This window comes from Triturus cristatus, chromosome 2_1 (assembly GCF_964204655.1).
Source record: "Triturus cristatus chromosome 2_1, aTriCri1.1, whole genome shotgun sequence".
Lineage (NCBI taxonomy): Eukaryota > Metazoa > Chordata > Amphibia > Caudata > Salamandridae > Triturus > Triturus cristatus.
This window is the reverse complement of record NC_140581.1, coordinates 1,037,644,858-1,037,716,946: the sequence shown is the minus strand read 5'-3', so window position 1 is coordinate 1,037,716,946 and position 72,089 is coordinate 1,037,644,858. Positions and strand designations below refer to the sequence as shown.

At 46.4% G+C, this 72,089-nt stretch overlaps 1 pseudogene; it reads left to right on the top strand.

Annotated features, from left to right (window-relative positions):
- Positions 1-29,459: 29,459 nt before the first annotated feature.
- On the top strand, positions 29,460-68,974 carry LOC146866302 (protein KTI12 homolog; annotated as a pseudogene).
- Positions 68,975-72,089: the final 3,115 nt, after the last annotated feature.

Sequence of the window (72,089 nt, the reverse complement as noted above, 5' to 3'; positions counted from 1 at the left end):
ATCCTAGGCTACACTGTACAGGAGGGGCCTTGGAAGAAGAGTAAGGGCAACTACGATCTTACTTCGGCTTTTGGTGCACGTGGCTTGGTACAAGAATGTGAAGCCCAGGCTGATCCCAGATTGGCCCTTTGGTCCGTCAGGCAGACTTGAGAGGAACGTTTATTCTTTTGCCTCCACTGAGGGCATCTGTAGACGCATCTCAGTCTCCCCTCCCATAAATTGTGATAGATGGTGGGAATCAAGTTTCGGGGCGTTCCTCAGGAGCAGTACCCTCAAGAAGCCCACCTTCAGGCAGCCTTGACTCGGAGCTCAATTAACACCAGAGTATCAAATGACCAGATGGGGGGAAGGGAATTAGGGAGGGTACTGCGGGAAGGGAGATCTGGAATGGAAGTAAATGACTGTTGAGCTAGTATTCTTCAGTCTCTATTTCAGGTGCATGCAACAGTAATCATTGTACATATTAAATATACTATAAACAACTAGTACATGTAAAGGAACAAGATCAAGCGTGCCGTTGCAGTGGTTCATCAGATACATGCAGGTTGAAGTTGTGCATATCTTTCTTTCAAAGAAACAATCAGAGATTCTTTAGACAAACTGACACTGTCTGTAAAAAGATATTCTGAAATGCCGATTTGAGTTTCAAGCAATAAGTTTCTTAGGAATGGTTACACAGTGTACCTTTAACATGATTTAAAACGTTTGCACTTGTTAATTCTTCATTGCCCCAATGTTCATTACTGTCTCATAATTTTAAGCCCAGTAGTAAAGGTCTTTCAACAAGAAAAGTAAAATAAACACACCCAAGCGCAAATAGTCTTAATAATTGTAACATCAAATGCTAGTTATTCTTAGAACGCTAAATCCAAGATTCTTGCTAATAATAGTTTTACAGAAATGAGCCTTTGAAAGGAAATGCGTTCCTAAAAGCTTTAGGACTAATTAAAATGAAGCACACGCACACAGGAATGTGCTCCATCAAGTTCTTTAGTTGAAAAGTGTCCAAAGTCTAAATGCGAGTTTATTTCTCTAAAGCACTCGCGCTCAAGGATTAAGAGAGGATGCCAAGAAATGCGGCCGATAATAAAAGGAAAAAGAAGTTCCCTACCTGAGCTGGCAGCTGCAGGAAATCAAATCTGAAAGGCCTTACTGGGAACCAACTTCGTCTGAAAGACGCGAGCAGTGAACCATGCAGAGAAGATGCTGATAATGATCTGCAGAGTGTGTCTGGGTGCAGTCGCTATAAATAGCGAAGGAAGCAGGTACGGTGGCCGCCGAGGGGCATAATAGCGGTGCAGTCAACAAGTTTTTGAAAGTGGAGCGCTTTTCCACAAAATAAAAGGACAATGTTCAGCACGACGCATTTCCACAAGGGCAATATTCAGCAAGGTGCTTTTGGTATTAAATAAAAGAAAACAAATGCACTACAGGAAAGAAACACATGGGTAGCAATTCAATAAGTCACAGCCCGATTTAAGTTTTGTTACCATGCCAATGCAGTGCAGTTTGACTATAGTTTTAACTTGGAACAAGCATGGCAGGAGAGATTAATGTCCAATAAACAGCAAACCACAGAGCACGCATATCTTACCAGGCATAGAGTGGAACACGCATGGCTAGGGGATCATGACATTTGCCTTCCCTGAGGGCATCTGTCGACGCATCTCAATCTCCCCTCCCATAAATTGTGATAGTTGGTGGGAATCAATTTTCAGGAGTTGTTTCCTTCTGTTGATGGTTGATGACAGTATTGGAGGGGTGGGTAGGTGCGAGGTGAGTCTGGTTTTGTGAAGTCTAGCAGAACCGGTAGTGGATACCAAAGGCAGCTCTGGCAAAAACGTTCAACCCAGTCCTACTTTTCAGGAGGCAACAACTAAAATTGAGCATGGGGGGAGAGGTTGTGTCATGACAGCCAACCAGTTCTGAAAGCAGCCCCTCCCAGCAGCCCGTCGAAAAAATGCCAGAGTGGCATCTGGCCCTGAAGTCTAGTTGCTGGTATGATGTGCTAGCAAGGAGTGTTGAAGAAGGTTAGACAATTCAATGTTAGTTGGGGATGTGTAAGTTAAGGAGCTACTCAAAGGTCGCATGTGTTTGAGGTGGAGGATGGTGTGGTTGGACGCCTCTTGTGGATAGATAGGGCTGGAAAGATTATGTGGAACATGGGGTATTCAATAGGGCTCTTAAATCGGGTGGAGATGCTAGATTGATGATGTTAGACTTGGGGGTCTCTAGTTGGCACAGGTATGCACTTGTGACAAATAGGGACCCTCGCCTCTAGTCAGGGTAAGGGGATACACTCCTAAAATAACCCCTGCACTCCCCCTTGGTAGCTTGGCACGAGCAGACAGGCTTATCTCAGAGGCAGTGTGTAAAGCATTTGTGAACACATACAGTAATCAAGTGACAACACTACAGATGGACACCACACAAGTGTATTCTTTATATAGATTTACCACAAGACCATGAATGAAAAAAATCCACAATACTGTTACTTTAAATGGTAGTTTTAGCTTAGTTCTCTTTAGTTCTTAAATGCGACACTTTAAGTCAATGTACCTTTAGATGCGACACGCAGGGCAACGAAAGTGTTGCAGCGATGTTGATGCGCTGAAAGTTTGGTGCAAAGAAATAAAGAAGTGAAGATCTTCCTGATTCGCCTCACTTCTCCGATGGTGCGAGAAGACTCAACTCGATGCGTCAGCTGCAGCGGCGGCGCCTTTGTTCAGTGATGCGACGACAGCGGCTTTGGCGGCGACACTCTTCTCCAACGTTGTGAGATGCTTCAGATCGATGCGATAACTGCAGCAGTTCCGACGGCGGCATGCTTCTCCGTTGATGCAAGGTAATTTTCTTGATGCGGTGCAATGCGACAGCTATAGCGGCGTCATCCAAGATGCGACGGCTGCGACAGCGACACGCTTCTGCCTCAATGCGAGACTCTTCTCTTGATGCGGTGCAATGCGTCAGCTATGATGGCTGCGACGGCGACACACTTCTTCGGTGTTGCAGGGCGCTTCTTGTGATGCGGTGCAATGCAACAGCTACAGTGGCTACACCCTTGTTCAGTGATGCGACGGCAGCGGCTGCGACGGCGACACGCTTCTTCTCCGTGAGTCGCGCTTCCAGCTCCTTGCGACACGCAGTCCCTCAGAAGGCCCAAAACAGCAGCAGGCACTTCCAAAGAACTCTGGGGAGCTGGTGGTTGACATCTGTTGTCCCTGAGACTTCAGCAGGAGGCAAGCTCTTTTTCAAGTCCTTGGAGATCCTTCACAAGTTGAGCAAAAGTACAAACACAGTTCCTTTCTCCTCTCTTTGGCAGTAGGCAACCCCTGCAGGCCAATCCCCCAGTTTCAGGGATAGTCTCTCCTCAGTTTCTTCTTGGTTCCTCTCCTCAGCAAAGGTTTCTTCTTGTTTCCCAAAGTGATCTAAAGTTCCTGGGTTTGGGTCCCAATATTTATACCCAGTTTCTCTTTGTTCTCTGAAACCAGAGAGGCCTTTGCCTAGTCCAAACCAGTTCTAGTCAGTCCTGGAGCACTTTGTTGACATGACTCCTTCTTTCCTTTCACAGTGCAGGGCATAGACATCAGAGGCACCACAGGAGGTGGAGCCAGCATTGTGGAGGGAAAGCACAGCCCTATTCAGGTCCCAGGTGCAACTCCTCCCACCTATCTACATGGAAATCTCTCTATTCAACCCTGTGCTGACTCACCCTATCTCCGGGAATTCCCCAGCCCCCTGGAATTCCCCAGCCCCTGTCACTCAAACTCCAGACAAGGAATACACAGCCTAGCAGAGGCAGGTTTGGATGGTTAGACAAGAAAATACCTACTTTCTAAAAGTGGTATTTTCAAACACAGAATGTTAAAACCAACTTCACTAAAAGATGTATTTTATCATTCTGAGTTCAGGCATACTAAACTCGAATTTCTACCATGTTCCCTGAGTCAGGATTATAGGATGTAATAATCAAACTGCCCATTCTGGCCTATGGAGAACAGGTACCCTTGCAATAGTGAAAAAGTGAAAATGGCTGTAATTCACTATTAGAACATGCCACACACACCAGGGCATGTCCTACCTTATCCTTACAATGCACCCTGCACTTGGGCCTACCATAGGGGTGTTTGATATGAAGAAAAGGGAAGGTTTAGGGACGGGCAAGTGGGTGCACTTGCCCAGTTAGAATGACAGTACCAGACTGCATGCAGGCTCTGCAATGGCAGGCCTTAGGCACACTTTTACAGGCTGCTTCTGTGGGTGGCACAACCAGTGCTGCAAGCCCAGCAGCAGCATTTGGATTACCAGCCCTGGGCACTCCTGGTGCACTGTACTAGGGTCTGACAAGTAAACCAAACCAGCCAATCATGGAATCACTAATTCATACATCAATTTACAATAGGGAGAGCATATGCACTTTAGCACTGATCAGCAGTGATAAAGTGCCCAGAGTCATAAAACAGCCAACTACAGGTCAGAATGAATATAGGAGGAAGGCAAAAAGTTCAGGGATGACCCTGCAAAAAGGGCCAAGTCCAACAGATGAGGACTGCTAGCAATATTTAAATGGAAAACAATGTGGTGGAAAATCACATAATTCCGGTGGCCCTGACTATACCCACCATTCAGCAATCACCTATTACCCCTTAAAGCAGCCATCACAAACGATCATCTCACCATGCCCCAGCTACCTCCATGAACCCATGGGCCATCAGAGCACCTAACAGTAAATTATAGGCATGTTGTACCACAGTAGGTAAGATTGTTAGGAATGTATGCAGAATCATTGTGACATGTTTTGCAAGAGTAGTTACAGAAGAAAAAGCCCGGGGTGTTGAAATAGTTACAACACAACAACATATTTCAGGAATTATCCAGGGCTAGAATATTTCCACTTAAGCTTCTTTAAAATAACCTACTGAGATCTGCTAACTGACTCTCAAAACAGATTCAGCCTCTTAGAAGATTCCTAGTTACTCTGGAGAGGCATGAGTTTACGAGGGGCAATGCCATCACCCCTTTCAAGCTCCACATGAAGGCAGCCTTCTCCCTCAGATTTCAAGGCAGGCGATAACCCCCAAATACCCCATTCCAGGCATCACCCACTTGAAGATCTCCTCAGGCAGGTACCATCCCACTGCCCACCCTTTCAAGGGAAATGCATCACCTCTTCACCACACAGACAGGCTGCTGCTTCACTAACCTAAAGTGCTCATGCCTCAGTGAGAGCCAGTGGATTTGTCAGGGACAGCCACCCTCAGGTTACTCTGCCGATGCGCCCTCAGCAATACAAAGGGCTTCACTGGCTGCTGGCCATGGGATCATAGCTGGATTCAGAGCCCCACCCACTGTTGAGCTGTAGATCTTTGCCAGCCCCTCCTCTGGCACAGAAAGCTAGACGAACCCCTTCTAACACACACTACTCTTTCTTCACTGGCTCCAGCATGTGGCAGCTTAGAGGGCCTGAGTGATACACACTGACAAGCTGCACTCTCGTCACTAGTCCCCTACTGTGACAGAGCAAACGCCAGACGGTGACGCTTTTGCCAGTTAAGGCCGCTCTCTCTTCATCCTAGGCTGCACTGTTGTAAGAAGAATTCGGAGCCTCTTTAAAGTTGAAGTCGAGAAGTTTATTCAGATTTCAGCAACACCCACGACCAGACGCTCCCGCTGCGCACCAGGACTCCAAGCAACTGAATTAACGTTGCTGGAACCCTGGAATGCAACAAGCCGCATCCGATCACGGAACACCCTTTAAAGAGCGCATAGACTCGTGATACATCCTCGCGCTGCACACCAGCGCGAGGATGAAGAACAACACATTACAGCTTCTCCCTCTTCACCACAAAGAAAAGCAATAACTTGTATAAATAAGGACAATAAATGTGACAAGAATTAATGAAAGAAATCAAGACAAATAAAAATGCAAAAAACATCAAATAAGATATGAACTCACGATAAAACATAATCATTACATTTTGTAGGTAGTTTCCTATTACGAATGCCTAACTCTGGTGGTAAAGAGTACGTGTCAGCATTAACCACAACAGTGTCAGAAGTGGATGGACCAGGCAAGTTAGTACGTGTACCCGAAGTACATGACGTGGCATGCGTAGTAGGAATGCAAGATGTGGAAGAATTTGCAAATTCAGATGTTGGAGTTTTTAACCAAAAAGACCAATCACAATTCTCAAACTCCTTTTGGGTCAAATTAAGTAAGGAGCGAGCCTGTGATACAAAAAGGTGTACTAATGATCTTTTGTTCCACCATCCTTTGCTACCAAGTAAGGCTGAGCCTTTGCTGACACCAGTAACCTGTACTGGCGGGGAAAACTTCGACAAACCCTTGGTTACCTTTTTAGGGTTTTTGATGAGAACCCAATCGCCAATTTTCAAATCAAGTGAATCAAATTTTCTCTTTGAATCAAACTTCGACCTCATTACGTCTTGTTTTTTTTAACCTTGGAAGCCAATTCTTGACTTGCAACATTCCTCTTGTTGTTCTTATTAAGTAACCAATTGGGACATAAGTTAGTGTGAGCAGTCCTGTTTCTTAACAATGAAAACGGAGAGACACCTGTGGTACAATGTGGAGAAATGTTATTCGACCACAACTTATTTTCAAAAAAATCTTCTACATTTTGATGAGTAGATATGGCCGCTTGAATGGCATCCTTAACCAACCTGTTCACTCTTTCTACCAAACCATTCGAGGTCGGTGAATATAGAGCAACTTTAAAATGTTTAACATCCTGTTCAGCCAAAAATGAACAAATCTTCTCCGAAATGAAATGAGTGCCATTATCTGTAACAATGACGGAAGGTGAGCCTTCTACCAAAAATATTCTTTTAAGAAACCTTACAGCATTGGTGGAATTTGCAGAATCACAGAACATATGGTAAACCCACTTGGAATGATAGTCAATCAGCAAGATGAGATATCTTAGATCATGGGAAAGAACCTCATAAGGACCAGAGAAGTCTAGTCCAACTTTCTCCCAGGGTTTATCAGGAAAAGGAACAGGATGTAAGGGCGTGTTCATGACCCTCCACTTTTTGTCAGATAATAGACACTCAGGGCACGAATCAATATGAAATCTGACCTGAGACTCAAGGGATGGCCACCAGTTGTGAAGTCTTTGAGATACCAAGATGACCATGATGTGCAAATTGAATAATGTTATTTCTGAGACTGGAGGGAGGTACAAATGAATCATGTCTCATTACTAAACCATTAACCAATGATAATTCTGACGCAACCATGGCAAATGCTCTCAACTCATTAGATAGCTTCCTATTTTCTGGCCAACCCTTTACAATGTACTCAGTTACTAATTTGAGATTCTCATCTTGATTATGAGCTTCAAACCAAGCTTGTTCAGAAATGCAGGGGCATAATTTGGTTGCATCAAGAACAGCAACAACACATTCGACGTCCTCAATAGCCTCAACTTCCAAAGGGTCCTGAAATGCCATGCGTGAAAGGCAATCCGCCCTGAAGTTTTTTCCCCCTGAAATGTGTTTAATGGACAAATGATATTCATGCAATTTTGACAGAAGTCTAACCAATCTGGCTGAGGCTTTTCCAAGCCCATTACCATTAAGCAATTGTGTGAGTGGTTTATGATCCGTGAATAAATCAAACTCACGTCCCCAAATATAATTTCTGAATTTATCGATAGCCCAAACGCATGCAAGCGACTCGCGTTCAATTGTGCTATAATGTGTTTCAGACGGTTTGAGCATTCTGGATAAAAAAGCTATGGTGTGTTCTTTCCCTGAAAACCCAATGACCCAAAACAGCCCATGAGACTGGCATCAACCATTATAAAACATCTAGAGGAGTCATGGAAAGGATGTAGCGCTGGCGCTTCAATTATGATTTTTTTAACCATCTCAAATGAAGATGCAATTTCTTCAGACCAACCAAACTTGGAGCCCTTTCGTAAAAGGGCACGTAATGGTTCAACCGTTTGGGCATAACCTTTGACAAACCGGGCATAGTACTCTGCTAGACCTAAATAGGATCGAAGTGAATCCTTATCTTTAGGAGGGGTAGCATGACTAATAGCCTTAATGAGGGATACTTTAAGTTTAATCCCTTCTGGAGACAAGGTATGACCCAGATAATCCAATGATTGTGTGCCAAACTTGCACTTGACAGCTCTGATGGTAATGCTTGCCTCATCTGATTTGGATAAGACTGAAGATAACTTCGATAAATGTGATTCCCACCCATCTGAAAAAAACAGAATATCATCCTGATAGGCCTGGACTCCGGGCATGGTCTGAAAAATGTTATCCATGATCTTTTGAAAAACACTGGCCGCGGAGGCCAGACCAAAGGGAAGTTTGAGATATTTGAAAACCCCAAAAGGTGTGACAAATGTGGTGAACTCTTGCGAATCCTTTGTTAATGGTACTTGGTGGTAGGCTGTGCGCAAGTCAATAATTGAATTTTTTTTCGCTCCTCCCAGATTGGCAAGAAGTTCGTGAATTTTAGGAAGGGGGTGGCGGTCAACCAAAATGTTTTTATTCAATGTGCACAAGTCCACACATAACCTGACCTCTCCAGATTTTTTTCGTACAATAACAATGGGAGAAACCCACTCAGAAGAGTCAGAAGGTGCAATAACACCATCATTGCACAGGGAATTAAGAACTGACTTGAGTTCGTCCCTCGCACTAATAGGAACAGGACGCACCTTGTGAACGACAGGTTGAGCTTGTGGCTTGAGCCTGATTTGGTGTTGAAAGCCCTTAACAGTTCCCAATTTATCTGAAAATAGATTAGGAAATTTAACCAAAATTCTCTTAATGTCAGAAGTGTGGGTGGTGAGACTTAAACAGTCAGTTATCAGATGTGGAACACTTCTAGGGTTAGCAGGCGAATAGCCTTGTGGGGGTTCACCAAGAGCAATCGGGTTTTCTGAACCAGGAATTAAATAAAGACCCATTTTTGCAAGGTCTTGCCAGCCAACGATGTTGCATCCTTTGACTGCAACGTATACTTTTGTGAAAATGGACCTTCCTAAACATTCTAGCCTAGAATTAAAGTAGCCCAGCATGTCAATGTCAAACTCACCAAATGCTTTTGGGTTGATATCCGTTTGAAATAAGGATACTGATCCTTGCCATTTTTCCTCAAACATAACATCTGATAAAATAGTAATCGGGGATCCAGAATCAGCCATGATGGAAATCTCTACATCGCCAAAGAATGCTGTACCTAAAGGCCCTTTTACAAAATGTGTAGTAGAAATAGAGTTACACTCAATTGAAACAACCATATCTTGGAAATTGTCTATACAATCATCGATAGAACCTGGATATTCAATGCTATTGATACCAGTAGGTTTTTTAAGAGATCTACATGAGGACTGAAAATGACCTGTTTTCTTACACAATACGCATCTCTTTCCAATGGCAGGACACGTGGGGTTATTCCCTAGGTGTGATTTAGATCCGCATCTATAACAAGCAGTATAAGTTTTCCTAAACCCTTGCTTAAAAGGTTTGTAAGCACTAACAGCATTAACTGAACTGGTAACATCTTGAAATGGTGTTTTAAAACAGCTAGAAGATTGATCACTTTGTAGAACTTTGGAAATGGTGATAGACCTCTCAATGCTCTTGGCAATGTCTATAGTTTCTTGAAGTGTAGGTTTCCTACAACTCAATAAACGTTCTTGAATTTTCCTTGAGTGGCAAGCAAAGACAAATTGATCACGAATGTAAATGTCTGAATTCGCTTCAAATTCACAAGTTGAAGCTAACACTCTCAATTGTGCAATATATTCTTCGACAGTCTCATCTTCATGTTGCTTTCTCCTAAAAAAATTGTGTCTTTCTAGCATTATGTTTGGTTCTTCGTCATAATGATTTGCAAGACAAGATAATGCTTCGTTGTAAGCATTCCAATGATCTGCATCGCCAGCCTCACCAGCCGGAGTTGGAAATTTGGGAAGATTTTCAAATACGTGTTGTGCAGTAACACCTAGGCACCCATACAAAATTGCAACTTTTCGTGCAGGAGAAAACTTAATAGCATCTATAGCGACAATATGGTTTTCAAATGCCTTTACCCACTGACGCCACGGAATGCTTGGTTTTCCAGGATTCTGTAGAAAAGGAGGAGGTTGCGCAAACTGCTGTGAAGATGCCATGGAAGACAAATTGTCGTAATGATTCGCCCAGGAGAGATTAATGCAGCCTTTAAAACTGAGAAAATAACACCTCTCCTTACTTTCTTTTTTTTAAAAAATGTAAGAGTAAATACCAATTTAAGTTAATGAGAAGTGCAGGCTTAACAATAAAAGGTGTGCCTGTCACCGTTAACTCTCAGGGTCTGAATGGGTTGTTTTGGTAAACAATTGCTTAAAATATAATGTTTAAGGTGTGCCTGTCACCGCAGAAGAGTGCAGGCTAGATCCTACCTTCATGTGAGAGAAGAACCGAAGTCGCGTATAAATCCGTGTCTTCCTACTTCAAAAGAAGTATAAACACGCGTTGCTAGGCGACTATGGACTCATGAAATGGCCGCCAGATGCTTGCGCGATGAAATCCTGTTGACGCTGCAACACCAACGAACACACGCGTTGCTAGGCGACTGAGGACACATGAAATGGCAGCCGGGCGCATGCGCGATGAACCCCTTTTGACGCTCCAATACCAGCGGAGGGCAGCTGACGTCAAGGGGCGTCCGGAAACAGCCAAATCAAGATGAATCTCTGAAGGCAGAGAGGAGGAGTCAAAACCAGCAACGAAGAGAGTGCGCACTCAGACAAGCAGGACCAGACCAGCCAGGCAGGAACGATAAGTGTGGGAGGTGGCAAGGCGAGTAGAACTTGGTTGGTGGGTGCTGGGTGGATTCTTCTTCCGCTCGTAGCCAAATGTTGTAAGAAGAATTCGGAGCCTCTTTAAAGTTGAAGTCGAGAAGTTTATTCAGATTTCAGCTAAACCAACGACCAGACGCTTCCGCTGCGCACCAGGACTCCAAGCAACTGAATTAACGTTGCTGGAACCCTGGAACGCAACAAGCCGCATCCGATCATGGAACACCCTTTAAAGAACGCATAGACTCGTGATACATCCTCGCGCTGCACACCAGCGCGAGGATAAAGAACAACACATTACAACTGTACAGGAGGGGCCTTGGAAGAAGAGTAAGGGCAACTACGATCTTACCTCGGCATTTGGTGCACGTGGTTTGGTCCAAGAATGTGAAGCCCAGTCTGATCCCAGATTGGCCCTTTGGTCCGTCAGGCAGACTTGAGAGGAACATTTCCACTTTTGCCTTCCCTGAGGGCATCTGTAGAGGCATCTCAATCTCCCCTCCCATAAATTGTGATAGTTGGTGGGAATCAATTTTCAGGAGTTGTTTCCTTCTGTTGATGACAGTATTGGAGGGCTGGGTAGGTGCGAGGTGAGTCTGGTTTTGTGAAGTCTAGCAGGACCGGTAGTGGATACCGAAGGCAGCTCTGGCAAACACATTCAACCCAGTCCTACTTTGCAGGAGACCACAACTAAAATTGAGCATGGGGGGCGTGGTTGAGTCATGACAGACAGCCAGTTCTGAGAGCAGCCCCCCCCTTCCCAGTAACCTGTCGGAAAAATGCCAGAGTGGCTTCTGGCCCTGAAGTCTAGTCGCTGGAATGAGGTGCCAGCAAAGAGTGTTGAAGAAGGTTAGGCAATTCAATGTTAGTTGGGGTTGTATAAGTTAAGGAGTTACTCAAAGATTGCATGTGTTTGAGGTGGATGGTGGTGTGGTTGGACGCCTCTTGTGGATAGATAGGGCTAGAAAGATTATGTGGAACTTGGGGTGTTCAATAGGGCTTTTAAATTGGGTGGAGATGCTAGATTGATGAGGACTGCTAGCAATATTTATACGAAAAAAATGTGGCAAAATCACATAATTCCGGTGGACCTGACTATACCCACCATTCAGCAATCAGGTATTACCCCTTAAAGAGGCCATCACAAACGATCACCTCAACATGCCCCAGTTACCTCCATGAACCCATGGGGCAGCAAAGCACCTAACAGTAAATTAGAGGCATGTTCTGGCACAGTATTTAAGACTGTTAGAGTGTTTTGCAGAACCATTGTGATATGTTTTGCAGGAGTAGTTAAAGAAGAAAAAGACTGGAGGGATGAAATAGTTACAACACAAAAACATATTTCAGGGTTTATCCAGGGCTAGAATGTTACCACATTAAGCTACTTTGAAATAACCTACTAAAATCTGCTGACACTCAGAAACAGATTCAGCCTTTTAGAAGTTCCCTAGTTACACTGGAGAGCCATGAGTTATCGAGGGGCAATGCCATCACCCCTTCCAAGCTCCACATGAAGGCAGCCTTCTCCCTCAGACTTCAAGGCAGGCGATAAGCCACAAATCCTCCATGCGAGGCACCACCCCCTTGAAGAGCATCTCAGGCAAGTACCACCCCACTTCCCACCCTTTCCAGGCATCCATCACCTCTTCACCGCCCACAAAGGCTGCTGCTTCACTTACCCAAGGCAGTCAGGCCTCAGTGAAAGACAGGGAAACTGGCAGGGCTACCCATCTCAGGCATGTACCACCCCACTTCCCACCCTTTCCAGGCATCCATCACCACTTCACCGCCCACAAAGGCTGCTGCTTCACTTACCCAAGGCAGTCAGGCCTCAGTGAAAGACAGGGAAACTGGCAGGGCTACCCACCCTCAGGTCACTCTGCTAGTGCTCCCTCAGCAATAGAAAGGGCTTCACTGGCTGCTGGCCATGGGATCATAGCTGGATTCAGAGCCCCGCCCACTGTTGAGCTGTGGATCTTTGACAGCCCCTCCTCTGCCACAGAAGCTAGACGAACCTCTTCTAAGCCACACTACTCTTTCTATACTGGCTCCAGCATCTGGCAGCTTAGGGGCCTGACTGATGCACACTGTGACAGGCTGCACTCTTGTCACTAGTCCCCCACTGTGACGGAGCAAACACCAGACTGTGACGCTTTTGCCAGTTAAGGCCGCTTTCTCTTCATCCTCGGCTGCACTGCACAGGAGGGGCCTTGGAAGTAGAGTACGAGTAACTACGATCTTACCTAGGCTTTTGGTGCACGTGGTTTTGTCCAATAATGTGAAGCCCAGGCTGATCCCAGATTGGCCCTTTCGTCCGTCAGGCAGACTTGAGAGGAACGTTTATTCTTTTGCCTCCACTGAGGGCATCTGTAGACGCATCTCAGTCTCCCCTCCCATAAATTGTGATAGATGGTGGGAATCAAGTTTCGGGGCGTTGTTTCTTTTTGTTGATGACAGTATTGGAGGGTTGGGTAGGTGCGAGGTGAGTCTGGTTTTGTGAAGTCTTGCAGAACAGGTAGTGGATACCAAAGGCAGCTCTGTCAAAAACGTTCAACCCAGTCTTACTCTGCAGGAGACGATGACTAAAATTGAGCATGGGCGGCGTGGTTGTGTCATGACAGCCAACCAGTTCTGAAAGCAGCCAGCCCCCTCCCAGCATCCCGTCAGAAAAATGCCAGAGTGGCATCTGGCCCTGAAGTCTAGTCGCTGGTATGATGTGCCAGCAAAGAGTGTTGAAGAAGGTTAGGCAATTCAATGTTAGTTCGGGTTGTACAAGTTAAGGAGTTACTCAAAGGTCGCATGTGTTTGAGGTGGAGGGTTGTGTGGTTGGACGTCTCTTGTGAATAGATTGGGCTGGATATATTTTGTGGAACATAGGTATTCAATAGGGCTCTTAAATCGAGTGGAGATGCTAGATTGATGAGGACTGCTAGCAATATTTAAATGTAAAAAAATGTGATGGCAAAATCACAGAATTTTGGTGGCCCTGACTATACCCACCATTCAGCAATCAGGTATTACCCCTTAAAGCAGCCATCACAAATGATCACCTCACCCTGCCTCAGCTATCTCCATGAACCCATGGGGCAGCATAGCATGTAACAGTAAATTAGAGGCATGTTGTGGCACAGTATTTAAGACTGTTATAGTGTTTTGCAGAACCATTGTGACATGTTTTGCAGGAGTAGTTACAGAAGAAAAAGACTGGGGGGATGAAATAGTTACAACACAAAAAAAACATATTTCAGGGATTATCCAGGGCTAGAATGTTTCCACATTATGCTTCTTTGAAATAACCTACTAAAATCTGCTGACACTCAGAAACAGATTCAGCCTTTTAGAAGTTCCCTAGTTACACTGGAGAGCCATGAGTTATCGAGGGGCAATGCCATCACCCCTTCCAAGCTCCACATGAAGGCAGCCTTCTCCCTCAGACTTCAAGGCAGGCGATAAGCCACAAATCCTCCATGCCAGGCACCACCCCCTTGAAGAGCATCTCAGGCAAGTACCACCCCACTTCCCACCCTTTCCAGGCATCCATCACCTCTTCACCGCCCACAAAGGCTGCTGCTTCACTTACCCAAGGCAGTCAGGCCTCAGTGAAAGACAGGGAAACTGGCAGGGCTACCCACCCTCAGGTCACTCTGCTAGTGCTCCCTCAGCAATAGAAAGGGCTTCACTGGCTGCTGGCCATGGGATCATAGCTGGATTCAGAGCCCCGCCCACTGTTGAGCTGTGGATCTTTGACAGCCCCTCCTCTGCCACAGAAGCTAGACGAACCTCTTCTAAGCCACACTACTCTTTCTATACTGGCTCCAGCATCTGGCAGCTTAGGGGCCTGACTGATGCACACTGTGACAGGCTGCACTCTTGTCACTAGTCCCCCACTGTGACGGAGCAAACGCCAGACTGTGACGCTTTTGCCAGTTAAGGCCGCTTTCTCTTCATCCTCGGCTGCACTGCACAGGAGGGGCCTTGGAAGTAGAGTACGAGTAACTACGATCTTACCTAGGCTTTTGGTGCACGTGGTTTTGTCCAATAATGTGAAGCCCAGGCTGATCCCAGATTGGCCCTTTCGTCCGTCAGGCAGACTTGAGAGGAACGTTTATTCTTTTGCCTCCACTGAGGGCATCTGTAGACGCATCTCAGTCTCCCCTCCCATAAATTGTGATAGATGGTGGGAATCAAGTTTCGGGGCGTTGTTTCCTTTTGTTGATGACAGTATTGGAGGGTTGGGTAGGTGCGAGGTGAGTCTGGTTTTGTGAAGTCTTGCAGAACAGGTAGTGGATACCAAAGGCAGCTCTGTCAAAAACGTTCAACCGAGTCTTACTCTGCAGGAGACGACGACTAAAATTGAGCATGGGCGGTGTGGTTGTGTCATGACAGCCAACCAGTTCTGAAAGCAGCCAGCCCCCTCCCAGCATCCCGTCAGAAAAATGCCAGAGTGGCATCTGGCCCTGAAGTCTAGTCGCTGATATGATGTGCCAGCAAAGAGTGTTGAAGAAGGTTAGGCAATTCAATGTTAGTTGGGGTTGTATAAGTTAAGGAGTTACTCAAAGGTCGCATGTGTTTGAGGTGGAGGGTTGTGTGGTTGGACGTCTCTTGTGAATAGATTGGGCTGGATATATTTTGTGGAACATAGGGTATTCAATAGGGCTCTTAAATCGAGTGGAGATGCTAGATTGAGGAGGACTGCTAACAATATTTATATGGAAAAAAATGTGATGGCAAAATCACAGAATTTTGGTGGCCCTGACTATACCCACCATTCAGCAATCAGGTATTACCCCTTAAAGCAGCCATCACAAATGATCACCTCACCCTGCCTCAGCTATCTCCATGAACCCATGGGGCAGCATAGCATGTAACAGTAAATTAGAGGCATGTTGTGGCACAGTATTTAAGACTGTTAGAGTGTTTTGCAGAACCATTGTGACATGTTTTGCAGGAGTAGTTACAGAAGAAAAAGACTGGGGGGTTGAAATAGTTACAACACAAAAACATATTTCAGGGATTATACAGGGCTAGAATGTTTCCACATTATGCTTCTTTGAAATAACCTACTAAAATATGCTAACTGACAGTCAGAAACAGATTCAGCCTTTTAGAAGTTCCCTAGTTACACTGGAGAGTCATGAGTTATCAAGGGGCAATGCCATCACCCCTTCCAAGCTCCACATGAAGGCAGCCTTCTCTCTCAGACTTCAAGGCAGGCGATAAGCCACAAATCTCCCATGCCAGGCATCACCCCCTTGAAGAGCATCTCAGGCAAGTACCATCCCACTTCCCACCCTTTCCAGGCATGCATCACCTCTTCACCGCCCACACAGGCTGCTGCTTCACTTACCCAAGGCGGTCAGGCCTCAGTGAAAGACAGGGGAGCTGGCAGGGCCAGCCACCCTCAGGTCACTCTGCTAGTGCTCCCTCAGCAACACAAAGGGCTTCACTGGCTGCTGGCCACGTGGTCATAGCTGGATTCAGAGCCCCGCTCACTGTTAAGCTGTAGATCTTTGCCAGCCCCTCCTCTGGCACAGAAAGCTAGACAAACCCCTTCTAAGCCACACTACTCTTCCTTCACTGGCTCCAGCATCTGGTAGCTTAGGGGCCTGACTGATGCACACTGTGACAGGCTGCACTCTTGTCACTAGTCCCCTACTGTGACTGAGCAAGCGCCAGTCGCTTTTCACAGTTAAGGCCGCTCTCTCTTCATCCTCGGCTGCACTGCACAGGAGAGGCCTTGGAAGAAGAGTACAGGCAACTACGATCTTACCTCGGCTTTTGGTGCACGTGGTTTTGGCCAAGAATGTGCAGCCCAGGCTGATCCCAGATTGGCCTATTGGTCCGGCAGCCAGACTTGAGAGGAACGTTTACTCTTTTGCATTCCCTGAGGGCATCTGTAGACACATCTCAATCTTCCCTCCCATAAATTGTGATAGGTGGTGGGAATCAATTTTCAGGAGTTGTTTCCTTTTTTTGATGACAGTATTGGAGGGGTGGGTAGGTGCGAGGTGGGTCTGGTTTTGTGAAATCTACCAGGACCGGTAGTGAATAGCAAAGGCAGCTCTCGCAAAAACGTTCAACCCAGTCCTACTCTGCAGGAGACGATGACTAAAATTGAGCATGGGGGGCGTGGTTGTGTCATAACAGCCAACCAGTTCTGAAAGCAGGCCCCCCCCCCCCTCCCAGAATCCCGTCGGAAAAATGCCAGAGTGGCATCTGGCCCTGAAGTCTAGTCGCTTGTATGATGTGCCAGCATAGAGTGTTGAAGAAGGTTAGGCAATTCAATGTTAGTTGGGGTTGTATAAGTTAAGGAGTTGCTCAAAGGTTGTATGTGTTTGAAGTGGAGGATGGTGTGGTTGGACGCCTCTTATGGATAGATAGGGCTGGAAATATTTTGTGGAACATAGGGTATTCATCATCATCATCAAATCTTTATTTTGTTAAAAATTACCATAAAAGACACAGAATCAAAGAATGAGTTACGTATATGTCAATATACATCAAAAGATGCCCTTCAATAATAAAAGGTGTACAATTTTAAAAGGTAGCATTAAATGTAAAAACTCGCGGGGATAAAAATAGACATAAAATTAAACTACGGGAGGTATGCACATCTCATTGTCCTCATAAATGCAAACCACCCCGATGCTAAAATATAGGCAGACTTGCAGGTACATTTCCTACTCAAGCCAAGTTCTGGTGGGGATGTTTTAAGTGCTCTATGTTACATTAGTTATTATAATCAGATAGCATTTCCAACATGGATTCATGGCAATGAATATATTGAGGAGATGGATCAGTCATCTGTCCATGCAATACAAGCATTAGAAATATTTTAATCATTTATTGCAAAACGGAAAAAAAGCTTAAAAGAATACTAAGCAATATTGCTTGCTCTTTCAAATTTGCTATCAGCTATGGCAGCAATATTTTAATAGGAATTTTAGACACGAATGCTGTTCATAGGGTTAGGCCTGGAAGGATTCAACGCCTTTCTTCTGATTGCCCATGCAATTCCCAGGTACTTTGCAATAGCACACACAAATAGAGGTCTTGCGTCAGATTTTACTATACGCAGAGCCTCTCTGTGATCTTGAGTGCCAAGTTCTCTACAAACAGGAGAGACCCATCTACTCCTGAGTTTAGTGTATGCTTTACATACAAAAAGGAAGTGAGCAATAGATTATTGTGGAGAGGGACAGCAAGGACAGCCCTTTGGTAATACTTTGTTAGACAGCCATGAATTTGTAAATAAATTAATGGGCAGGCTGCTGAATCTAAACAGAATATATAATTTTCTATCGGCCGGCACTTTAATAATATCGAGGTAACTTTCAAGGGTGCGGTTGCACTTAATATCGTTAAATTCCTCGATCAGTCGCCCTCGATTGCCGGCTAAAACGGCTGAGTGCTCAACCCCTTCCCAATAGAGGATTTTTATCTGACTTTTAGTGAGGGGTGGTGGAGAGCCGATATCGTGTCCCACTAAACTTATGTGTGACAGGAGGCTTTTAACGTGTTTTGTCCAACCAATTTCATGCATGGAATCCAGGGCGCAAATCTCTTGGAAAGCGGCAGCATACAGGGGTGGATATCAGCCGATACCAGAACAATAAAGGGCGGAGCTTCACTAAGTCACTTATGGGTTTGATGCCCATATCTAGCAATAATGGGCGAGTGGGAGTACTCTGTAGGAGAGAAACCAAACTTTTAAGGAACCTGTTCTCTAGGGATACCAAATTGTTGGCTTTTGCCATCCCCAAAGCTCAGCACCATAGAGGGCACTGCTCACGGCCTTGCAACTATACAGTTTTAATGCCGGGGCAACAGGCTTAGTGTGGGAGAGGCGGCGTTCTTTACGCAGGACCCCGGTCACCTGCGAAAATTTGAGGAAGGTCTTATTAAGATGGTGGTTTCAGGCCATATCCTCAGAAAGTTTTACTCCCAGATAGTCAAAGAACTGACTCTTTCCAGTGGGACGTCATTTAGAAACAGATTACCCTTAAAAGATATGTGAGGGTTTAGGAGCATGAGCTTGGTTTTTGCTCCATTAATTTCAAGCCCCCTCCCATCGCAGAAGAGCTTGAAGTGGTCTAGTAGATTCTGCCAGCCCTTTGAGGTCTTTGAGATGAGAAGCGTGACGTCTGCGAATAGGAGGGTAGGTATTTTTTGCTTTGTTAGGGTCGGCGCATCCGCTAGGATGGCAGATAAGGCCTCTGCTATATGATTGATATACAATTAAAAAAGAGTTGGGGCCAAAACACATCCTTGGCGGACTCCCCGCTGCACCATGATGGGATTGGTGACCTGGGTATTCAAAGAGTGTTGAAGAAGGTTAGGCAATTCAATGTTAGTTGGTGTTGTATAAGTTAAGTAGTTGCTCAATGGTTGCATGTGTTTGAGGTGGAGGGTGGTGTAGTTGGACGCCTATTGTGGATAGATTGGGTTGGAAATATTTTGTGGAACATAGGGTATTCAATAGGGCTCTTAAATCGGGTGGAGATGCTAGATTGATGAGGACTGCTAGCAATATTTATATGGAAAAAAATGTGATGGCAAAATCACATAATTTTGGTGGCCCTGAGTATACCCACCATTCAGCAATCAGGTATTACCCCTTAAAGCAGCCATCACAAATGATCACCTCACCCTGCCCCCGCTACCTCCATGAACCCATGGGGCAGCAGAGCACCTAACAGTAAATTAGAGGCATGTTGTGGCACAGTATTAACCCCTTCGCTGCTAGGCCTTTTCCCCTCCTGTGCTAAGCCTTTTTTGGGCTATTTGGGGTAGTGCGCGCTTAGGCCCCTGTAACTTTTTGACCACATTAGGTATCCACGCCAAATTTGCGTCCTTTTCTTCCAACGTCATGGGGATTCTAAAGGTACCCAGGGTTTGTGGATTCTCCTAGAGGGTTCCCAGAAATTAGTCAAAAAACAGCAAAATTTTGTTTTTTTTGTGAAAAATGGGGAAAAGTGGCTGCAAATGAAAGCGTCTGGGTTTTTCTCTGCAAAGGATATCAAAAAAGGGTTTGTGAGGCTGAAATCACAATTTCTCCAGCTTTTAGGGAATGACAGATTTTTGTCAGAAATCCAACATTTTTTACACAGTTTTGACATTTTTCTGGGACATACCCTATTTTTGCTATTTTTTGTGCTTTGAACCTCCTTCCAGATAATGGTAAAAATGGGTAGAAAAGAAATAATGGATCCTGGAAAGCTATACATTTTTGAAAAGTAGACAAATTTCTGAATTCAGCAAGGGGTCATTTGTGTAGATCCATCAAGGTTTCTTTATAGAAACTAACAGGTAAATATGGGAAAAATTAAAAGTTTGTTGAAAAAAGAAGCCTTTTGAGTCAACGTTTTCACCTGTAACTTCTTCGAATTATGACATCTCTTTGAAAGCAATGTACCGTTACATCCGGTGGACCTTCCTGGTTGTGGGGATATATAGGACTTGTAGGTTCACCAAGAGACCAACGAACCCAGAGTAAAAAACTGAGCAGCATTTTGTAATGTTTTTTTTTTTTGTTCCGGGTATATAGCAATTATTGTGGGAAAATGTATACATGGAAAAATCGGTATGAAAGACACCTATGTATTTCTGAAATGGGAACAAATTACAGAGTTTAGAAACAGTGCATATTTGGACATTTTCGAAATTGGGAATACTCATACTTGCATGACAATTATTGGTCATTTTTCAAAATTATTTTATTTTTACACTATGTCTTTCATTTGGAAGGGAGTAATGCATCAAAAATCAATAGGTAATAACAGTTGCTTTACAAATCTGAACTACCCTAAGTCTCCCGATAAAAATGGTACCTCACTTGTGTGGGTAGGCATAGTGCCCACGACAGGAAGTGGCTCAAAACCTAAGGTGAACACACCACATTTTCACACTGAAAATTTACACTTTTTTTGCGAAGAGTCTAGCTGTAGTTTTTGAACCCTAGCCCTGCCGGCACCTAGGGAAACCTAGCAAACCTATACATTTTTGAAAACTAGACACCCAGGGGAATCCAGGATGGGGTGACTTGAGTGCCTCCCACCATGGTCTGTTACCCAGAATCCCTTGCAAACGTAAAAAATTGACAAAAAAAACACATTTTCTCCACATTTCTGTGATGGAAAGTTCTGGAATCTGCGTGGATCCACAAATTTCCACCCACCCCGCGTTCCCCAAAGTCCTACGAGAAAAATGGTACCTCACTTGTGCGGGTCGGCCTAGTGCCCGCGACAGGAAACAGCGCAAAACGCAACGTGGTCACACCTCAATTTTGCAGTGAAAAATGACCCTTTTTTGGCAAAGTGATGAGCTGTAGTTTTTTAACCCTAGCTCTGCCGGCACCTAGGGAAACCTAGCAAACCTATACATTTTTGAAAACTAGACACCCAGGGGAATCCAGGATGGGGTGACTTGACTGCCTCCCACCATGGTCTGTTACCCAGAATCCCTTGCAAACGTAAAAAATTGACAAAAAAAAACACATTTTCCCCACATTTCTGTGATGGAAAGTTCTGGAATCTGCGTGGATCCACAAATTTCCACCCACCCTGCGTTCCCCAAAGTCCTACGAGAAAAATGGTACCTCACTTGTGTGGGTCGGCATAGTGCCCGCAACAGGAAACGGCGCAAAACGCAACCTGGTCACACCTCAATTTTGCTGTGAAAAATGACCCTTTTTTGGCAAAGTGACTAGCTGTAGTTTTTTAACCCTAGCCCTGCCGGCACCTAGGGAAACCTAGCAAACCTATACATTTTTGAAAACTAGACACCCAGGGGAATCCAGGATGGGGTGACTTGAGTCCCTCCCACCATGGTCTGTTACCCAGAATCCCTTGCAAACGTAACAAATTGACAAAAAAAACACATTTTCTCCACATTTCTGTGATGGAAAGTTCTGGAATCTGCGTGGATCCACAAATTTCCACCCACCCCGCGTTCCCCAAAGTCCTACGAGAAAAATGGTACCTCACTTGTGCGGGTCGGCATAGTGCCCGCGACAGGAAACGGCGCAAAACGCAACGTGGTCACACCTCACTTTTGCAGTGAAAAATGACCCTTTTTTGGCAAAGTGACTAGCTGTAGTTTTTTAACCCTAGCCCTGCCGGCACCTAGGGAAACCTAGCAAACCTATACATTTTTGAAAACTAGACACCCAGGGGAATCCAGGATTGGGTGACTTGAGTCCCTCCCACCATGGTCCGTTACCCAGAATCCCTTGCAAACGTAAAAAATTGACAAAAAAAACACATTTTCTCCACATTTCTGTGATGGAAAGTTCTGGAATATGCGTGGATCCACAAATTTCCACCCACCCCGCGTTCCCCAAAGTCCTACGAGAAAAATGGTACCTCACTTGTGCGGGTCGGCATAGTGCCCGCGACAGGAAACGGCGCAAAACGCAACGTGGTCACACCTCAATTTTGCAGTGAAAAATTACCCTTTTTTGGCAAAGTGACGAGCTGTAGTTTTTGATCCCTAGCCCTGTCGGCATCTAGGGAAACCTAGCAAACCTATACATTTTTGAAAACTAGACACCCAGGGGAATCCAGGATGGGGTGACTTGACTGCCTCCCACCAGGGTCTGTTACCCAGAATCCCTTGCAAACGTAAAAAATTGACAAAAAAAAACACATTTTCCCCGCATTTCTGTGATGGAAAGTTCTGGAATCTGCGTGGATCCACAAATTTCCACCCACCCCGCGTTCCCCAAAGTCCTACGAGAAAAATGGTATCTCACTTGTGCGGGTCGGCATAGTGCCCGCGACAGGAAACGGCGCAAAACGCAACGTGGTCACACCTCAATTTTGCAGTGAAAAATGACCCTTTTTTGGCAAAGTGACGAGCTGTAGTTTTTGAACCCTAGCTCTGCCGGCACCTAGGGAAACCTACCAAACCCACGCATTTCTGAAAACTAGACACCCAGCGGCTTCCAGGGAGGTACGGCTTGCGTGGATCCCCCAACGTTTCATTACCCAGAATCCCCTGCAAACCTCAATTTTAGCAGAAAAAATCACTTTTTTCACACATTTTGGGGTGGGAAAGTTGTGGCATCACCGGGCTCACACAAATTTACCACCACCCAGCGTTCCCCCAGGTCTCCCGGTAAAAATGGTGCCTCACTTGTGTGGGAGGCCCAAGTACCCGCGGCAGGCAAGGGCCCAAAACGTAGTGAGGCGACATCAAAATGGCCTATCGTAAAACCACCTGGTTTTGCAAGGGGGGTCACTTTGGTTTTTGGCCCGGTGCTCGGCGGCCATCTAGGGAAACCTACCAAAACCATGCATTTCTGAAAACTAGACTCCCAGCGGCTTCCAGGGAGGTACGGCTTGCGTGGATCCCCCAACGTTTCCTTGCCCAGAATCCCCTGCAAACCTCAATTTTAGCTGAAAAAATCACTTTTTTCACACATTTTGGGGTGGGAAAGTTGTGGCATCACCGGGCTCACACAAATTTACCACCACCCAGCGTTCCCCCAGGTCTCCCGGTAAAAATGGTGCCTCACTTGTGTGGGAGGCCCAAGTACCCGCGGCAGGCAAGGGCCCAAAACGTAGTGAGGTGACATCAAAATGGCCTATCGCAAAACCACCTGGTTTTGCAAGGGGGGTCACTTTGGTTTTTGAACACACATGTGCATATTTACATGCATTGCTGAATCTGCTGGAATACCTTTAAGAAAGTAGCAGAGCACCTGGATATCAGCCGTTTTCGTTGATTATCAATTCATTCACCCTTGGGTTTTGTGAAGCCTGAAACACGCAGATCGAATAGCGAATCATGAAAGGAAACCTTCACAGAGTATATATAACTGAATTGTTGCCATAATCCAGACTTAGCACTTCACTACTTTTTACATGCATATGTTATTCCGTTTGGGGGTGCTTTTTATGATTGGAAGGTCATGGTAACCTGAGTCCCCGAGATAGCTTTCAGCAGGTCACACTAAATCCGCAAAACTCAAATTTTAGTCGAAATGTCTACTTCATTCCCCAGGTGATATACTGCAAGCTTGCACATGTTTCTGAGCCCTCCTTACTGGCTGGCATCTCCACCCTCCACGTTCCTCTCCCGGCCTCCATGGACAATGGGGCGTTGGGGCCTAGCCCCAGTAAGCCACATGAACGCACCGTCACTCAAGCGCAATCTCGCTGAATAAATTATTATACACGTGCCCCGGTACTAGTAGTACCGGGACACGCTAGAATGAAAATGCGCTTCTGAAGCCAGGGGGTGGGGCAGGGGCTGGGCTGCAGCAGCTGAGTGACAATCCAGACTCAGCTGCCTGCAGCAGTAGAGACAGTGCGCATGTGCATTTTTGGGCTAGGACCAGCCCGAACATGCGCGCAACAATCTTCCCATTATGAGGGATTCAGGGATCCAAGGGGGTGCTGCTTCATTACAGCAGCGCCAGGGCCGCAGCCCCCGGGTCTCAGTATGGGCGAAGAGTAACTGTGCCCTCCTAGCCAATCCTGTACAAAAGGGGGTGGTGATGGATGGAGCATCAGAACCAATCAAACACTCACACCCAGTCAATAGATCCGGGTTTGATCCATCAACGTTCTTTAGCCCACTCTGCCACCCCAGGTCAGACATGGCCATATGCAAATCAGTCTGACCCTGTGCCTCATGGGAACAGTCCAGCCCGAACTGCCAAGCCATGCCTTCCCTGGACCGGAAACAAGCTTCCTAGGACCGGTTTCTGGCATTTCAGCTGTCTTCAGCCAGGCTTGCTTGAATCCAGTGGCAAAGTGAGCAAGGGACTCACGTCTGAGCATACCCTGCCAACTTATGGCGAACAAAGCGGTACAAAAAGGGGTGGTGATGGACGGAGCATCAGAACCAATCAAACACTCACACCCAATCAACAGATCCGCGTTTGATCCATCACCGTTCTTTAGCCCACTCTGCCACCCCAGTTCAGACATGGCCATATGCAAATCAGTCTGACCCTGTGCCTCATGGGAACAGTCCAGCCTGAACTGCCAAGCCATGCCTTCCCTGGACCAGAAACAAGATTCCTAGGACCGGTTTCTGGCATTTCAGCTGTCTTCAGCCAGGCGTGCTTGAATCCAGTGGCAAAGTGAGCAAGGGACTCACGTCTGAGCATACCCTGCCAACTTATGGCGAACAAAGCGGTACAAAAGGGGGTGGTGATGGACGGAGCATCAGAACCAATCAAACACTCACACCCAGTCAACAGATCCGGGTTTGATCCATCACCGTTCTTTAGCCCACTCTGCCACCCCAGTTCAGACATGGCCATATGCAAATCAGTCTGACCCTGTGCCTCATGGGAACAGTCCAGCCTGAACTGCCAAGCCATGCCTTCCCTGGACCGGAAACAAGCTTCCTAGGACCAGTTTCTGGCATTTCAGCTGTCTTCAGCCAGGCCTGCTTGAATCCAGTGGCAAAGTGAGCAAGGGACTCACGTCTGAGCATACCCTGCCAACTTATGGCGAACAAAGCGGTACAAAAGGGGGTGGTGATGGACGGAGCATCAGAACCAATCAAACACTCTCACCCAGTCAACAGATCCGCGTTTGATCCATCACCGTTCTTTAGCCCACTCTGCCACCCCAGTTCAGACATGGCCATATGCAAATCAGTCTGACCCTGTGCCTCATGGGAACAGTCCAGCCCGAACTGCCAAGCCATGCCTTCCCTGGACCGGAAACAAGCTTCCTAGGACCGGTTTCTGGCATTTCAGCTGTCTTCAGCCAGGCTTGCTTGAATCCAGTGGCAAAGTGAGCAAGGGACTCACGTCTGAGCATACCCTGCCAATTTATGGCAAACAAAGCGGTACAAAAGGGGGTGGTGATGGACGGAGCATCAGAACCAATCAAACACTCACACCCAGTCAACAGATCCGGGTTTGATCCATCACAGTTCTTTAGCCCACTCTGCCACCCCAGTTCAGACATGGCCATATGCAATTCAGTCTGACCCTGTGCCTCATGGGAACAGTCCAGCCCGAACTGCCAAGCCATGCCTTCCATGGACCGGAAACAAGCTTCCTAGGATTGGTTTCTGGCATTTCAGCTGTCTTCAGCCAGGCTTGCTTGAATCCAGTGGCAAAGTGAGCAAGGGACTCACGTCTGAGCATACCCTGCCAACTTATGGCGAACAAAGCGGTACAAAAGGGGGTGGTGATGGACGGAGCATCAGAACCAATCAAACACTCACACCCAGTCAACAGATCCGGGTTTGATCCATCACCGTTCTTTAGCCCACTCTGCCACCCCAGTTCAGACATGGCCATATGCAAATCAGTCTGACCCTGTGCCTCATGGGAACAGTCCAGCCCGAACTGCCAAGCCATGCCTTCCCTGGACCGGAAACAAGCTTCCTAGGACCAGTTTCTGGCATTTCAGCTGTCTTCAGCCAGGCCTGCTTGAATCCAGTGGCAAAGTGAGCAAGGGACTCACGTCTGAGCATACCCTGCCAACTTATGGCGAACAAAGCGGTACAAAAGGGGGTGGTGATGGACGGAGCATCAGAACCAATCAAACACTCACACCCAGTCAACAGATCCGCGTTTGATCCATCACCGTTCTTTAGCCCACTCTGCCACCCCAGTTCAGACATGGCCATATGCAAATCAGTCTGACCCTGTGCCTCATGGGAACAGTCCAACCCGAACTGCCAAGCCATGCCTTCCCTGGACCGGAAACAAGCTTCCTAGGACCGGTTTCTGGCATTTCAGCTGTCTTCAGCCAGGCTTGCTTGAATCCAGTGGCAAAGTGAGCAAGGGACTCACGTCTGAGCATACCCTGCCAATTTATGGCAAACAAAGCGGTACAAAAGGGGGTGGTGATGGACGGAGCATCAGAACCAATCAAACACTCACACCCAGTCAACAGATCCGGGTTTGATCCATCACCGTTCTTTAGCCCACTCTGCCACCCCAGTTCAGACATGGCCATTTGCAAATCAGTCTGACCCTGTGCCTCATGGGAACAGTCCAGCCCGAACTGCCAAGCCATGCCTTCCGTGGACCGGAAACAAGCTTCCTAGGACCGGTTTCTGGCATTTCAGCTGTCTTCAGCCAGGCTTGCTTGAATCCAGTGGCAAAGTGAGCAAGGGACTCACGTCTGAGCATACCCTGCCAACTTATGGCGAACAAAGCGGTACAAAAGGGGGTGGTGATGGACGGAGCAACAGAACCAATCAAACACTCACACCCAGTCAACAGATCCGGGTTTGATCCATCACCGTTCTTTAGCCCACTCTGCCACCCCAGTTCAGACATGGCCATATGCAAATCAGTCTGACCCTGTGCCTCATGGGAACAGTTCAGCCCGAACTGCCAAGCCATGCATTCCCTGGACGGGAAACAAGCTTCCTAGGACCGGTTTCTGGCATTTCAGCTGTCTTCAGCCAGGCTTGCTTGAATCCAGTGGCAAAGTGAGCAAGGGACTCACGTCTGAGCATACCCTGCCAACTTATGGCGAACAAAGCGGTACAAAAGGGGGTGGTGATGGACGGAGCATCAGAGCCAATCAAACACTCACACCCAGTCAACAGATCCGGGTTTGATCCATCACCGTTCTTTAGCCCACTCTGCCACCCCAGTTCAGACATGGCCATATGCAAATCAGTCTGACCCTGTGCCTCATGGGAACAGTCCAGCCCGAACTGCCAAGCCATGCCTTCCGTGGACTGGAAACAAGCTTCCTAGGATCAGTTTCTGGCATTTCAGCTGTCTTCAGCCAGGCTTGCTTGAATCCATTGGCAAAGTGAGCAAGGGACTCACGTTTGAGCATACCCTGCCAACTTATGGCGAACAAAGCGGTACAAAAGCTCTGTGAAGGTTTCCTTTCATGATTCGTGTCGTGTCTTGGGGGCTCCCAATGACGACAGACACCGTGGTCGGTAACTACGGAGCTTTATTGTCCCTAACCTCTTACATGGCTGTCCCTATTCTAACTGCCCGCTTCTCCCGTCGCTCCTCCTCTTCCCCTCACCCCAAAGCTCCGCCCCACCAACCACTAGAATGCTCACAATATTACATCTCCCCCTTTGTTAATAAAGCTTGTGACCAGTGCTCACATCTCTTCGATCAACCGTCTAGGTTTTTGAATGTCTCTTCTTGTCCGAAGGGACATGCCTTCAGACACAGTTCCATTGCTGCCCTCAGCGTCCCGTTCCTGACCTATAGGTATCCGATCATGTCCTTCACCGTGTTCAGTCACAGACGTTGTAGGCCCCGGCGTGAGTGTCTCTTTCATGGTGGAACTGCATCTTTGAAAGGGGGGGATATTGCAAGTGATGCGCCTGTTCTCCGACTCAGCCGTCAGCGCGGTGCCCTTTTGTCTGGTGACCGTGGGGGGCTTTGCCCGGAACCAACAGTCCGTTTCCTTACTTGGTTCTTGTTTGACCACGACGCAGTCCCCTTTATGAGGCGAGAGAGATCTAGCTCGTCTCCTGTGGTCCGCATAAGCTTTCATGCTCTCCTTGCCAGCGCGATCAGCATCAGTTACTACTTCTTGGTGAAGACGACCTGGTGACACCGGTCTTAAGGCATCCTCCCGGGTGGGTATCCTCGTCCAGATGGGGCGCCCTAGCATGAGTGTCGCTGGACATTTGCCTGTAGTGGCATGGGGTATTGTTCGATATGCTCGAAGCGCTTCATTGAGAGCCATTTGTGGATCTCGTCTATCAAGGGTAGCTTGCTGGAAAGTCTCTTTGAGTACGTCCATGAACCTTTCACTAGTGCCATTGGCTTGTGGCCACACATGTGTTATCCGCCGATGCTGGACACCCAATGATTTCGCAAAGTCGCTGAATTTCCGTCCAGTGAACGGTGGACCATTGTCTGTTCTCAGTTCCTCGGGCACACCCCAGGCTGCAAAGACCTCATCTAGAACTGCAATGGTGGTGGCAGCACTGGTGGACGGCACCAACTGAGCAATGGGAAACCGTGAGTATTCGTCCATTATTACGAGAACATAGTTGCCTGATTGCATCGGGCCATAAAAGTCTAGGGCTAGTTCGTGCCACACTCCAGGCGGCGGCGGTGTCATCTGACTTGGGGCTCGGGGGTCACCGTGCCCTACTACTGGATACTGCGGACACTCCTTCGGGGTGACATGTTGAATGATCTCCAGGTGAGCTGCAGGCGGTCGCGCTTGATCCTCCGCGAGATGGACATCTTCCTCTACAACAGACAGTCCAGGTGTGTGTGACGCCCTGGGGTGTCGCGACATGTAACCGGCCAGGTTGACTGAATTACCTGGCTTGTGCACGATGTCAATGTCATTGCTGACGCGATAGAGGACTTCCACCAGACGCAGCCGCTCGGCCGTCGGCAGACTAAGAAGACAGTCAGCCTCCGGCCCTTCTATGACGTGGATCACAGCGGGAATTGACATTGTGTTGTGTCTCAGCGTAGTTGAAAACTTCCCGAGACAGGGAAGTGGCTTCCTGGACATCCAGGTGTAGACCCGAACAAATGCAGGACTTAGGCGCGGGGGAGGGTTCATTTTTTTGTACTCCGTCACCGGAATGTAATTTAGTGACGCTCCACTGTCCATCACGAATTTGGTGGCATGTCCACCGACGCTGATGTCCAGTCGGGAATATTTCTTAAGTTGGTTTGGGTCAGCAACCATGTTCGCATATTCAACTGAATATTCTTGTTCATCCGATGTTGACCTGGAGTCTCTGGATGGTGATCTCCTCGACCATCGGGATGTCTGCGACTCTTGTTCATCCGATGTTAACCTGGAGTCTCTGGATGGTGATCTCCTCGACCATCGGGATGTCTGCGACTCCCGGCTGGAGTGAAAGGATCTGGACGACGACTTTGGGCGGTTGTGCACCGCTCGCGCGTGGTGTTGGCGGGTGTCGCCGCGCGACGTCCTGTGCGCGTTCTTGTCCTTCTCCCGACGATACTCGCTGCACATGGCTTCAAAGTGGTTGCTCCGCCCACACTTGCGGCACTGCTGACCCATGGCTGGGCAGGCTCCGGTGTGCGGGAAATCATACCCGCATCTGTAGCATTTCCGTGCTGGCGTTTTTCTTACATGATCCTGACGCTTGCTTCTCCGCCTTGCTTCCGGTTGGCGATGTCCAGAATAACGGCGGCGCGACGACAGCCGGGAGTGCCGCCCTCGTTCCCTGGACCCTCGGCGGGAGCGAACGGTCCGCACATGGCATACTTGTTCCCTGCGTTCCGTACGTCCTGCTTCCATGGTCCTGGCGTGCTCCTCAGCCTGATCGTGCACCCTCGTCATTTCTTCTATTTCGTCGAGGGTGTGACTTTTCTTCAATAGTTTTCTCCTGAGCGTCTCGGACTGGCACCCATCGATAACGCGCAGCCGGATGGCGTCGTCCGTTGAGAACGCGTCAAAGTTGCAGTGGCGTGCCAGCCGGCGTAGTCGAGTTATGTATGTATCCATCATCTCATCTTTTCCCTGATGCGCCCGCTGGAACACATGCCTCTCGTAGTCCACATTCTTCTTGTGTAGAAATTTCTTATCCAACGCCTCACGTACCTTGGCGTACGTCCCTGCATCCGCGGCTGGAATTTCCTTAATCATTTTGCTAATGTCTTTTCCCACAAGGTTGCGGAGCGCTATGAGTTGGTCTTCATCACCAAGCACCTTGGAGCCTTTGACGTAGTCTTCGAAGTCCTCGATCCACTCCTCCCATCGAGGCCCCATGCTACTCCCGACCACGAGCGCCAGAGGCTCTGGAGGGCGCAAGTGCGACAGCCCCATCACACCGGGTTTCACTTCTTGACGTGCGGGCGAGCCATGGCGTGACATCTCACTCCTCTTGCGATTGTTTAACTCACACTTATTTGCTCCCCGGTCTTTGCTCGGGCTTGATCGCTTTTTTTTTTTCTTTTGCAATTTGTCTTTGCTTGTGCTTGTTTAATTCTGTTCTTGCCTTTGCTTGTGCTTATTTAATCTTCTCTTGCCTTTGCTCGTGCTTGGTTGTTTTTTTTTTCTCTTGCCTTTGCTTGGGTTTGTTTACGTTTTCTCTTGCCTTTGCTTGTGCTTATTTAATTTTCCTCTTGACTTTGCTTGTGCTTGTTTGCTTTCTTCTTGCCTTTGCTCGGGTTTGTTTCTTGCCTTCGCCAGTGCTTGTTTGGTGCCTGACTTCAAAATGGCCGCTTGCTTATTTCACAAAGGGTGTCCTGAAGCAGCCGCCTGGTTTAAAGATGGCCGCCGGACCGGCACCACACACGGGGCTTGACACGAGGCTCAGCACTCCCTCAGGTTCTTCCCCACGTGGATCACGCTACATCGGCGTCTCACTCACCGGCTTGGCTCCTGGGAACTTCCTTCACTACAGGGTAAGCGCCCGCTGTCACTGCCACATCTTTTGGCATGCACGTGACATTGGCTTCACGCTGGGCTTGGCCTCCACTCGGCGAGTTGCTCTTCGCCTGGGATCGACGCTGCACCCTAGTCCCCACAGCAGTGGTCAGGGCAGGTGCCAGGGTATCGCTTTTCACCCTGCACTCCTGGGACATTTAATCCGGTACAGGCTCCGGTGTCAGCGCGGGCGGCGCTAATTCCAAACTTCCTTTTTTTTTTTTTTTTCTTCTTTCGCGCCTCGCCCAGGGGACAGACCACGGTTCCTTTCAGGGTTCAGGGGAGCATGCTGCTCATCCCATCCTCGTCGCCAGCTGTCGTGTCTTGGGGGCTCCCAATGACGACAGACACCGTGGTCGGTAACTACGGAGCTTTATTGTCCCTAACCTCTTACATGGCTGTCCCTATTCTAACTGCCCGCTTCTCCCGTCGCTCCTCCTCTTCCCCTCACCCCAAAGCTCCGCCCCACCAACCACTAGAATGCTCACAATATTACAATTCGCTATTCGATCTGCGTGTTTCAGGCTTCACAAAACCCAAGGGAGAATGAATTGATAATCAATGAAAACGGCTGATTTCCAGGTGCTCTGCTACTTTCTTAAAGGTATTCCAGCAGATTTAGCAATGCATGTAAATATGCAAATGTGTTTTCTTACGTTTTACTTCCTTCACTTTATATTAAATGTGCAAAAGGGTATACATAGTCATTAGGGATGTTTTTGAATACCCATAAAGTTACAACTTTGTCAGTTTGCCCAAGGTTCCCAACGAACACTCCCTTCGAAACACCCTTGTACCCACCCTTTCATCAGTAACAATTCCTCCAACTATCCTGGTTGTCCGTTGTAGCAAACTGAATTTGCAATGAGAAAATCCAGGAAGTTGTTGATTTTGTCATTCTAGATTTGGAAATTACAACTAAGGGCGTTATGTATTTCTTGACTTGACACTTCTACCAAACCAAATACTGGTAATACGGCCTTCAAAGACTTTTTGAATATTTTTGAGGAAGATTTAGGAAAAATGGTTTGTAGTCAGGTGCAAATCTGGACAATAATTTAACATATTTGAATAATTTAACAAAGTTGTTGGTGGCTTATAATTTTCCCAAGAAGTAAGTGGACCTTTGCCTCTAAAATAGATTTATGAAGCTTCTGACCTGAATTAGGCAAGCCTTTTGTTTATACTAAAACTCGATTTTGGGACTTGGTTGTTTTGGTGTTGGTGATAGTGAGAAATGAGAAGCTGGAGGAGAAGAGAAGAAATTGAGCTAATATAAAGTGAAAGCAGATGTGAGGGCAGATGGAGATGCATAGCTGAAGTGGGCTTTTGGTAAATTATTTTAGCCAAGGTCCGTCAGTGCATAGCTTCCAAGTACTAAGACACAAATCAAGGTGTTTAGTGGATGGTTAAATAAAGAGATAGACATGCCGGGGAGATATTGGAAATAGGGCTGACCTGGGAAAGATCAAGATGTATAGATAGATCTGCAGTACAAAAGTCCCTTCGCTAACAAAATTGCCTATTAGGTTAGCGGTAAAAATTATTATACTTCTGAAAAAGAGATTTTTAATTGTTGTAAACTTGAGAAAACATAGAAAAGACAAAATTTCGTGGCCTGTAATTTTTGAATTTCTATGGAAACATACTGCATTTACCCATAACAAAATTACTGGGAAGAAAATCTTATGTTTAGGTTTTTTAACACCAATAAATAACTTCATATGGAAATTATACACTGTGTTACTTATTATTTAAATATTTTAATCTGATGAAGAATCCACAACTTCCTCCATCATAATATCTCTTTCCTTGATGACATTCCAGTGATCGATTCTGCTGTGCAATAAACACGTTCTGCCCAAGTCAGAAGATTTCCATTTGCATCTGTCTCAAAATCTGACGTTTTGAATCTTACACGCATATTCATAACATAAAGTACAATTTAAGCATTGAGACAGTAGAGGTGAACACCCACCACAGCATTCCATTTTTTCCCATCTTTGCCCATCTCATGTTTGTATGGCACGGCGACTCTGGGACTCGTCTTGGGACACCCACACCATTTGGTGTGGCTCGCTTAGCACAAATGTGATGAGTGAAGTGCTTGAGTCGATTTAAATCAGTGGCAGTAACTCTGGATGCATTCCATTCCATTGTTTTAGCTGACACTCTTGGGGCTGGCCTAGTTTAATCGGTTGAGCACGTGTCTGGTGGGCAGTCTGCTAGCACTCTCAGTTAGTTGAGGCCTCCATCTCCATCACGTGGTGGAAGACCGCCTGCCATAAGTAAAGATCTCAGTCTGCCTGGCAGAGATCTAGCTGTCTGCTGAAGGTGCCTCCACTGATTAGACGGTTAAGCTTTTGGCAGAGCTGAATGATGGGTGTTGTGCGGGCATCATATTTTATTTCACCCACTGACTATTTAAACAGGTTTTACCTTCTCTTTCCACCTTTCGTTTATTTGCTCCCTTGTGAAATGGATCCAAAAAAGAAAAACACTTGCAGGAAACGTAGTCTTTTTCTGACATTTTTACATTTCAAAGTGCAGCCTCAGGGTAGAGAGAAATAAAACATTCAAAATATGAAAAATAACTAACTAACTAAAGCAAGGTGGCCAGATTGATTTATTCACACCTAAACACATTAGCGCCACATTACAGTGTTTGCCAGTGAAGCCCTACTTTTGTTGCCTCCTCGCTCTTTGAACAACCATGTTGTGCCTGGATGGGAAAGCACACTATTCCTCAAGGTACTGAAATACCTGCTTGTTGGGTGCATTGGAAAACAAAATGCATACTGCGGGTCTGTATTCACAAACGTGGTCTTTTTAAGCCATTCTGCTTTTGTTTTGTAATTATATAAGCAATGGGCATTAGGTTAGCTCCGTTACTCTCACACGTTCCTTTCCGCACCCTCGTTCCCTTTTAGGTTGATGTTTTTTTACAGACTTTTGGAGAGACTTAGGAGAAAGTGCGACCTCCTCCACCTCTGGCTTTCCATGTGCAAGTAGGAGGCTGGCCGAGCAGACATTTCTGGTATATGTGTGGAAATTGATGTAGCTCCTAAGGTAGGAGATGCCCCTAGGCTGTCCAAGGCCTTGTGTGTGTGAGGAGTTTGAGTGTGTGTTTATGAACAGTGAGCCAATGGAGGTCTCTGAGTTGTGAGGGAATATTTGTGTGTGGGAGGAGGAGGAAGGAGGATGAGTGTGAGTCTGGCTGCCACGTTTTATATGGTCTGGAGTCTTCTAGTCAGTTGCCGGTGGTGCTGAAAAAGAGTGCATTGCCGTAGTCCAACCTGTTGGAGATGTGGGCCTGGGTGAAGTTCTGCATGTGTTGATCAGGACCTCTTAAAGATTTTACTGAGGATCTTAAGGGTGTAGAAACAGAAGGATGTGACTGAGTTGACTTGGCAGGTTATTCCAATTTGGTTGTCCAGCACTTTTACTAGGTTCTTGGCTGGTTGGGCAAGGTGTGGGTCCTAGATCTGCTGACCACCACGTCGAGTTCCATATTGTGGTGCCCTTGCTGGAGAGTATCACTTAAGTTTTGTCTGTGTTGAGTTTCAGACAGTTGGCCTTCATCTAGATGGTGACTTCAGACATGCAGACAGTGAGGGTGGTCCGGATGCTGGATGTTTTGTCAGAGAGGGAAAGTATGAGCTAAGTTTCATTGGCATAGGAGATGATGTTGCTTCTTTGGATCTGGGTGATGTTAGGGAGAGATGCCATGTGGCGTTGAACAGTGTGGGGCTGAGGGAAGCAAAGCGCTTTAGCAAGCGGCCTCCTAACGAGAGACAATAAAAATGTTATGATAATGCTGATGGTTAATGTTCTTCCTAGAGAGAGAGTTCAGAGTTTTGTCTAGTGGAAGTTTTGACTTATGGAAAGGTAGCGCAGAAGGTTAATGGGCCTGCTGCAAAGAACATGTACCTGATGCAGATCACAAAATGCACATGATGTAAATAGGTCAGTGAGTCACTGCTTTTGTCAGAGAGATCCTTTTGTTACTTGCAGTTTGTAAGTTAAAATTCTAACATACAACAGTGAGCTATTTACTGTCCTCTAAGAGCCGCATGCAAACTGCAAGGAAAAAATTGGAGCGTTATATTTTTTTTCCCCCAGTCTTTGTTTGATTACCCTAGTGTTTCAAAAATAAATTGTTATCTTTTTATTTTCAGCACCTGGTAAAGCCTGACAACCTGAAACATTACCAGATGTTGGGGTAATTTTCTGGCGAAGAGCAAGAGGCCCCAGCCTCCTTTGCTGCTCTTTCACCCCGGCTATGACCCAGCAAACACCAGTGTTAAAGGTAAGAAAACTGATGCTATATTTTTTTACATGGGAGTTAGGGCTATGTGTGTGGTCACTATCAAGGCTTTCAAGCAGTTTATGTTTCAGTGCCTCCAGTATCCACTATGGCACAGAGAGCAGCAGGCAGTAAGGCTGTATTTTTAGCAGTCATGTTGTGCAAAGGGGAGCTGTTGGAGATTTATTGCGGTACTGCACAAGATATATGTATTTATACTGAAATTTGATATTATTGCACCGCACCTTATACGTTGTACTTTGATTATTGACAGGTTTCTTTAATATATATTGGTAAGGCCAGCATCGGCATCATGAATACAGTCCAAGAGCTGATTACAAGGTCATTCCTGGTACGGCCACTTGAAGAGAAACTACATTTAAAGCAATTAGGACCTCATCAGCCTGACATAAACCTACAGAAAACTTCCCAGGAAAGAGGAAAAATGTCCAAACGTACATTCTCAAATGCCTGGTACACAAAAGCTGATTGGCTTACAGGGTGCCCTGTAAGAAATTCTCTGCTGTGCTTCCCCTGCTTGCTGTTTGGTGGTGAGTTTTCAAGGAATAACAGATTTGAAGCATTTGTCGGGAAAAATTACGAAGCATGTATACACAAGAAAGCATATGGAAAACCTGAGGAGACTGGGAATGTTGGGGAAGACGCACCAATTGAGCAGCAGATAAACGATGCATACCGCAAAACAATACAGAAACACAATGAAGCCGTTGATAGGAACAGACAGATTCTATCCAAAATAATTGAGTGCATTCGTTTCTGTGGTGCTTTCGAACTGGCATTGCGAGGCCATGATGAATCAAAAGTTCCTCAAAACCTGGGATCTTCAGAGGCCTAGTGGATTTAATAGCAAGCACAGACAAGGAATTAGAAACACATTTAGCAAGTGCTACAGTCTTTAAGGGCACCTCTAAAACGATACAAAATGAACTCCTTGAGTGTATGCTCTTAATTATGAGAAGCCATATTGTGCAAGAGTTGCAAAACACGGACTTTGTGGCTATTCAGGCTGATGACACCACTGATGTGGCCACTAAAACACAGTCCGTATTAGTGTTTTGGTACATTGGCAATGACAGAAAAGTTGTGGAGAGGTTCTATGTTTTCACACATTTAAGAGACTCTAGTGTAGAAACCATTACTGCAGCTATACTGTGTCAACTGAACTTAATTTTTCCAGAGCTTTGCCAAAAATAAAAACGTATCGCACAAAGCTATGATGGTGCGTCCGTAATGAGTGGAAGCCTTAGTGGAGCACAGAAAAGAATTCAAGATGTGTACCCTAATGCTCATTATGTGCACTGTTACGCCCACCAACTTAATCTTAGTATGCAACAGGCAGTATCAAAGGTCACCGAGACACAAATTTTCTTTCAGGATCTAGGAGGCATGGCAGCATTCTTCTCACGTTCCCCCAAAAGAACGGAAGCACTTCATGAGATTGTAGACAAAAGCGTTCCAAGGGGATCCTCAACTCGTTGGAACTTTAACATCCGTACAGTCAACCTAATCTATGAACATAGGAAGGACCTTGAGAAATGTTTTGCCGCCATAGAAGCCAATAATGAGTTTGATTACAAAGGTCAGACTGAAGCCTCTTGCTTTGCTAGAACACTACAAGACAGAGAGTTTCAGTTCTTACTGTTTTTATTTCCTGATATAATGGTTGCTGTCGACCTGTTATACCATCAGTTACAAGCACAAGAGATAGATACTGTCAAAGTACAAGTATGTACCACTATGTTTGTACAAAGCATAAGCAAAGTGAGAGATGGGGTTGAAAATTTAGACAGCAAACTGCCAGAGCATTCTACTTTTTCAAACCGCAGGAAAAACATCACCACTCTGGTCCGAATTGCAAAGGAGATATGTGACATTGTAATTGTGCAGGCACAAGTACGTTTTTCTTTCACTAAACATTTGGTGAGTGCCACATTATTGCAAACTGAAGAGTTTGCAAAATATGATGAATCCTTCCCGAAGCGTGCTCTGAATGAGGCTGTGGAAGCTTATCCTATGCTCAAAAAAGAGCAGCTGAGAACTGAGTTGACTGTACTGTACACAATGCCTGTGTACCGGAACGCCACAAGTGCCTTGATTTTGCTGGCTTTAATACATACACTTCATATAGAAAAGTCACTTACAGAGACAGCGACTTTACTCAAAATTGTCATTACCACTCCTATGACAACATCCGAGTCTGAACGATGTTTTTCAGCCTTAAAGAGGATTAAGACATTCCTCAGGAACACCATATTTGAGGAAAGACTCAATGCGTTGGCAATGCTCTCTGTAGAGAGCAAGCTACTTCAAAAAATCCCGGACTTTAACATTAAAGTTATTGTTAAGTTTGCTGCTCTTAAAGAGAGACGTGTTGGTTTCATTTACAAATAGTAAACAATGTTGAATGCTGCTACTTTGCGGCCAGTTAAGTTGTTTGTTAAATAAAAAACATCTGTGAGTGAGGTACTCAGAAATGCATTGTATCTCGAAGTCTGTTATGAAGCTCTGTGGTGATACTGAATAAGCACCTACTTATGTTATCTCTTTTTTAATGTAATAACTGCACTTTCACAATTGCTTTATTAACCTTCCTGCTGTCTCAAATTTGCTTGAAAATGCACCATTTTTCTTCTCTTTTTTCAAAATTTTCTCTCCTTGGGGTGGTTCGGGCTCGCAGCCTACGCTTGCTCGCAATGGTGCAGTATGCCAATCATTTTACACCTCTCCACTTTCAAATGTCACCAGCCGCCCCTGGAATAATGAAGTATTAAACAACATTAAACCAATTACAGACATATAATAATGACATGGTAACAAATCATAATTCTTAGTATGTTGTTGGCACCCGGAGTGGAGGATATTGCATACTCAGAGTTATTCCATTCCATAACGACAGCCCTACATGAGTGACAGCTGGTCACATGTAGGTGAATAGAACCACATGCCTGTGGCAAAATGGGCTCCTGAAAGAACATTCAAAAAGTGAGCAGTGGTGGACTGGGATCTAAAACCAGCCCTGGAAATGTGCTCAATCCAGTCGCATAGCGCAGGGAGTGACTCCTACTATCAGCAGGAGGATTTGTTTTGGGGGAGAAAATTATATGTCCATGTCTATAAGCAAACTGTGTGTGTTCCCTCGGGGCTGTTGGCCAGGCTGGATAGATGATAAACCCTTTATCCATCAAGCCTAAAATCAGCCCACTGATTCTCAGTTTACTGTGGGTTTCTCATGTATCCCATTTAGCCAGGGCCAGTGGAATTATACAGCAGGGGAGGACTCAATTATGTGGCAGTGCTGACTAAATTACGCTGCAAGAAAAGACAAAACAATGGGGCGGCTTGTCGCCCCACTGCTTCTATGCAGTGCAAAGAAGAAAACATAAAATGATACTAACTTTTAAGTTATTATCATTTTATGCTTCCTGACGTGTCTTGCTGCTTTGCGGCGGGCGGGTGGGAAGGCTGCTCTGCTCTCCGAGCAGGGCAGGGCAGGGGAGCAATGACTGTTTGGTCGGCCCTCTCATAGAGAACACGCCCACCCCTACAGCCCCGGCTGAGTGCTGTGTCACGGCGCTCAAACCAATCACAATGCTGCACTGCAGCGCTGTGATTGGGAGAGGGGAGGGAGCCTGGCTGCCTGCTTCCTGTAGGAGGCAGGAGAGCAGGAGCAGAGAAGACGCAGTACCTGGGATCGAGGTACGTTTTAATTTTTTTTTATTTACTATTTCGGCCCCTGCGTGACACCACTTGCGACCCCCCCACGAACCCTGCGCCCGTCCCCCCCAATTGCGAGCCATGCCGGCCTCTGCTTCAAAACATGCTGCATAATGTGGCACGTTTTGTGATACTATCACTTCTTTATTTTACCATGTTTACACAGGTTAACACTGGGCAGAGGTTTCACCTCATTAGTACCAAAACAAAACTCAAATGCAGGTATAAGCAACAGAACAGTGACCAGTCAACCTTTGGGAAGGAACTTTCACTGCCCAGCAACACGTGCTGCTACATTTTTAGTAACAATTGATTCAACTGAGCTATAAACAATTTTTTGGGTAAAAATCTGCAGATTATGTAGCAGATGATGGATTAAGTGGCAAATCCTTTGAATTGATAATTATGCGGAATAAAACCTGCAGCCACAATATCACATTGTTCCAATGACCCTGCATATAGCCCTGCAATGGAGGGACCTAAGGAGGGGAAAGCTATCTGATCTCAAGGACACAGTCCCTGGAGCAGAACCCGTGAAAACAGTTTTCAGGTAACAGGAAAATATGTATGCATTTAAAAGAAAACTCAATTTCTTCACCTTCCACTCCAAAACTCCTGCAGAAGGTTTGTCCTATTTATGACACAACACCTGGCCATCTTCATTTCACCCACTGGAAATTTAAATGGGCTGTCAGGGCAGGAAGGATTTTCCTTTAGTTAACATGCAGATTTATGCAGATTCCTGAGTGAATGTCGAGTGACAGGAGCAGCAAAGCAAGGTTTTTTTTACCTACGAAATATAAACTACAAAACGCCGAGTCCGAGCGTGTGCAAACTCTACGATGCAGTGACGTCTCTAGAGAAGGGCCAAATGGAGCACATGCCCCAGCTCTATTTTTCCCAGAACTCTTTTCAGCCCCACCACCACAGCTGTTAAATGTGCTGGTAGGCAGAGCACAAAAAGGACACCGCACCTTGCCACACACATTCATTTATCCAAAAACCTTTTACTGCAGTGTTTAATATTGACTTTGTATGAGATATATACACACGCATGGTAAGTCAGATTTAGGCATTTCAAGCAAAGGTACCCATGTGCATGTTATTCTCTCTCTTTCCCTCAGGGCACCACCAGTTGTTTGCAGTAAGATGCGTGGGCCACATATTCCCAGTGTCTAGAAAGGAAAGTACTCTCCTTTTTTTTCTCGTTACAAATAGTCAGCATCGTCTTTTCCCTGCTGCTCCCCCTTACAGACTCTTTGTTTTGATTACCCCTTCCGGTGGTAATCAACACATCCGGTAGTATCATGCATTGACTCTCATTGACGAAATTGCCAGATTGATTCTCAGCCCAAATTTAATGTTGCAAAAAATGCTTCCATAGTTGTCTTTGTAAGCATTCTGATAGATTGCAACCATAGTGCTAAATACTGCACGTCTGCCTTTTCTAAGCGCTGCAACAGACATTATTATTACCAATTCATGGTATTTACTCGACCTCTCTCGTAAGGATGGAAGTCTGAGTCTTCCAAACTCGGATTTCAGAAATTTTTATTTACCGAACACTGCATTTGTAAAAGGTGAACGTTCAGTTCACTGAGCAATCCTACTGCCTGTAAAGACTTTCTGAAATCACAATGTAAATAAGATCAGGATGATTTCGCTCACAGTCCCTTTTTTACTTACTTTCAAACTTAGCTGCGTCAGGATAACATACTGCTGAGTTTATATAAGGAATAAACTACCCCCACTGTACATTGTAAGGATGTTGCAAGTCAGAGAGGAGTTCCATAACCATTTAGAGGAATGAGGCCGGAAGCTGAAGGTCGAGTTCCTTCATAAGGTTATAGAAATTTGAGGTGACTTTCAATATCCTTCTATTGTATGGCAAGGGGTCCTTTATCACATATAATACATGGTCACACCATCACCTTTTCCACAAACCACTTACAACCTTGATGTGTAGCTCTTTCATATGAGAGAGACCATGTTTGCAAACACGAAGAATACAAATATAATTTCTAGTGCATAACTAAACACATCAAAAACCTGTTAGATATTTGTTGCATAAAGATATTAGAAACAGTTCAATCCAAGTCTTTTTTTGTTAAGCTGTAGTAGCTCAGAACGTGTAGAAACATGCAGAAAGATTCTAAATTTTCCATAATTATCCAAGGAGGGCAAACATTAAACAAGTTCTTTTTGCTTATTATTGTAAGCTAGAAAAATAGAGCAGAAGAAAGAAAAGCAAAGGAACATTTTCTTTGCCTTAAACACCTGCTTTAATTATGCTCTGTGATCTGGCCTGCCTTTCACCTCAGCTGCTGGCTCTGGCAGCAGGCATTGTTAAGTCAGAACTTGACTGTAATAACTTATTACAGTTGAGTTTTGAACTCTTTCTAAAGAATATTCATGACATAGGGTACTCTGACAACAATATGCTGGTACTTTAACCCTCAGAACAGTCATCACTGATCAGGGCCATTGGAATTATGGGGCAGGAGAGGATCAAATTATGGAGCAGGTTGACTAAATTATGTGGCAACAAAACAAAAATTATGCAGCGTAATGTGGCATATTTTATGACAGTATTACTTCATTATTTTCTCACTTTTACATGCTAACACTGTCTGAGACAAGGTTTCACCTCATTAGTACCCAATTAACGCACAAAACAGCAATAAGCAACAGAATTTTGTCCAGTCAACACTTTGGAAAGGGACTTGCTCTTTCGCTGCAACATAATTCACTGCATTTTTTGATCTGTTTAAGCTAAAAATATTTTTATTGTTAAAATTTGCAGATTGGGAAGCAGATGATGGATTGTGTGGCAAATGTGGCAAATTTATATTTATATGGAAAACGCTGTGGTGGCAAAATCACAAAATTCCAGTGGCCCTGACTATACCCACCATTCAGCAATCATGTATTACCCCCACGTATTACCTCTTAAAGCAGCCATCACAAACGACCACCTCACCCTGTCCCTGCAACCTCCATGAACCCAAGGGGCATCAGAGAGTCTAACAGTAAATTACAGGCATGTTGTCCCATTTTAAGTAAGACTGTTAGAAGGTATGCAGAATCATTGTGACATGTTTTGCAGGAGTAGTTGCAGAAGAAAAAGACTGGGGGGTTTCAATAGTTACAACCAGTGTTCCCTATAAGGTGCGCGCACGAACCTTAGTGACCCCGGGTGCGCAGTTTCCTGAATGAAGCACGCACACGTCCTGGGAGAACGTTCGCGCCACCGCTTTTAAAATGTGAGCGGCGCGAAAAACGGTAATTTCCTGGTTTGCAGGTACATGTTCCATAGCAAGTGGCTCTTGCACTTACTCCCTTTCTTTCTTAATGGGCCGCGGCTGCAGGCTATTTGTGGGTCTTTGTGACCGCAAGGGGCAGAGTGCCTGCCTATGTCCGTGGCGATGGCTGGCAGGAGGCGCACCTGCCCAGGGGTCTGTCTACATGCTGCTGTTTCAGGCCATTGGGCCTCCCTGTCCGCCGAGGGGGCCGCGTGCGTGCCCCTGCTCCCTGACTGGTGCAACCGGAGGGGGCACAGTACCTGCCCATGTCTTTGCGGTGGCGGGTCTCGACACACACTTGCAGGCAGTTTTGAGTTCTAGGGGTGCGCAAATTGAACATCGGTCAGTTCCGCATCAGTAAGCGGATTATTGGGAGCAGGTTCAATAAAATGTCAGTAAATTGTCCCCATGTATTGTCTCACCATTGTCCTAGAATCAATCCTCTGCCACTTGTTACTGACGTCATAGAAATTATTTTCTCGGTGATGGTTGTCTTCTAAAATGTGGAAGGTCTCTCCCTGGTGCGGAGCTACATCTGGTGCGGCAGGTAAACCAGGTTTTCAGGGCATACAAAGCCTTTCAAGCCAACAACAGGGGGCGCCAAGTTTGGCCGGGAGGCTCATTGCAGAAGTAGCCTCATATAAAAGTAACATGGTCAGACAAAAACTATCGACATACTTATTATTATGCCCGAAACCCGAGCCATGTCTCGGGCGATATTTTAAAACCCGGGACATGTATCGGGTCTAGAGATCATCAGTTCAACAAGTACTTACTTGCACCCACTGGGGTGAACCACGCAAGAACTCCATCAGAGATCATCAGTTTAACAAGTACTTACTTGCACCCACTGGGGTGAAGCACTCAAGAACTTCATGTACCAGCTTCCTTTGGGGCGACCCGGAGGAGGAGCTAGCGGAGTGCGGTCCATTGCGGTTGTTTATAAAGATGGCTCCTTCGAGCTTTGGGCTGATGAGCTCCTGGACGACGCACCTGCATGCCTGTGCGGGCACTGAGGCCCTTGATGGTTGTTTGGCGGCACTCTCTTCCACCCCTAACTATTTTCTCTACTGAGGAGGGAAGTTATCCCGAAACCCGAGCCATGTCTCGGGCGATATTTTAAAACCCGGGACATGTATCGGGTCTAGAGATCATCAGTTCAACAAGTACTTACTTGCACCCACTGGGGTGAACCACTCAAGAACTTCATGTACCAGCTTCCCTTGGGGCGACCCGGAGGAGGAGCTAGCGGAGTGCGGTCCATTGCGGTTGTTTATAAAGATGGCTCCTTCGAGCTTTGGGCTGACGAGCTCCTGGACGACGCACCTGCATGCCTGTGCGGGCACTGAGGCCCTTGACGGTTGTTTGGCGGCCCTCTCTTCCACCCCTAACTATTTTCTCTACTGAGGAGGGAAGTTATCCCGAAACCCGAGCCATGTCTCGGGCGATATTTTAAAACCCGGGACATGTATCGGGTCTAGAGATCATCAGTTCAACAAGTACTTACTTGCACCCACTGGGGTGAACCACTCAAGAACTCCATCAGATATCATCAGTTTAACAAGTACTTACTTGCACCCACTGGGGTGAAGCACTCAAGAACTTCATGTACCAGCTTCCCTTGGGGCGACCCGGAGGAGGAGCTAGCGGAGTGCGGTCCATTGCTGTTGTTTATAAAGATGGCTCCTTCGAGCTTTGGGCTGACGAGCTCCTGAACGACGCACCTGCATGCCTGTGCGGGCACTGAGGCCCTTGACGGTTGTTTGGCAGCCCTCTCTTCCACCCCTAACTATTTTCTCTACTGAGGAGGGAAGTTATCCCGAAACCCGAGCCATGTCTCGGGCGATATTTTAAAACCCGGGACATGTATCGGGTCTAGAGATCATCAGTTCAACAAGTACTTACTTGCACCCACTGGGGTGAACCACTCAAGAACTCCATCAGAGATCATCAGTTTAACAAGTACTTACTTGCACCCACTGGGGTGAAGCACTCAAGAACTTCATGTACCAGCTTCCCTTGGGGCGACCCGGAGGAGGAGCTATCGGAGTGCGGTGAATTGCGGTTGTTTATAAAGATGGCTCCTTCGAGCTTTGGGCTGACGAGCTCCTGGACGACGCACCTGCATGCCTGTGCGGGCACTGAGGCCCTTGACGGTTGTTTGGCGGCCCTCTCTTCCACCCCTAACTATTTTCTCTACTGAGGAGGGAAGTTATCCCGAAACCCGAGCCATGTCTCGGGCGATATTTTAAAACCCGGGACATGTATCGGGTCTAGAGATCATCAGTTCAACAAGTACTTACTTGCACCCACTGGGGTGAACCACTCAAAAACTCCATCAGAGATCATCAGTTTAACAAGTACTTACTTGCACCCACTGGGGTGAAGCACTCAAGAACTTCATGTACCAGCTTCCCTTGGGGCGACCCGGAGGAGGAGCTAGCGGAGTGCGGTCCATTGCGGTTGTTTATAAAGATGGCTCCTTCGAGCTTTGGGCTGACGAGCTCCTGGACGACGCACCTGCATGCCTGTGCGGGCACTGAGGCCCTTGACGGTTGTTTGGCGGCCCTCTCTTCCACCCCTAACTATTTTCTCTACTGAGGAGGGAAGTTATGCCGAAACCCGAGCCATGTCTCGGGCGATATTTTAAAACCCGGGACATGTATCGGGTCTAGAGATCATCAGTTCAACAAGTACTTACTTGCACCCACTGGGGTGAACCACTCAAGAACTCCATCAGAGATCATCAGTTTAACAAGTACTTACTTGCACCCACTGGGGTGAAGCACTCAAGAACTTCATGTACCAGCTTCCCTTGGGGCGACCCGGAGGAGGAGCTAGCGGAGTGCGGTCCATTGCGGTTGTTTATAAAGATGGCTCCTTCGAGCTTTGGGCTGACGAGCTCCTGGACGACGCACCTGCATGCCTGTGCGGGCACTGAGGCCCTTGACGGTTGTTTGGCGGCCCTCTCTTCCACCCCTAACTATTTTCTCTACTGAGGAGGGAAGTTATCCCGAAACCCGAGCCATGTCTCGGGCGATATTTTAAAACCCGGGACATGTATCAGGTCTAGAGATCATCAGTTCAACAAGTACTTACTTGCACCCACTGGGGTGAACCACTCAAGAACTCCATCAGAGATCATCAGTTTAACAAGTACTTACTTGCACCCACTGGGGTGAAGCACTCAAGAACTTCATGTACCAGCTTCCCTTGGGGCGACCCGGAGGAGGAGCTAGCGGAGTGCGGTCCATTGCGGTTGTTTATAAAGATGGCTCCTTCGAGCTTTGGGCTGACGAGCTCCTGGACGACGCACCTGCATGCCTGTGCGGGCACTGAGGCCCTTGACGGTTGTTTGGCGGCCCTCTCTTCCACCCCTAACTATTTTCTCTACTGAGGAGGGAAGTTATCCCGAAACCCGAGCCATGTCTCGGGCGATATTTTAAAACCCGGGACATGTATCGGGTCTAGAGATCATCAGTTCAACAAGTACTTACTTGCACCCACTGGGGTGAACCACTCAAGAACTCCATCAGAGATCATCAGTTTAACAAGTACTTACTTGCACCCACTGGGGTGAAGCACTCAAGAACTTCATGTACCAGCTTCCCTTGGGGCGACCCGGAGGAGGAGCTAGCGGAGTGCGTCCATTGCGGTTGTTTATAAAGATGGCTCCTTCGAGCTTTGGGCTGACGAGCTCCTGGACGACGCACCTGCATGCCTGTGCGGGCACTGAGGCCCTTGACGGTTGTTTGGCGGCCCTCTCTTCCACCCCTAACTATTTTCTGTACTGAGGAGGGAAGTTATCCCGAAACCCGAGCCATGTCTCGGGCGATATTTTAAAACCCGGGACATGTATCGGGTCTAGAGATCATCAGTTCAACAAGTACTTACTTGCACCCACTGGGGTGAACCACTCAAGAACTCCATCAGAGATCATCAGTTTAACAAGTACTTACTTGCACCCACTGGGGTGAAGCACTCAAGAACTTCATGTACCAGCTTCCCTTGGGGCGACCCGGAGGAGGAGCTAGCGGAGTGCGGTCCATTGCGGTTGTTTATAAAGATGGCTCCTTCGAGCTTTGGGCTGACGAGCTCCTGGACGACGCACCTGCATGCCTGTGCGGGCACTGAGGCCCTTGACGGTTGTTTGGCGGCCCTCTCTTCCACCCCTAACTATTTTCTCTACTGAGGAGGGAAGTTATCCCGAAACCCGAGCCATGTCTCGGGCGATATTTTAAAACCCGGGACATGTATTGGGTCTAGAGATCATCAGTTTAACAAGTACTTACTTGCACCCACTGGGGTGAACCACTCAAGAACTCCATCAGAGATCATCAGTTTAACAAGTACTTACTTGCACCCACTGGGGTGAAGCACTCAAGAACTTCATGTACCAGCTTCCCTTGGGGCGACCCGGAGGAGGAGCTAGCGGAGTGCGGTCCATTGCGGTTGTTTATAAAGATGGCTCCTTCGAGCTTTGGGCTGACGAGCTCTTGGACGACGCACCTGCATGCCTGTGCGGGCACTGAGGCCCTTGACGGTTGTTTGGCGGCCCTCTCTTCCACCCCTAACTATTTTCTCTACTGAGGAGGGAAGTTATCCCGAAACCCCGAGCCATGTCTCGGGCGATATTTTAAAACCCGGGACATGTATCGGGTCTAGAGAGCATCAGTTCAACAAGTACTTACTTGCACACACCGGGGTGTACCACTCAAGAACTCCATCAGAGATCATCAGTTTAACAAGTACTTACTTGCACCCACTGGGGTGAAGCACTCAAGAACTTCATGTACCAGCTTCCCTTGGGGCGACCCGGAGGAGGAGCTAGCGGAGTGCGGTCCATTGCGGTTGTTTATAAAGATGGCTCCTTCGAGCTTTGGGCTGACGAGCTCCTGAACGACGCACCTGCATGCCTGTGCGGGCACTGAGGCCCTTGACGGTTGTTTGGCGGCCCTCTCCTCCACCCCTAACTATTTTCTCTACTGAGGAGGGAAGTTATCCCGAAACCCGAGCCATGTCTCGGGCGATATTTTAAAACCCGGGACATGTATCGGGTCTAGAGATCATCAGTTCAACAAGTACTTACTTGCACCCACTGGGGTGAACCACTCAAGAACTCCATCAGAGATCATCAGTTTAACAAGTACTTACTTGCACCCACTGGGGTGAAGCACTCAAGAACTTCATGTACCAGCTTCCCTTGGGGCGACCCGGAGGAGGAGCTAGCGGAGTGCGGTCCATTGCGGTTGTTTATAAAGATGGCTCCTTCGAGCTTTGGGCTGACGAGCTCCTGGACGACGCACCTGCATGCCTGTGCGGGCACTGAGGCCCTTGACGGTTGTTTGGCGGCCCTCTCTTCCACCCCTAACTATTTTCTCTACTGAGGAGGGAAGTTATCCCGAAACCCGAGCCATGTCTCGGGCGATATTTTAAAACCCGGGACATGTATCGGGTCTAGAGATCATCAGTTCAACAAGTACTTACTTGCACCCACTGGGGTGAACCACTCAAGAACTCCATCAGAGATCATCAGTTTAACAAGTACTTACTTGCACCCACTGGGGTGAAGCACTCAAGAACTTCATGTACCAGCTTCCCTTGGGGCGACCCGGAGGAGGAGCTAGCGGAGTGCGGTCCATTGCGGTTGTTTATACTTATTATGCACTTGACTTTTGTTTACGCCGATGGAAACCCAGAATCAGACTCTGAGCGGGGAGCATTTTCACTTAAATAACAATTCCTTTTAATGCAACACAGAGAGAAACCTAGCCCGGTCACCCCTGCAGCGCTTGGTAGAAATATCATCTGTTTCTGTTTATCTGAAACTGAGGGAGCTCAGTTGCTAGGAGTGTGGCTTTGGGGCAGAGTAAATATCGGAGTGATTATACACGAACCGGACAGGGGGTGGGGGGAGCGGAAGAAGGTGTTTCACCATGCCCCTCATCATGTTGCGGCCTGACAAACTGGGGGCTACTTGTGTGCGCGCCTCTATCCCATCTGACACATTCCTTGGAAAGGGTGTTGGCCTCATTCAGAGCCAACAGTGGACCACTTCCAAAGCATCACAGTCGCAGAAACAGGTGAAGAGGTCAACTACTTACATTCCCTTTTGTTGCCTCTGTCTCTTCCCTTTGCCATCATGTCTCCAACTGTTTACCTTCTCTTCTCCCACTTTCTTTTTCTCTTCTGCAACTTCCTTTCTCCTGTACTTCAGTTTTTACCCTTGTCCACCACTTTCCAACTTTCCGTCATGTATTCCTTTGTCACGCTCTTCTGTTGACACCCTTTATTCCTTTCCTCTATCCCACCCTTCATTCCTTTCCTCACTCCCAATCTTTATTCCTTTCCTCACTCCCACCCTTTATTCCCTTCCACCCTTCATTCCCTTCCACCCTTTATTCCCTTCCAGCCTTCACTCCCTTCCTCACTCTCACAATTCATTCCCTTTCACACTCCTACCCTTCCCAGTCCTTCTCGCACTCTCTTCCTTTTGGTCACTGCTCCTATAGCCCCGCCCTTCCTCCTAGGTTGCTTCACGTTACAAACATACACACATCCTTGAATCTGGATCCGACCTGTTGAAGTTGGTATTCACTTTTTCTATTCAATTTTCTGTGAGTTCTTGCTCATGACTAAACGAATTCTGTGTTTCTCCCTGTGGCCTTTTAGGGCCTAACACCCCAGTTGGAGACTATTGATTCTGAGTTTAAATAAATTCAGCGTTGGACAAAGTTTGGTATAATGGTGCATAACGTAGCTCAGATGTTTTGTCCAGAAGATTTAGTGGTATTTTACCATCGGGCAGTGTGTGAAGTTTCTCAGTTCACGATAAGGGCTATCACACCTAAAATCTGTTTATGTAGGTAGTGGCTTCTCACGCCCAAGAATCAGTGTGATAACTTTGTGGGTTTCCTTAGAAGGAGAATCTTAGGGCCTGATTCACAAATTCTTTGCATGCCTAAGGTGAATTTAGGTGGGAATATTCTTTTGATTTAGGAGTGTAAATCTATGCTTGATATTATCAAAGCTACATACACTCACTCTCTTTCCGGGAGAGTATATTTTTGCCCGTGGACAGGGAAAGGCTGTCCCAGGCTTAAAATGCCTATGGGTTTTTCACAAACTTTGAGCAAAGCTATCCCACCCTATCAAGTGCAGGTGTAAATTCTTTCAAAAAATGCATCAACCCTGCATTTAGAAAAGAAATGCAGCAAGTTTTTATATAGTGCGAACTCAAACCAAAAGTATTGGAGCGCTTTACATGATTTATTATTATTATTTTTTTTGGTATGCATGGGGAGATTAATTGATTTGCCCAGAATCACAGGATGTTAAGCTGACCCAAGACTCAAAATCCATCTCCTAAATCGACAGCTCGAGCATTAAGCCTCTACCTCTACCACAAGAGCAGAAGCATTTTCAATATCATATACAACTTGATGCAAAAAACAATCATTGACAAAGCCAATAGTCCTGGCTTCTTGTAGGTGTAATGTTACTTGTATTATACATCTGGATGCAATTACAGACGCAGCAAAATATCAGTCGGGTGTCACACTATGCGATGCACATATTTTTAGCTTAATTGCTTTGAAGCCATGCCCTTAATTGCATTGGTTACGCCCCTTTGAGAGACCCCCTAGTTTTTTCATCCCACTCAAAACCCTGGTCTACACGAGCGGTCGGGTTCTTGGCGCACATAGCCTTGGCTGCAGCGCACAGAGACCTTACTCAGCCGCACACAGAGGAAAATAATTACAGGGAACAACAACATATTTCAGGGATTATCCAGGGATAGAATGTTTCCACTTTTTTGAAATAACCTACTAAGATCTGCTAACTGACTCTCAGAAACAGACTCAGCCTTTTAGAAGTTCCCTAGTTACACTGGAGAGGCATGAGTTAACGAGGGGCAATGCCATCGCCCCTTCCAAACTCCACATGAAGGCAGCCTTCTCCCTCAGACTTCAAGGCGGGCGATAGCCCCCAAATCCCCCATGCCAGACATAACCCTCCTGAAGAGCACCTCAGACAGGTACCACCCCACTCCCCACCCTTTCCAGGCATGCATAACCTCTTCACCGCCCAGACAGGCTGCTGCTTCACTTACCTAAAGGCGCAGTGACTGTCAGGGGTGGTGGCAGGGCCAGTCACCCTAAGGTCACTCTGGCGATGCTCCTTCAGCAACACAAAGGGCTTCACTGGCTGCTGGCCACAAGATCAGAGCCACACACACTGTCGAGCAGTAGATCTTTACTGGCCCCTCCCCTGGCACAGAAAGCTAGACTAACACTTGCTAAGCCACACTACACTTTCATCACTGGCTCAAGCATCTGGCAGCATAGGGGCCAGACTGATGTCACTAGGGCCCTATTGTGATAGAGCAAATGACAGACAGTGATGCTCTTACCAGTTAAAGCCACTCTTTCATCCTCGTCTGCACTGCACCGGAAGCGCCTTGGAAGAAGAGTAAGGGCAGGGCTTTAGGTGGGCCGGGTCTGGCCAGTACTCAGCACCGACAGTTTTTAAAAGGAGGTGCTGAAACTGGTCCGTATCGGGCTCTCCATTTTTATCCTCAGGGTGAAAAGAAAAACGTAAATCTGCAGCCATCACTTCTTTTGATGTCAATGAACCCTGTTTTCCAGTTTTATACAGCGCAAACTCGTAGCGCTTTGCATGAGCTCCACCACACATGGGCATATTTACGTTTTGAACCACAGGATGTTGAGCTGAGGTGAGGCTCGAACCTGCTTTCTCAGCTCGAAAGTGAGAAGCTATGGCCTTACACCTCAACCCCATGCACAAAAACTGAAACATATTCAAAATGATATACAACAAAGTTATAGATATTGCTTATTTATCTTAAGCAATGTACAAGCATTCAGAAAGCCAATAGTCCTGTCTTGTTCTAGGTGTAATGTTACTTGTGTTATATATCTGGATGAATGGACAGAATCATCAAAATACCATTCGGGGCAGCACACTACACTAAGTTCAGATTTTTAGCTTAAGTGTTTTAAGCCACACCCTTCATTACATCGGCCATGCCCCTTATGAGGAACGCCCCAATGTTTTTTATCCCACTTAAAGCCCTAAGTAAGGCCAACTGCGATCTTACCCTTGGCTTTTGATGCACATGGTTCGGTCCAAGACTGTGAAGGCCAGGTTGATCCCGGATTGGCCCTTTAGTCTGTCAGGTAGACTTGAAGGGAAAGTTTTCTCTTTTGACTTGCCCGAGGGCATCGGTAGACGCATCTCAATCGCCCCTCCCATAAATTGTGGTAGTTGGTAGGAATCAATTTTCAGGAGTTGTCTCTTGATGACAGTATTGGCGGGCTGGGTAGGTGCGAGGTGAGTCTGGTTTTGTGAAGTCTAGCAGGACCAGAACTGGATACCAAAGGCAGCTCTGGAAAAATGTTCAACCCAGTCCTACTCTGCAGGGGGCCCAAGACTAAAATAGAACATGAGGGGGCGGTTGGGCCATGACAGTCAACCAGTTCTAAAAGCAGCAAGCCCCCTCCCCAGCAGCCCGTTGGAAAAATGACAGAGTGGGATCTGGCCCTGAAGTCTAGTCGGTCGTATGTGTGCTAGCAAAGAGTGAAGATGAAGGTTAGGGAATTCAAGGTTAGTTGGGGTTTTATAAGTTAAGGATTTGCTCAAAGGTTGAATGTGTTTGAGGTGGAGGGCGATGTGGATGGACAGCTCTTGTGGATAGATAGGTCTGGAAAGAATATGTAGAACATGGACTGTTCAATAGGGCTCTTAATTAGGACTGCTAGCAATATTTATATATACAAGACACTCTGGTGGCAAAAATCACATAATTCCAGTGGCCATGACTATACCCTCCATTCAGCACTCAGGTATTACCCCTTAAAACAGCCATCGCAAACGATCACCTCACCCTGCCCCAGCTACCTCCATGAACCCATGGGCCATCAGAGGAACTAACAGTAAATTACAGGCATGCTGTGGCACAGTAAGAAAGACTGTTAGGGAGTTATGCATAATTTAGATTTTTCACAGCCTGCTGGGCAGAAAATCTGGATTTTATCAAGGACTCGGAGGCTAATATTATGCTAATCTCCTTTATTGCCACAGCTCAGCAGCAACAATTGAAGAACATAGAACTTAAATGAACATTCTAAAGAAGTATAAAGTACCTTTGTGACCAGCCATCTTCCTTCTTTGTTAAAACTGCGAGGAAAGATCAACATGTAGAAACAGGAATACGATTGAAGATAGCTCTCCAAAGAGTGGTCCGAAGGAAAATAAGTTTTTCATTCTGAAAGAAAAGAATAACGTTTCATAATAATTTTGTATCCACATTGGGAGGGATAAATTAATAGTGGTGGGATAATATTAGCCTCTGTGTCCTTAATAAAATCCAGATTTTCTGCCCAGCAGGCTGTGAAAAATCTAAATTTTATGGCACGACACGGAGGCCATATTATGCAAGTTCAAAGTGCATTAAGAACATTATCAATCGCATTAGGGATTGGTCTAAAATAACAAGCCTTAAACATACTATCACTTGACCAGTCTGTTGCCCTAAGGATATCTTGAAGTCCCCCTCCCATAAAAAATGCATTGGAAGCTGAAGCACCTCTAAGGGAATGGGCTCCAAAAACAGATACATCCACTCCGCTTTCATGCATAACATCTTTCACCCATCTTGCCAGGGTTGGAGAAGAAACTCCTTTATGAGGGGATCTATAGGAAATGAGTAGTTGGTGTTCATTCATTCTCAGAGATTCAGTTCTTTTCTCGTACTCTTTCAGACACCTAACTACGCAGAATCTTTTATTCTGAGGAAAAAAGGGATAAAAGATAGAGGAAGACATTGTCTTGGTTCTCTTCTTGAGGTAAAAGCAAACTCCTTCAGGTTGGAAGGCCCTGCTAGAAAAATCTAACGCTTTAACATCTGAGGTTCTTCTAAAAGATACTAGACATAGTAAAATGGTAAGTTTGTATGAGATGCGTTTAAGGGAGAGAGAAGAATTGTGTCCCCAAGAAGATAGAGTTCTAAGTATAAGAGTAACATCCCACATGGCGGTGTATTTAGCAGAAGGAGGGTTGAGAAGTCTCATGCTTCTCATTATTTTCTTAGTTAATTAGCTATGTCCAACAGAGATTCCGTTAATTAAAGAATGGCCAGCAGAAATCGCAGATCTGTAAACATTAACGGTTCTATAAGATAAACCAGATGTAAAAAGATCTGAAAGGTAGTTGACAACGTGAACTAAATCAGTTGAAACAGGATCATAACGTCGTTGAAAGCACCAGCGAACCCATTTGTTCCATGTCAGTCGATAAGCTTTCCTTGTACCGGGTGCCCACGACTCAGAAATGAGTGTGAAAGCGTTTGACTAAAGCCCTGGGATTCGCCACTGTCTCCTGAAATCTTCCATGCCGTCAGCACCAGGAGACCCTGCTCTACCAGGGGATGAGTGTCTCCCTCTGGACCTAGGAGTACCTCTCTGAAAGAAGGGATCAGAATGGGAAAGTCTATACTCATTTCTAGAATTTTCGGGAACCATGCTCTCTCTGTAACGTCGAGCATAAAGAAGTAGACGGGGAAGCAATGCAAAAGGCGGGAAGGCATAAGGGGCCAGACCCCACCAATCTTGGAGGAAGGCATCCACTTTCTGAGCCGGAGGGTCCGGTCTCCAACTGAAGAAATTCTTCAATTGAGTATTCAGACGGTCTGCAAACAGGTCTGTCCGGAAGGGACCCCATTTGGACTGGATGATTAAGAAAATCTGTCTGTCTAGTCTCCAGTTGCTGGAGTCCTTGAAATTCCTTGAGAACCAGTCTGCAACACCATTGTTCAACCCAAGAATATGTTCCGCTATAACCGACATTCCTTTGTTCAAACAGTAGTCCCAGAAACCTTTCGCTAGGTCCGATAAACCCTTGGAGTGAGGACCCCCTAGTTTGCTGACATACCGTACTGCGGAGGCATTGTCCATCCGTAACGTTACACAGCATTTCGCAGAATTCTGGGTGAAACAACGAATCGCCAATGAACCTGCTAAAAATTCTAAGCAGTTGATATGCAACCTCTTCTCTTGATGAGTCCAACGACTCCCTGTTGATGAGTTCCCACATCTGGCTCCCCATCCTTCCAAACTCGTGTCTTACTCTATTATTAGATCCGGTTTCTCCCCAAAAATGGCTCTGCCATTCCATGCCTCTACATTCTTCAACCACCAGAGGATTTTGGTCCTCGAGTCCTGGTCGAGAGAGATCAGATGGGAGTAGGAGCGAGTCGATCTCAGGGATCTGGCCTTCAATCTCTGAAGTGCTCGAAAATGTAATGGACCTGGGAAGATTGCTTGAATTGTCGATGAAAGAAGGCCCAGGATCCTTGCTAGGATCCTTAAGGGGAAGGACTCTAGTCCGAGTAACTTTCTGAGTTCCTTCCTCACTTTCCTTACTTTCTCTGTCAGGAGTCTTAATTCTGCCTTCACGGTGTCTACTAGGAAACCCAGAAACTGTGTCTGTTGACTTAGGATTTCACAAGATTTCTTTGTGTTTATAATGAAGCCCAGATGTTGTAAGAGGTGAATCGTAAGGTCTGTGTGAAGTGATACGGTCTCTTTTGATTGTGCCATTATTAGGATGTTGTCGAGGTATATGATCAGTCTCACTCCCCTCTGTGTGAGCCAGGCGGTGACAGGTCGGAGTACCTTGGTGAAGCACCAAGGGGCAGATGACAGCCCGAAGGGGAGGCTGCAAAACTGGAATAGTTTCCCTTCCCAGGTGAATTGAAGGAACTTCTTGTGAGGTCCCCAGATAGGGATTGTTAGATATGCGTCTTTTAGATCTAGTCGGGTTAACCAGTCCCCCTTCCGTAAAATGTCCCTCAGGAGGTGTGTCCCCTCCATTTTGAAGTGTTGGTATACTACCCACTGGTTTAAATCTTTTAAGTTTATGACTGGTCTCTGTTCCTTGTTTTTCTTTTCTACTAAAAAGATATTGCTGAGAAAGCCTAGGTAATTGCCTTCGACAATGGCACCTTTCTTTAATAAGTCTTGCACCTCTTGGGAGACCACAAGCCTGTCCTTTTGAGAGAGGGTAATATCTCGCGGATGTCTTGTCTGGAAAGGGGTATCTGTGAAATCTATCTTTTAACCTCTCACTGTGTCTAAGACCCAAGGGTCTTTGGTTACTAAGTTCCAATTCCCTGCGAATTGACGTAACCTCCCTCCCACCTTTGGAGTGGTATCTGAAAGGTCTCTCAAGATTCCTACCTGATGAGAAGGAGCGTTGTCTTCGTTCACCTCTGAAGGGACGTCTGCGGCTCCTTTGCCTCTGTGGATAGAACTGTTGAGTGCCGATGTTGCTGTTATATCTGCCGCCACAGGACATGAAGGGTCTTGAATTGGAATTTCCTCGGCCGGGGAAACGACCCCGTATTCTCCCAGCCCGGGTGAAAACCCGATCTTGAAATAGCTTTTTTATATCCTTTTGGGATTTTTGAATAGAGTTAAGAGCACCAACGTACTTAGCCATGTCTTTAATGAAGTCCTCACCAAAGAGGAAGCCTTGAGAGTTAGGGCCTGGGTCGTTTTTGGCCAATTCGATACGTGTGGGGTCTATTTTGAATAAAACTCCCTTCCTTCTCTCTGTGGAGAGAGCAGTGTTTGCATTTCCGATAAGGCATATGGCCCACTGGACCCATTCCCTGAGTTCTTTGGGATCGACTGGGGAGTCTCCCAGATAGGCCGATTCGGCCATTTCAAATATTTTTGTAAGGGGGCCAATGGTGTCATTAAGGCGATCCTGGGATGATTCCAGTCCCTTATCTATGCCCTTTCTGGGGTCCCTGGATGTCTTAGCTATAAAGGCCACAACTTTGGGGTCTAGTTCTGGCGTTCCAGCTATTTTATTGGGGAGGGAGGGCCTCGGGCATTCTGAACGTAATCTGGACCTGACCTCTTGAGGGATTTCCTTCCTCAGCCAGAAGGTGTGGTAGTCCGCCACATGTTGGGAAGGGGTCCATTCTGGGGATAAAGGGTGTTTTATTAGTAAGGGGTCAAACATCAAGTCACCAAATGGGTCCAAGAGTCCCATGTTAGGTTGTGAGGCCTTTGAAGCCTATTCAGAGCTTCCCGTCCCCCTTGGTGCCTCTCCCACGTCAGTGTTAAAATCAAAAGAACATGAGAGGTCACTTTCAGTGTCGGAGTTGTCCTCGGATTCAATATTAATAGGAAGCTCAGGGCCTAGATCATGCCCACATGGGGTGCACGAGGCACCAGCCTTATGGGAGGAGGAGCGGAGGTTTTGGGCCTTTTGGTGGCTATTGGTTGTTTGTCTCCAAGCGTCCTCTTTTTAGGAGCCTTAACTGCTGCTTTCTTTCTGGGTACTAGTGGAAGGGCGGGGGGTGATGAGAGAGAAGGATTCTAATTTTTCATTAATTTTATTGTCAATTGAGCCAAGTACCTTCTCAACAGCCTTGTTGATTAGGTCCTCCAGTCTGTCATCGATATTCATTTGGGGGGCAGACATTATAGATGGATTATGTAAATTAAATAATTTTGTACTGGGTTAAGGTTCAAGGTAAACCCCTTTTTTTTTTTTTTAAGTTGGATGAAGAAACGATTTTGTTGAAATCCTACCGAAGCTGTGAGCGTCGTGACTGCTGATCGGTAAAAGCGTCCTGACAGCTGATCAGTAAAAGAGTGGCAGTTTATTAACTGTCAGATTATTTAAGGGATATCCAAGTTTAGCCCAAAGTAGTAAAATGGATGCCTTTTAGGAAAAAAACAGAAGTGTCCTAAACTCCTAAAATGGCCGCCACGCACGCAGTAGCGAGCGTGGCCCCTCCTAAGGTGTTTGCCTCTAAGCCCGGCCTGCCTCGGACGCGAGTAAAGGCGTCGAGGAGGCCGGGGAGGAAAAAATAGACAAAATTGCGGTGCTTCCGATAACAGGGGAGTCTTCGCCAGTCAAGGGAGCCAGGAAGAATGCATTGTGTGTGCCCAAGTGTCGGGAAGAGAGAGGCGGTAAGGGTGTAGCGAACGCGAGTAAGCGCGTGATCTCTATATAAATAAATGCAGCGCACGTGAGCGAGTTCATTAGTAGAAAGTAAATACATAGGGAAAATGAGTAAATCCGGTCCAGAATGGGACCGGAGGGGAAAAGGAAGTGTTCAGGAAGGTGGGGGGGGGAAAAAAGCCCCAGGGGAGAAAGTGAAGGGCATTAGAGTAAGCCCAATCAAAAGGTATACACTATACAGGGTATCAAGTACTGAGAAAAAAGAAGGGCATTATAATAAGCCCAATCAAAAGGTATACAGAGTATGAAGTATTGAGCATAGACACACAGGCATAGACAACAGTCCAATCAATTAAGTACTACAAACACATTAAAAATAAGGTATAAACTGAGAGCAGTACTTATCTTTCTGAGCATCAGCAACAAAGAAGGAAGATGGCTGGTCACGAAGGGACTTTATACTTCTTTAGAATGTTCATTGAAGTTCTATGTTCTTCAATTGTTGCTGCTGAGCTTTGGCAATAAAGGAGATTTGCATAATATGGCCTCCGTGTCGTGCCATAAAATCATTGTGACATGTTTTGCAGGAGTAGTTACAGAAGAGGGGGGTTTGAAATAGTTATATCACAACAACATATTTCAGGGATTATCCAGGGCTGGAATGTTTCCACATTAAGCATCTTTGAAATAACCTACTAAGATCTGCTAACTGACTCTCAAAAACAGATTCAGCCTTTTAGAAGTTCCCTCATTACAATGGAGAGGCATGAGCTATCGAGGGGCAATGCCATCGCCCCTTCTAAGCTCCACATTAAGGCTGCCTTCTCCCTCAGACTTCAATGCAGTCTGGCATCCCCCATGGCAGACATCACCCCCTTCAAGAGCACCTCAGGCAGGTACCACCCCACTGCCCACCCATTGAAGGCAAGCATCACCTCTTTACCGCCCAGATAGGCTGCTGCTTCACTTACCTAAGGCGCTCAGGCCTCAGTGAATGCCAGGAGAGCTGGCAGGGCCATCCACCCTAACTCTGCCGCTGCTCCCTCAGCAACACAAAGGGCTTCACTGGCTGCAGGCCACGGGATCAGAGCCAGATTCGGAGCCACGCACACTGCCGAGCAGTAGATCTTTGCTGGCCCCTTCTCTTTGCACAGAAAGCTATACTAACCCCTGCTAAGCAACACTACTCTTTCTTCACTGGCATCTGGCAGCTTAGGGGCCTGACAGATGTCACTAGGGCCCTACTGTAAAAGAGCAAATGACAGACAGTGATGCTCTTGCCAGTTAAGGCCACTCTCTCATCGTTGGCTGCACTGCACAGTAGGGGCCTTGAAAGAAGAGGGCTGGGTCTGGCCGGTGCTCAGCACCAACGTACTTAGCCATGTCTTTAATGAAGTCCTCACCAAAGAGGAAGCCTTGAGAGTTAGGGCCTGGGTCGTTTTTGGCCAATTCGATACGTTTGGGGTCTATTTTGAATAAAACTCCCTTCCTTCTCTCTGTGGAGAGAGCAGTGTTTGCATTTCCGATAAGGCATATGGCCCACTGGACCCATTCCCTGAGTTCTTTGGGATCGACTGGGGAGTCTCCCAGATAGGCCGATTCGGCCATTTCAAATATTTTTGTAAGGGGGCCAATGGTGTCATTAAGGCGATCTTGGGATGATTTCAGTCCCTTATCTATGCCCTTTCTGGGGTCCCTGGATGTCTTAGCTATAAAGGCCACAACTTTGGGGTCTAGTTCTGGCGTTCCAGCTATTTTATTGGGGAGGGAGGGCCTCGGGCATTCTGAACGTAATCTGGACCTGACCTCTTGAGGGATTTCCTTCCTCAGCCAGAAGGTGTGGTAGTCCGCCACATGTTGGGAAGGGGTCCATTCTGGGGATAAAGGGTGTTTTATTAGTAAGGGGTCAAACATCAAGTCACCAAATGGGTCCAAGAGTCCCATGTTAGGTTGTGAGGCCTTTGAAGCCTATTCAGAGCTTCCCGTCCCCCTTGGTGCCTCTCCCACGTCAGTGTTAAAATCAGAAGAATATGAGAGGTCACTTTCCGTGTCGGAGTTGTCCTCGGATTCAATATTAATAGGAAGCTCAGGGCCTAGATCATGCCCACATGGGGTGCACGAGGCACCAGCCTTATGGGAGGAGGAGCGGAGGTTTTGGGCCTTTTGGTGGCTATTGGTTGTTTGTCTCCAAGCGTCCTCTTTTTAGGAGCCTTAACTGCTGCTTTCTTTCTGGGTACTAGTGGAAGGGCGGGGGGTGATGAGAGAGAAGGATTCTAATTTTTCATTAATTTTATTGTCAATTGAGCCAAGTACCTTCTCAACAGCCTTGTTGATTAGGTCCTCCAGTCTGTCATCGATATTCATTTGGGGGGCAGACATTATAGATGGATTATGTAAATTAAATAATTTTGTACTGGGTTAAGGTTCAAGGTAAACCCCTTTTTTTTTTTTTTAAGTTGGATGAAGAAACGATTTTGTTGAAATCCTACCGAAGCTGTGAGCGTCGTGACTGCTGATCGGTAAAAGCGTCCTGACAGCTGATCAGTAAAAGAGTGGCAGTTTATTAACTGTCAGATTATTTAAGGGATATCCAAGTTTAGCCCAAAGTAGTAAAATGGATGCCTTTTAGGAAAAAAACAGAAGTGTCCTAAACTCCTAAAATGGCCGCCACGCACGCAGTAGCGAGCGTGGCCCCTCCTAAGGTGTTTGCCTCTAAGCCCGGCCTGCCTCGGACGCGAGTAAAGGCGTCGAGGAGGCCGGGGAGGAAAAAATAGACAAAATTGCGGTGCTTCCGATAACAGGGGAGTCTTCGCCAGTCAAGGGAGCCAGGAAGAATGCATTGTGTGTGCCCAAGTGTCGGGAAGAGAGAGGCGGTAAGGGTGTAGCGAACGCGAGTAAGCGCGTGATCTCTATATAAATAAATGCAGCGCACGTGAGCGAGTTCATTAGTAGAAAGTAAATACATAGGGAAAATGAGTAAATCCGGTCCAGAATGGGACCGGAGGGGAAAAGGAAGTGTTCAGGAAGGTGGGGGGGGGAAAAAAGCCCCAGGGGAGAAAGTGAAGGGCATTAGAGTAAGCCCAATCAAAAGGTATACGCTATACAGGGTATCAAGTACTGAGAAAAAAGAAGGGCATTATAATAAGCCCAATCAAAAGGTATACAGAGTATGAAGTATTGAGCATAGACACACAGGCATAGACAACAGTCCAATCAATTAAGTACTACAAACACATTAAAAATAAGGTATAAACTGAGAGCAGTACTTATCTTTCTGAGCATCAGCAACAAAGAAGGAAGATGGCTGGTCACGAAGGGACTTTATACTTCTTTAGAATGTTCATTGAAGTTCTATGTTCTTCAATTGTTGCTGCTGAGCTTTGGCAATAAAGGAGATTTGCATAATATGGCCTCCGTGTCGTGCCATAAAATCATTGTGACATGTTTTGCAGGAGTAGTTACAGAAGAGGGGGGTTTGAAATAGTTATATCACAACAACATATTTCAGGGATTATCCAGGGCTGGAATGTTTCCACATTAAGCATCTTTGAAATAACCTACTAAGATCTGCTAACTGACTCTCAAAAACAGATTCAGCCTTTTAGAAGTTCCCTCATTACAATGGAGAGGCATGAGCTATCGAGGGGCAATGCCATCGCCCCTTCTAAGCTCCACATTAAGGCTGCCTTCTCCCTCAGACTTCAATGCAGTCTGGCATCCCCCATGGCAGACATCACCCCCTTCAAGAGCACCTCAGGCAGGTACCACCCCACTGCCCACCCATTGAAGGCAAGCATCACCTCTTTACCGCCCAGATAGGCTGCTGCTTCACTTACCTAAGGCGCTCAGGCCTCAGTGAATGCCAGGAGAGCTGGCAGGGCCATCCACCCTAACTCTGCCGCTGCTCCCTCAGCAACACAAAGGGCTTCACTGGCTGCAGGCCACGGGATCAGAGCCAGATTCGGAGCCACGCACACTGCCGAGCAGTAGATCTTTGCTGGCCCCTTCTCTTTGCACAGAAAGCTATACTAACCCCTGCTAAGCAACACTACTCTTTCTTCACTGGCATCTGGCAGCTTAGGGGCCTGACAGATGTCACTAGGGCCCTACTGTAAAAGAGCAAATGACAGACAGTGATGCTCTTGCCAGTTAAGGCCACTCTCTCATCGTTGGCTGCACTGCACAGTAGGGGCCTTGAAAGAAGAGGGCTGGGTCTGGCCGGTGCTCAGCACCAACGTACTTAGCCATGTCTTTAATGAAGTCCTCACCAAAGAGGAAGCCTTGAGAGTTAGGGCCTGGGTCGTTTTTGGCCAATTCGATACGTTTGGGGTCTATTTTGAATAAAACTCCCTTCCTTCTCTCTGTGGAGAGAGCAGTGTTTGCATTTCCGATAAGGCATATGGCCCACTGGACCCATTCCCTGAGTTCTTTGGGATCGACTGGGGAGTCTCCCAGATAGGCCGATTCGGCCATTTCAAATATTTTTGTAAGGGGGCCAATGGTGTCATTAAGGCGATCTTGGGATGATTTCAGTCCCTTATCTATGCCCTTTCTGGGGTCCCTGGATGTCTTAGCTATAAAGGCCACAACTTTGGGGTCTAGTTCTGGCGTTCCAGCTATTTTATTGGGGAGGGAGGGCCTCGGGCATTCTGAACGTAATCTGGACCTGACCTCTTGAGGGATTTCCTTCCTCAGCCAGAAGGTGTGGTAGTCCGCCACATGTTGGGAAGGGGTCCATTCTGGGGATAAAGGGTGTTTTATTAGTAAGGGGTCAAACATCAAGTCACCAAATGGGTCCAAGAGTCCCATGTTAGGTTGTGAGGCCTTTGAAGCCTATTCAGAGCTTCCCGTCCCCCTTGGTGCCTCTCCCACGTCAGTGTTAAAATCAGAAGAATATGAGAGGTCACTTTCCGTGTCGGAGTTGTCCTCGGATTCAATATTAATAGGAAGCTCAGGGCCTAGATCATGCCCACATGGGGTGCACGAGGCACCAGCCTTATGGGAGGAGGAGCGGAGGTTTTGGGCCTTTTGGTGGCTGTTGGTTGTTTGTCTCCAAGCGTCCTCTTTTTAGGAGCCTTAACTGCTGCATCTTTCTGGGTACTAGTGGAAGGGCGGGGGGTGATGAGAGAGAAGGATTCTAATTTTTCATTAATTTTATTGTCAATTGAGCCAAGTACCTTCTCAACAGCCTTGTTGATTAGGTCCTCTAGTCTGTCATCGATATTCATTTGGGGGGCAGACATTATAGATGGATTATTTAAATTAAATAATTTTGTACTGGGTTAAGTTTCAAGGTATACCCCTTTTTTTTTTTTAAGTTGGATGAAGAAACGATTTTGTTGAAATCCTACCGAAGCTGTGAGCGTCGTGACTGCTGATCGGTAAAAGCGTCCTGACAGCTGATCAGTAAAAGAGTGGCAGTTTATTAACTGTCAGATTATTTAAGGGATATCCAAGTTTAGCTCAAAGTAGTAAAATGGATGCCTTTTAGGAAAAAAACAGAAGTGTCCCAAACTCCTAAAATGGCCGCCACGCACGCAGTAGCGAGCGTGGCCCCTCCTAAGGTGTTTGCCTTTAAGCCCGGCCTGCCTCGGACGCGAGTAAAGGCGTCGAGGAGGCCGGGGAGGAAAAAATGCACAAAATTGCAGTGCTTCCTATAACAGGGGAGTCTTCGCCAGTCAAGGGAGCCAGGAAGAATGCATTGTGTGTGCCCAAGTGTCGGCAAGAGAGAGGCGGTAAGGGTGTAGCGAACGCGAGTGAGCGTGTGATCTCTATTTAAATAAATGCAGCGCACGTGAGCGAGTTCATTAGTAGAAAGTAAATACATAGGGAAAATGAGTAAATCCGGTCCAGAATGGGACCGGAGGGGAAAAGGAAGAGTTCAGGAAGGTGGGGGGAAAAAAAGCCCCAGGGGAGAAAGTGAAGGGCATTAGAGTAAGCCCAATCAAAAGGTATACACTATACAGGGTATCAAATACTGAGAAAAAAGAAGGGCATTATAATAAGCCCAATCAAAAGGTATACAGAGTATGAAGTATTGAGCATAGACACACAGGCATAGACAACAGTCCAATCAATTAAGTACTACAAACACATTAAAAATAAGGTATAAACTGAGAGCAGTACTTATCTTTCTGAGCATCAGCAACAAAGAAGGAAGATGGCTGGTCACGAAGGGACTTTATACTTCTTTAGAATGTTCATTGAAGTTCTATGTTCTTCAATTGTTGCTGCTGAGCTTTGGCAATAAATGAGATTTGCATAATATGGCCTCCGTGTCGTGCCATAAAATCATTGTGACATGTTTTGCAGGAGTAGTTACAGAAGAGGGGGGTTTGAAATAGTTATATCACAACAACATATTTCAGGGATTATCCAGGGCTGGAATGTTTCCACATTAAGCTTCTTTGAAATAACCTGCTAAGATCTGCTAACTGACTCTCAAAAACAGATTCAGCCTTTTAGAAGTTCCCTCATTACAATGGAGAGGCATGAGCTATCGAGGGGCAATGCCATCGCCCCTTCTAAGCTCCACATTAAGGCTGCCTTCTCCCTCAGACTTCAATGCAGTCTGGCATCCCCCATGGCAGACATCACCCCCTTCAAGAGCACCTCAGGCAGGTACCACCCCACTGCCCACCCATTGAAGGCAAGCATCACCTCTTTACCGCCCAGATAGGCTGCTGCTTCACTTACCTAAGGCGCTCAGGCCTCAGTGAATGCCAGGAGAGCTGGCAGGACCATCCACCCTAACTCTGCCGCTGCTCCCTCAGCAACACAAAGGGCTTCACTGGCTGCAGGCCACGGGATCAGAGCCAGATTCGGAGCCACGCACACTGCCGAGCAGTAGATCTTTGCTGGCCCCTTCTCTTTGCACAGAAAGCTATACTAACCCCTGCTAAGCAACACTACTCTTTCTTCACTGGCATCTGGCAGCTTAGGGGCCTGACAGATGTCACTAGGGCCCTACTGTGAAAGAGCAAATGACAGACGGTGATGCTCTTGCCAGTTAAGGCCACTCTCTCATCGTTGGCTGCACTGCACAGTAGGGGCCTTGAAAGAGGAGGGCTGGGTCTGGCCGGTGCTCAGCACCAACGTACTTAGCCATGTCTTTAATGAAGTCCTCACCAAAGAGGAAGCCTTGAGAGTTAGGGCCTGGGTCGCTTTTGGCCAATTCGATACGTTTGGGGTCTATTTTGAATAAAACTCCCTTCCTTCTCTCTGTGGAGAGAGCAGTGTTTGCATTTCCGATAAGGCATATGGCCCACTGGACCCATTCCCTGAGTTCTTTGGGATCGACTGGGGAGTCTCCCAGATAGGCCGATTCGGCCATTTCAAATATTTTTGTAAGGGGGCCAATGGTGTCATTAAGGCGATCTTGGGATGATTTCAGTCCCTTATCTATGCCCTTTCTGGGGTCCCTGGATGTCTTAGCTATAAAGGCCACAACTTTGGGGTCTAGTTCTGGCGTTCCAGCTATTTTATTGGGGAGGGAGGGCCTCGGGCATTCTGAACGTAATCTGGACCTGACCTCTTAAGGGATTTCCTTCCTCAGCCAGAAGGTGTGGTAGTCCGCCACATGTTGGGAAGGGGTCCATTCTGGGGATAAAGGGTGTTTTATTAGTAAGGGGTCAAACATCAAGTCACCAAATGGGTCCAAGAGTCCCATGTTAGGTTGTGAGGCCTTTGAAGCCTATTCAGAGCTTCCCGTCCCCCTTGGTGCCTCTTCCACGTCAGTGTTAAAATCCGAAGAACATGAGAGGTCACTTTCCGTGTCGGAGTTGTCCTCGGATTCAATATTAATAGGAAGCTCAGGGCCTAGATCATGCCCACATGGGGTGCACGAGGCACCAGTCTTATGGGAGGAGGAGCGGAGGTTTTGGGCCTTTTGGTGGCTATTGGTTGTTTGTCTCCAAGCATCCTCTTTTTAGGAGCCTTAACTGCTGCTTCTTTCTGGGTACTAGTGGAAGGGCGGGGGGTGATGAGAGAGAAGGATTCTAATTTTTCATTAATTTTATTGTCAATTGAGCCAAGTACCTTCTCAACAGCCTTGTTGATTAGGTCCTCTAGTCTGTCATCGATATTCATTTGGGGGGCAGACATTATAGATGGATTATGTAAATTAAATAATTTTGTACTGGGTTAAGGTTCAAGGTATACCCCTTTTTTTTTTTTAAGTTGGATGAAGAAACGATTTTGTTGAAATCCTACCGAAGCTGTGAGCGTCGTGACTGCTGATCGGTAAAAGCGTCCTGACAGCTGATCAGAAAAAGAGTGGCAGTTTATTAACTGTCAGATTATTTAAGGGATATCCAAGTTTAGCCCAAAGTAGTAAAATGGATGCCTTTTAGGAAAAAAACAGAAGTGTCCCAAACTCCTAAAATGGCCGCCACGCACGCAGTAGCGAGCGTGGCCCCTCCTAAGGTGTTTGCCTCTAAGCCCGGCCTGCCTCGGACGCGAGTAAAGGCGTCGAGGAAGCCGGGGAGGAAAAAATGCACAAAATTGCGGTGCTTCCGATAACAGGGGAGTCTTCGCCAGTCAAGGGAGCCAGGAAGAATGCATTGTGTGTGCCCAAGTGTCGGGAAGAGAGAGGCGGTAAGGGTGTAGCGAACGCGAGTAAGCGCGTGATCTCTATTTAAATAAATGCAGCGCACGTGAGCGAGTTCATTAGTAGAAAGTAAATACATAGGGAAAATGAGTAAATCCGGTCCAGAATGGGACCGGAGGGGAAAAGGAAGAGTTCAGGAAGGTGGGGGGAAAAAAAGCCCCAGGGGAGAAAGTGAAGGGCATTAGAGTAAGCCCAATCAAAAGGTATACACTATACAGGGTATCAAGTACTGAGAAAAAAGAAGGGCATTATAATAAGCCCAATCAAAAGGTATACAGAGTATGAAGTATTGAGCATAGACACACAGGCATAGACAACAGTCCAATCAATTAAGTACTACAAACACATTAAAAATAAGGTATAAACTGAGAGCAGTACTTATCTTTCTGAGCAGCAGCAACAAAGAAGGAAGATGGCTGGTCACGGAGGGACTTTATACTTCTTTAGAATGTTCATTGAAGTTCTATGTTCTTCAATTGTTGCTGCTGAGCTTTGGTAATAAAGGAGATTTGCATAATATGGCCTCCGTGTCGTGCCATAAAATCATTGTGACATGTTTTGCAGGAGTAGTTACAGAAGAGGGGGGTTTGAAATAGTTATATCACAACAACATATTTCAGGGATTATCCAGGGCTGGAATGTTTCCACATTAAGCTTCTTTGAAATAACCTACTAAGATCTGCTAACTGACTCTCAAAAACAGATTCAGCCTTTTAGAAGTTCCCTCATCACAATGGAGAGGCATGAGCTATCGAGGGGCAATGCCATCGCCCCTTCTAAGCTCCACATTAAGGCTGCCTTCTCCCTCAGACTTCAATGCAGTCTGGCATCCCCCATGGCAGACATCAACCCCTTCAAGAGCACCTCAGGCAGGTACCACCCCACTGCCCACCCATTGAAGGCAAGCATCACCTCTTTACCGCCCAGATAGGCTGCTGCTTCACTTACCTAAGGCGCTCAGGCCTCAGTGAATGCCAGGAGAGCTGGCAGGGCCATCCACCCTAACTCTGCCGCTGCTTCCTCAGCAACACAAAGGGCTTCACTGGCTGCAGGCCACGGGATCAGAGCCAGATTCGGAGCCATGCACACTGCCGAGCAGTAGATCTTTGCTGGCCCCTTCTCTTTGCACAGAAAGCTATACTAACCCCTGCTAAGCAACACTACTCTTTCTTCACTGGCATCTGGCAGCTTAGGGGCCTGACAGATGTCACTAGGGCCCTACTGTGAAAGAGCAAATGACAGACGGTGATGCTCTTGCCAGTTAAGGCCACTCTCTCATCGTTGGCTGCACTGCACAGTAGGGGCCTTGAAAGAAGAGGGCTGGGTCTGGCCGGTGCTCAGCACCAACAGTTCTTAAAAGCAGTTGCCTAAACTGTTTGGTATCGGACTCTCCATTTTTACCCTCAGGGTGAAAGAAAAACTTACATCTGCAGCCATCCCTGCTTTTGATGTAATTTGAAACAAACTTGTATTTCATTTTACACAGCGCAAACTTGTAGTGCTTTACATGAGTTCCACCACACAAGGGCATATTTACATTTTGAACCGCAGGATGAAGAGCCGAGGTGAAGCTCGAACCTGCATTCTCAGCTCGAAAGTCAGCAGCTCTGGCCTTAAACCTCAACCTCGCACACCAAAACTGAAACATTTTCAAAATGATATACACAGGGGTGGGGAATTTGTATCGCCCGACGCCCTGGACATGAGGATTTTTGTTGCGGACAAGAAGTTTTATTGTCTACTTAGTCCTCCGGACAAGTAGACATTCTCTTTAACCCTTGTGCATCTAATATAATCGCAAACCAGTTATTTCAGATCGGAATCGGAAATCTTTGTAAATGCGCCTTTTTTTAGGTAATTACGGTAACCAAGCTAAGCGGGGCTGCAGCTGTGAGAAACTTTGTGCTCACTGCCAATCCGAGAGGTCACACTTCAAGGATGCCAATTAGCGATGCCGGCTCCCATATTAGTTATGCTTTCGGGTGCTAAAAGTTGCAGAACGTGCGCTCATTGTTAAACAATAAAGATACGCCACTAGTGGTGCTGGGCAGATTCCCCTGCAGTGGTAGAGGCAGGCGCGCAACACCCATTGGATTGACAGGGCTTCAGCCCCCCCCCCCCCCGTCGTGTGTGGCAGCCCGGTATGAGACACCTTCCCGGGCAAAAAAGCAGCCGCACCCGAGCACTTCACAGGTCTTTAAAGGACCATTTGCATGTTAATCAGGCCTCGCTGTTGTTTCACCCCTCCGAAGAGCCCCTGCAGCTCCGCTCTGCCTATTGCTTAAAGTTCAGCCCCCCCCGAAATTGTTTCTCAGCCCCCCCTCGAAATGTGGCTCTAGTTGCGCCTCTGGGTAGAGGCCTACGTGAGCGGGGTCAGGGAAGGTGCATGTCGTACGTTACGAGTCCTTGAGAGTGGACAGGAATGCTGTGTATGCAAATTATCGGAAAGAGTTCGAAGTCAGAGGAGCCCTGCGAGCTGAAGTTGAAGGGAAGCTGAACAAGGAGGTTCTGGTGACACTGGACGCCCTCAATTACATAATGGGTTACAGATATCAGATGTACTTCTCTGATAAAACATACACAGATTTCTCACTGCTTAAAAGCCCCTGAAGTCAGCTGTGTGTGAAATAGCACCAGAGAGCCTTAAAACCAGTAATGCAGGAAGTATTTGATGCACTTGTATAGCGTTCCGAAGTCCCCGATTCAAGGAACTGCTGGGATATTCCTCTATTTATTGTGCAGAAAATTGCATGCTGCCATCTGAAGGCATGCGTGATGCCATTTTCCACAGGAAAGCCCTTTCTGTCCAGGGGAATAGATCTATTAATTTGCGTAGTAGGCTCTGAAGACCGACCGAAAATAACGGGCTTGTTGGAAATATATGGTGGAGATAAGAGAGATGGGAGAACTGCTGGCGTACGAAGCCTAGGCCAAAAAAACCAGGAGAATAGAATAAGGAGCAGAAGAGGCCCCTCATTCTTCACCTACCCCTGCTGGCACAACGATGAGCCGATAGTAAGCACCGCACAGGATCTAATTATTTGACATCCTCACTGTGGCTTCGACCATACATGCTAACAATCTGAAATTATAAAGAGGGTGATTTAAAATAAATAAAAAAAGATCGTGTGACTGTATTTTACTCATAGACCTTTACGGAAGCAGAGGCATTTTCAGGCGGCAGACAAAATGCTCAATGCTTCTTTTACTACATTGTCTTAAAGGCATATGTTTCCCAATGGAGGTGGTACTGACTTTTGTTCACTGAGAGCTCGCTGTTGGTGGTTAGTGCACCCACTGTGTCTCCTAAGCTGCCTATTCCTCCTTCTTCTCCAGTTTCCTAACTTCACTGTATTCTGTTCCCGTTCAAGTAACCTAACTTATCAGCTGCTACAATTTGTGTTTCACCATAGTGGCTCACTTACCCTGAGCACCAGCCTAGACTATAATGGGGATTATCAGGTTCCCCCGGCCAAACACTAGAAGTCTGACCAGCGCTCTCTCCCCCACTTTCCTCAGGTATTTGGATCATTTTCTCTAAATACATCCTCTGCTTAATGCCGCACCATAATCATCAATGCCCGCCTAAAGCTGATCTCTAGTGCCCCCATATCTGCTTTGAATCCTTCAGCTGCTAGTGCCCAGCCTCTCTCTTCCTCCCACACCAGCGGCGTAGGAAGGGGGCTGCGGTGGGTGCGGGCCGCTCCGGATGTCATCACTGAGGTAGATGACAAAATGGCAAAAATAACACTTGCAACTGTAAGTATCTTATTTTTCCTTCTTTCATTAACTTCAATGTGTGTGGGGGGTGACAAGAAATTTTCTGCACCGGGTACCACCTGACCTTGCTACGCCACTGCCCACCACTCACTGAACTTTTAGCACCACATTCTACAGTGTTGTATCCCAGTCGTTCACAAGTTCTCCCCTATTAGCCAGTACGTGTTGTTATTATAGTGCTTCGCACTTCACTTGTGTTCTTTTCAAGCACTATAAAAGCAGACTTTTATCACTACTTTATAGGATGCGATTCAGCGACCTCAGAAGGATAAATGACGGAGATTGCCCTGCCAGGGTTTTGTAATATTCTCTTCCAACGTGAGCACAAAACTAAGAGAACATTTAAAGTGCCATCATCCCTCCTTCTGTTCGAGTATAATCCTGGGTGGACGCTATCTAGATCCTAACACCTAAATGCCAAAGTAATGGGGAAACAAAGGCACACATCTTGTTATCATTTACGTAAAAAAATCTACGATTCGGAGGCTGGTTTTTGATTTTCTACAGCTCCTATATGTAACACATATGCATGCACTGTAAAAAAATTCAGCTGTATCAGTACGTATGGGTATTTACAGGTATAACAAATTAAATAGCACTTCCTAATTTTTTTAAAAATGTAATACTTTCATAGCGCTACTCATCCCACTGTATGGTGTCAGAGCGCTTTAGATCACACACACATTATACACTGACTATTAATCATACAAGTGTGTAGTGTCACAAACAGTCTTTACTGGTAGGGATTATATGCTACGATTGTATAGCTGGTAGAAATTGAAAGTTGGGGTTTAAAATATAACAGTGCCTGGGATGGTCCATTATTAATGCTCAAAAAAACTTTTTAGCAGCCTAATAATAACAGATTGAGAACAAACAAGGTTCTAAACCCATGTCTTGCAGTTTACATGCAGGTGCTTGATACCCGTTTATAGCTCACTGTGCTATATTAGAAAGAATACAAATTATGAGATGCAAGTAATAAAACAGTGTCCCACTTCCCTGTCTACATACCATAATAATCTGTCATCTGCATGTGACCTGATGTGCCTTGCAGGAGTGAGGACACACATTAACACTCTATGCTACTTTAACAAAACACAGATCTCTCCAGCAAGTGCTTTAACCACCAGTTTCCTTACAGTTATTATTATTATTCCCTGAGATTTACTAGGCACACAGAGCTTGCAGCAGCACATGCTTTAACCCCATAAAATATTTTAAAATGCAGACGTTGCAACCAATTAAGCCAGAACAGACTTTGTCATGTTTCCTCTTGGTGCCAATTTTTTTTAAGTTTAAAAAAAAAATGTACAAGTTGACTGCTTTTCAGGACTCCGCCCCGTGTGACTTCATTGTTGGCCACTTTGATCCCCCAGTGTATGGGATCTCAAAGTAAAGTTTTGCCAATTCCAGTACTGCTCATGACCTTACAAGTTAAGAGCAGGGAGTTAGGGCTCACAAAGACATCTTGCTTTCGTGTATTTGCCTCTTCTATAGACTACCTCTCCTCACTGGATCACAAGCAAAAGCTCTCATCGCTCCCTTTGCCCTCCAGGCTATAAGGCTGATCTTCATCTGGCTAAGATTATTATATTTAGGGTTTGTTTGTACAGCGCTGTTAATCACCAGAGGTGATTTCCGAGTGCTTATCTGACCTATGTCCTCTGGCACTTCTCCCTCTGATCTGGACATGGCTCTTCCAACAAAGTTTCCACTTTATTTTGTACCACTGATGACTTTTCCCATACCTATTCTTCTGCTTCTGCAGTCCATCCCTTCCTATAATTTGGTTTTATTTATAGTGCTTAATAATCTCCTTCTGTTTTTAGCACTAAAAATGATAGAGCTAATTATTGTTTATGTAATAGTACTCAATTTGATATCCTTAAATGGAGGGAAAGCAAAAAATGTATTGCCAAAACCTGAACTCACAGTGTGCAGACCACAGCAGTTGTATGAAGTAAATCTTAACCCACTGAGCCATCTAGCCAATTTGCTGATTCTGCCTAAACAACTCTGTTTTCTTTCTTTGTGCTGTCATCTCGTCACCTTCTCTCCCTCTGTCCTAAGATTATCTGACCTTCTATTTACTGGACTCCATGGTTTTGCTGCCTTTATATTTCTGTTGCCAGCCTTGTTTCCCTACAACATCCTCTGGTGTTTCTACCCTTGAATTCC